Source organism: Gymnodraco acuticeps, unplaced genomic scaffold, assembly GCF_902827175.1.
Source record: "Gymnodraco acuticeps unplaced genomic scaffold, fGymAcu1.1, whole genome shotgun sequence".
Lineage (NCBI taxonomy): Eukaryota > Metazoa > Chordata > Actinopteri > Perciformes > Bathydraconidae > Gymnodraco > Gymnodraco acuticeps.
In genome coordinates, this window is record NW_022990951.1 from 183,743 (window position 1) to 244,690 (window position 60,948).

General features: G+C 41.2%; 2 protein-coding genes across 2 annotated transcripts; one reads left to right on the plus strand and one right to left on the minus strand.

Annotated features, from left to right (window-relative positions):
- Window positions 1–6,993: 6,993 nt before the first annotated feature.
- Window positions 6,994–9,193, minus strand: LOC117558725 (tripartite motif-containing protein 16-like). The gene is made up of 2 exons (XM_034235084.1): window positions 7,371–9,193; window positions 6,994–7,338 (listed from the first exon to the last, which is right to left on the minus strand). The coding sequence occupies exon 1, from the start codon at window positions 9,141–9,143 to the stop codon at window positions 7,479–7,481; it is 1,665 nt and encodes a 554-aa protein (XP_034090975.1). The 5' UTR covers window positions 9,144–9,193; the 3' UTR covers window positions 6,994–7,338; window positions 7,371–7,478.
- A 16,415-nt stretch (window positions 9,194–25,608) lies between these two features.
- Window positions 25,609–60,741, plus strand: LOC117558720 (integrin beta-1-like). The gene is made up of 16 exons (XM_034235078.1): window positions 25,609–25,910; window positions 37,666–37,732; window positions 38,141–38,226; window positions 41,229–41,451; window positions 42,185–42,355; window positions 43,405–43,643; window positions 44,353–44,508; window positions 44,952–45,047; window positions 45,137–45,226; window positions 47,218–47,358; window positions 47,892–48,094; window positions 50,797–51,035; window positions 52,307–52,529; window positions 53,559–53,791; window positions 54,231–54,397; window positions 59,366–60,741. The coding sequence occupies exons 2-16, from the start codon at window positions 37,666–37,668 to the stop codon at window positions 59,429–59,431; spliced, it is 2,400 nt and encodes a 799-aa protein (XP_034090969.1). The 5' UTR covers window positions 25,609–25,910; the 3' UTR covers window positions 59,432–60,741.
- Window positions 60,742–60,948: the final 207 nt, after the last annotated feature.

Sequence of the window (60,948 nt, forward strand, 5' to 3'; positions counted from 1 at the left end):
GGTTTCCAATGTAAATTTAACTATTTTCAATTGGTTAGTATTACATTTTGTGACAGTGTGGTGACACTCATTTTAATGAAGACACATTTGTGTATCTTGAAATTCATTTATTTGACAGAGCTGGAAACTGATACATACTTGTTTGTGTTTACCTACACAGTCATCACAGATGAGCCAAACAGAGTAGAGGATGAAGAAATGAGAACAGGAGAAAGGGACACACAAGAAGGAGATACAACAGACAAGAACAACAATGAACAGGAACACCAGAACAGACAAGAGTCAATGGGTAACTGGGGAACTGATTTAGGGACTGCAGATACAGGGCCAAGGCAAGTGAGACATCACTGCTTTCCATCCGGCATGTTTGGCCAGCAAAAAAGATCATTTCAACCAAGTTGGTTTGATACTTTTAAATGGCTTGAATATTCTACAACTGCCAATGCAGCATTCTGCTTTAGTTGTAGAATATATGGCAAACCAAAGCAGTCAAGGGATCAAAGGGACACCCTCACCACCTCAGGATACACAAACTGGAAGCGTTCATTGGATTCTTTTCGAGAACATGAAAAGTCAAACGTACACAAGGCCTCAATTATTCTCTGGAAGAGCTTTAAAGCCACCCAGGTCCACAGGGACATCACACAGCAGCTACATACTGCAAATGTCAGTGAGATTCAGGAACGTAGGGAGTATCTGAAACGCATAGCAGCAGTGACAGCCTTTCTTGGGAAGCAAGGGATTGCTTTCAGAGGGCACAACGAAGCAGCAGAGAGTGATAACAAGGGTAATTTTATGGAATTCATGAAGCTTCTTGAAAACTTTGATCCTTTTCTGCAAACCTATAAGCCACCTTCATGTGTGACCTACCTCTCACCCTCATCACAGAATGAGATGATTGAAAGCACCGCCAACGTTATAATGGCAAGGATAATATCTGAGATCAAAGAGGCAAAAATGTACTCGGTAATGGTGGATGAAGCAAGAGATAATCACACAGAGCAGCTTGCATTGTGTGTGCGATATGTAAGTCCACAAGGCTCAGTGAAAGAAAGGTTCCTTGGACTTTCTCAGCTTGCAGCATTTGATGCTAAAACCATCACTGACACAATAGAGCAGCTACTTGACAAACATGGAATAGGACATCTTAAATGTGTTGCCCAGAGTTATGATGGTGCTGCTGTTATGAGTGGAAAAGTGAGAGGTGTACAAGCTCGGTTTAGAGAGAAGCATCCAGAAGCACTTTATGTTCACTGCTATGCCCATGAACTCAATCTTGTCCTTTGCGCCACTTGCAAAGCCATCCCAGAGGCACGTGACTTCTTTGATCTCCTGGAGTGTCTCTACTCTTTCTTCTCCACATCTCTTGTCCACCATCAGAGATTGGAAACATTTCAGAAACAGCTAGAGGTAGGGAACAAACAACTTGTTCAGCTGTCACACACTCGCTGGGCATGTCAAATTGAGTCGGTGAATGCAATCCTAAAAAACCTCCCTGCTTTGATCCAGACTTTAGGGAGCCTTCCAGCTCAAAGGGACTGGAAAGCAAGCTTTGCAAATTCAGTACCATATACATGCTTGTCCTGTTCCAGACACTGCTCTCAACCACTCAGGGCCTGCACAAATACCTGCAGAAAGAAACAATTGACTTGGTGCAGGCAGTAAATTACAAAACAGCAGTTGAGAACACACTGAAAAGTTACCGAAGTGACGAGAAAGCACATGAGGTCTATGACAAGACCAAGGCCCTGTGCAATGATCTTGATATTCCCGAAACTGTGACACAGAGGAAGAAGCGAAGAAACATGGAAGACTTTGTAGTTGAGGCAACATGTGGAGCAATGTCAGACCTGACAACAGGAGATGACTTGAGAGGGAGAATCTTCTTTCCAGTTCTCGACAGAATGCTGGAGGAGCTTCAAAACAGGTTTTCTGGAGTTGGGGAAAAAATATTAATCGGCATACAGGCATGTCACCCTGCTTCTGAGAATTTCCTGAATGAAGAGGCACTCAAAAATCTTGCACAACATTACAGCATCCACTTACAAACTGAAGAGGTTGTTGTTGCAAGACAATACCTTGCCAGGATAGAGAAAGACATGCCAAGTATCCAAAGTGTATTTTCCCTTTTGGATGAGGATATGTTCCCCTCTCTTAAGGCCATCTTCCAAGCTGCTTTGACAATCCCAGTCACCAGCTGCAGTTGTGAAAGGTCCTTCAGTGCCCTGCGAAGGCTACACACTTGGCTGAGAAGTACAATGGGCCAGGTGAGGCTTAGTCATTTGGCCATCATTTCCATTGAGAAGGAGGTCTTGGCTAATGTGGCCCATGGAGAGGTCATCGACCAATTTGCGAATGTCAAACCAAGGCGATTCAGCCTAACACTTCCACCTACAAAACAATAAAGAGTCTGAAGACAGCGAGTGATGATGGGGAGAAAAACGAAGCAAATGAAAGGTAATGTGATGAAGGAAGCAAGTGATGAGGGGAAACGGCAAGTGAGGAAGGAAGCAGAAAGTGATGAAGGAAGCAAGTGATGACGGAAGAAAGTGATGAGGGGAAACGGCAAGTGAGGAAGGAAGCAGAAAGTGATGAAGGAAGCAAGTGATGACAGAAGCAAGTGATGAGGGGAAACGGCAAGTGAGGAAGGAAGCAGAAAGTGATGAAGGAAGCAAGTGATGACAGAAGCAAGTGATGAGGGGAAACGGCAAGTGAGGAAGGAAGCAGAAAGTGATGAAGGAAGCAAGTGATGACGGAAGCAAGTGATGAGGGGAAACGGCAAGTGAGGAAGGAAGCAGAAAGTGATGACGGAAGCAAGTGATGAGGGGAAACGGCAAGTGAGGAAGGAAGCAGAAAGTGATGACGGAAGCAAGTGATGAGGGGAAACGGCAAGTGAGGAAGGAAGCAGAAAGTGATGAAGGAAGCAAGTGATGAGGGGAAACGGCAAGTGAGGAAGGAAGCAGAAAGTGACTTGAAAATCAAGTGTTTTTAAATATTAAACCCCTTTCTGATTCTGATTCTTTGATTTTTTTTTTACATATGGGTGTTGAGAAATGTATCCATAGATCTCTTAATGTTGCTCTCAAAGTGCATCAGATTGATGCTTTTAACTTCAATATTTAAAAAAAATCTTCCTGGGGGAGTTTCCCCCAAAATAGTACTTTACCTCTGCTTATGTAACTCCGGTGTATTGTCCCCTCGGCAACAGATCACTCACAGTTGGTGATTACTTTCCAGCATTTCAATTGACAGCATATAAAAAGGACATGTGAGCTTCATTGCTTAAGAGATCCTCACATGCTATCTCTTTTAAAAAAGAAGTGTCCAGTCAACAACAAAATATCAGTGATCGTATCGTGATAGTATATTTTTCATAAGCGATGTGAAACATTAAACTTAAAAAAACTCTGTGAGGGCCTAAGATATTCTACAAAATAATATTTAAAAACATTTTAGTTATATTTTTCATTACTTTTACCAAAATAACTTGATTTAATTGTATTTAAAATAACATTTCCAAAGAAATAAATCCTTCGAATCTGCCTGTTCAGTTTCTGTTGGAATGTGAAGGGTTAAATGAAAGAAGCTCCTCTCTGTGAGTGTGAAGACAGGAGCTGTTGGACGTCCAGCTAGAATTCACAGAGGGCCAGCTATAGTAACTAAAATGAGAGAGTAATGTCAAATGACAGTACAATTGACCAATCATATCTTCCTTCTAAATGGGTGGGTGTTATTATCGCGGACTTTATGACATAATAACTCGAGGGAAGGGGGTGGGGGTCATAGGGCCTAGGTATAAGTGCACGGCTCGCCACTGCAAATAGCCAATCACACAAAAAACATGTTGCTGTGACTGTGAGCATTAAGCAATTAAAATTAAACTAAACAAACACAACAGTACGTTATTGTCCTTATAAAATAAAAACATACATTTTGTCCACCGATATAATACAGGCACCTTACCCTCAAGAGATCCTCACGTGCTATGAGAATCTCCCACAATCTATTGCCATAACAAAGCTAATGCAGGCATAGATTTGTGACACTAGATGGCGCAATTGTGTATGTGCGTGTGGGGAGTCTTGCAGTAGAAAATTTGACTGTAGTGCCGCCACTGTGGGCTAAGCCCCGAATGTTTCCAGGTCCAGGCAACGCCCCTGCATATGACGTCCGAAGCAGCAACTGCTTCAAATCACGTGACATGTGACGTCCGAAGCAGCAACTGCTTCATTTCCTGAATGAATCACTTGACTGGTTCACGGTCCATTCACGCGATTCAATGCACTGCCTCGTCTCGATTCTGACAGGTGACAGGTTGAAACAGTTTCAAATTTGAGTGCTTCAACACTTTATGACCGCTCTAAACAATGCACAATGTGTGGGTTGTTGTCGTAGTTTGCGTTGTTGCTGTTGAGTTGTTGTTGGTATTGCATTTGAATTGTAGTATCATTATAGAGCAAGCCAGGAAGTAAGATAGGTCGTTCTGGCTCGGGAAACACTTCGAAATGTGGAGAAGTTGTGAACAAAAAGACAATTATCAGTAATATAAAAACAGTTAAATATTTCAAGCAATAGATAGCCCAGTTGGTACAGCCGGCGGCCCGAATGCGGCGATGTCCTCCGCGCAGCTGGTTCAAATCCCGGAATGGACGTATTTTAATCATTGCTTTTCAACTTTAATAACTGATAAAAGGCCCTCTCCACCCAAAAACATGTCTAGCACTCTCTAGTCTCTTCTCAATAACCCAATACACACAATTATCAATCTTTAATTGCAAATAGAACATGATATTCAGTCTTAGTGTGTGTGTGTGCATCGAATATTTTTCAAGGCAATGATACGTTAAACCCACTGCAGCCTTGCACTTCGCCAGGAGAGGTCGCTGTAACTCAAGCTTCGAGAAATGAACCTATTTCTGACACAATTGTCCAAGTGGTTCGACGCTTCATTCAAAGCTTCATTTTGCCATCACTAGAGACAGAGACATGCAGCCAGAGGAGAAGGAGAGAGAGACCACTGCAGCCTTCCTCAGGTCCTTTATGGAGGCCCTAATTGGCTAGCACCTGGGGGAGAGGCTGCACCTGGAGACAATCAGGGAGAGAGAGAGAGAGACACACAAAAGCACACACACACAAGCACCAACTGCGGCACGTAACAGAGATCAACGATCTCTTTTTCAAGGGAGAACTGCAGCACATTGGTTACACATAAAAACAACAGAAAACAAAAAGGACATCAATACAACATAATTACAGGGTTATACATTAGCAACCTATTCACAATGACAGATATCTAATAACATTTAATCTATCCGACATTTAAAATTATGCAAGGGAACCAAAATGCTCAGTTTCAATTTTGTTTGCATATATATAGTGCTCCAAGCTAGAGGAGCAGCACACATAAAAGCTTTAGTACCTAAAACAGTCCTAGCACTTGGCACATGTAATAAAAACACATCCTGGGATCTCAGGCAATAGCTACTTGCCACTCTCTGTGAGATCAAAGAGCATATATAAGTTGGTAGTTTACCCAACATGGCTTTATAAAAAACATGTACCAATGACTGAGCCTCCGTACAGTTAGTGAAGGCAGACCTGCCTAGTGCTTACATCCGAGTCAACAATAAAGCACTTCCGTGTTTATGTTCATTTGGCACGTGCATGTGTTGATTGGTTCATGTGTGTAGCATTTTTAATGGCAGTGTTTTGAAAATGGCAAACCGCTGAAAATGTCAGATTTCTGTGTGCAGTGTTTTGCAAAAAGGGCCAAGTTGAATTGCAAATTGGGTGCACAGCTGAAAATGTGTTTAGTGTTTTGAGCTGAGGTTTTGCTCTTTGAGTGTGAGTTTAAATGATTATGCTTTGTGTGAGACTGTTTTAGGCTGCACAAATCCAGCACTGCTGAGTTTCTGTTGGGACGGGTGGCGCAGTGGTCTGTGCATCTGATCATCAGATCAAGGGGGGGGAACTCCAGTTCGAAACCCGCTCCTGCCGCCACTGCGTCAGGCTGTTGTGTCCTTGGGCAAGACACTTCACCTGGATTTGCTCCTGTGGGTATTATCCACAGTACATGTATGATACTAATGTGTACTTGTAAAAGCGCCTCGATGACTTCAAGGCGTGAAGATGGACGGTGTGGCGCAGTGCGCTGTGCAATGATCATCAGATCAAGGGGTGAAACCCGCCGCTGCTGCGTCTGTAAAGCCGTTGTGTCCTTGGGCAAGACACTTCACCTGAACTTGCTCCTGTGGGTATTGTCCACAGTACATGACCATTGCATGTATGATACGTGTAATGTGTATTTGTAAAGCGCTTTGAGCATCTGGAAAAGCGCTATAATAAATGTAAGGAATTATTATTATTGTCGGTGGACATTGTGTAACGCTTCTGCTCTGCTGTGTTCACCTTTACCTTGGATCTGCTGGATCCGCCAGAAACACTTCCCTAAAGGGGCGTGGCCAGCAGCAGCTCATTAGCATTTAACTACAGACACAGAACTTTTGGAAAAGGGCTGAAACAGAGGGGTTTATGACATGCTTTAATTCATGATCTGTTTGGTATTTTTAGCAAAAGACTTTAGAGACAGATTTTGTATATATATGAGTCTATAATATATTGATGAAACACAGTATAATACGTGACTGTTAAGAGAAAAGTTTAAAAACAAATATTCTGACTTAAATCTCAGAATATAAAAAAGAAAATCACTTTTGGTCAGATGTAAAAAAAAAAATCACGTGTGGTCCTAATCCCCTTCCGTAGAGGATAACAAACAACTATATGTATTTAAAATTCAACTCAACTTAGTGCAGCTTCACTGGAGAGGATAGATCATTCATTTTACGATTTAAAAAACAAAAGAATGAGATTTTCACTTGTGTCCTCTTAGCTCTTTTATTAACAAAAAAAAAAAAAAAACCATTTTTTACAGACATGTAAATGTGGCACTCATCTCACATCTTGAAAATAGAAACACAATTTATGACAAACTCAACATGTTAGCTTTTCTTTTAATGTGTTTTCTTTCCTTCTTCAAACTTTCATTTATGCATTCAACACATTGAGACTTAGTCAAAAATAAAATACAGTTTGAATAAAATATCTACAATGAAAGAAGCTCTGGTGCTTTCTCTCTGAAGACTTGTGCTTTACAAGAGAACCAACAACATACAAATATATCAATATTCAACAAATATTTAGAGCAAAGTTTACATTTCCATGCAGAGAAATATGAGTAGAGGTTAACAGAAACCCTCCTGAACAGTGACAGCCTCCATGGCTAAACAGACACAGGAAGGAGCGCCGCCTAAAGAAACTCCAACATCTACAGAACAACTCATGAGAAGATGTTAAAGCACGTCCCATAATGTTTGATTGACAGCTGATCTCTGTGCAGTGATGAACAATCAGCTCTCAGCAACAATGATGGACACAATGAGTTTAAGAAGTAGAAGAGTTCCTCAAATGACTTCAGGCTATTTCAGTTTACAAAACTCAGCTGAGGGTCCATAATCACAGCCAAGCATAACTCCAGCATGTAGCGGCTGAGTGAATGTGGTCTGGACTCTGTGGAGGAGAGTCATGGTTTCAGAGATGCTGTAGAAGGACAGAATACCTGCTCTGTGATCCAGGTACACTCCTACTCTGGAGGACAGAGGACCTGAGACGGAAGTGTGGATACTGTTGTGACGAAATGAATAACTGTGTTGGAAACAATCTAAGGACCAAGATTTGTCATTGTTTCCAAATAAACTTTCATTCTCTGCTCTGCTGATATTCTTGTATGTCACTGCTACATAAACTCTTCTCCCTCTCCGCTCCACCTCCCAGTAACAACATCCAGTCAGACTCTCTGTACTCAGGACCTGACGATATTTGGTGAATCTGTCTGGATGATTAGAATAAGGCTGTGGTTGTCTCAAGTATGTTGCTTTTCTGCCCCCCTCAGATATTAACAGATGTGTGTTTGCTGTGTTTGGATCCAGTTTGATCTCCTGTGAATATTCTAAGAACCCAGCTCTGGTGGTGGACTCTGCTGCTGACAGTAAAACCTCCACTTCAGGCGGTGAGACGTTTGTCCATTCCTCTCTCAGGACGTCCTGTAGTTTGTCTCTGACTGCTGACAGGGCCGCCGTCACATCCTCAAAGTAGCTCAGAGGACGGATGTTGATGCTGGAGGAGTGTGTAGCTTCACTGAGGGCTGGCAGTGAGGGGTAGCTGTGCAGAAACTGGTTGTGATCCTCTGTGTGAGACAGCAGCTTCAGCTCAGCGTCTCTCCTCTTCAGCTCAGCCATCTCCTGCTCCAGCTTCTCCTGAAGCTCTCTGACTCGACTCACTTCTCTCTTCTGCTGGGATCTGACCTGCTGCTTCACATCAGAGCTTCTTTTCTCCATGAGACGGATCAGCTCAGTGAACGTCTTCTCACTGTCCTCCACTGCTTTATCAGCAGAGCCATTGACGGCCTCCACCTCCTGCTGAAGCAGCTTCACCTCCTTCTCTCCGTCCTGGATTCTCTGCTGGATGTTTAGTCGACTCCCCTCCAGCTCTCTCTGCCTCTCAGTCCTTTCCGCTGCAGCTGACACCGTGTCGTGGCCTTTGTGTTCGTCCACAGAGCAGAGATAACAGATACTCTGCTGATCAGTGCGGCAGAACATCTTCATCACCTCGTCGTGACGAGAGCAGATGTTCTCCTGGAGCTTCTTGGAGGGCTCCACCAGCTTGTGTTTCTTTAATGGAGCTACGTCATAATGAGGCTGGAGGTGTTTGTCACAATAAGAGGCCAGACACACGAGGCAGGACTTACAGGCTCTCAGTTTTCTCCCAGTGCAGACATCACAGGCCACATCTCCAGCTCCAGCATAGCAGAGATCAGCAGGAGCAGCTTGGAGTCCAGTCTTCTTCAGCTCCTCCACTAAAGCTGCTAACATGGTGTTTTTCAGCAGGACAGGCCTCGGTGTGAAGCTCTGCTTACACTGAGGGCAGCTGTGGATCTTCTTCTCATCCTCTCCATCCCAGAAGCCTTTAATACACTTCATGCAGTAGCTATGTCCACAGGGAGTCGCCACCGGATCCTTCAGTAGATCCAGACAGATCGAACAAGAGAAGGTTTCCCGGTCCAGCTGAACTCCTTTCTGCGCCATTTCTCCTCTCAGTGGCAGCGAGTGTCTGAGTTTCACTTCCTGAAACCTGAAACTATGTGAGCTGTGATCTGAACAGCATGTGTGTGTGCAGTGAATTTGGCCTATCAGCTCTTGTACTTTACCCACGTGTTGGTTACACCCATCCTCCTCAGTGTGGATCTGAAGGGGAGGAGCCAGGAAATACAGAGTGGAGCTGGCTGTGTCTGAGAGCAGGAAGAAGAGGGAGGGCTCATCAAACTCTGACTCATTCCAGGAGAAGGAGCAGCTCTGACACTCTGAACTGTTTCCTCCTTTACAAACGGAGCCTCGACTACAACCTGCTCTACATTTGAAAACAGTCTTCAGCTGTAAAATATTTGTTTTAAATTCAGGCTTTTGTAGCACACAGCTCCTCACTCATGGTAGCAGTGGTGTAAGAAGTACTCAGATATTCTACTAAAGCAAAAGTAGAAATACTACAGGGTAAAAATACTGTGTAACAAGTAAAAGTACAAAAGCATTTATATCAAAATATACTCAGCAACACTCCTTATGCATAATGGCCCTTTTCAGAATCACATAGAGTTAATGTAATGATTATTGATGTGTTTATCACAGTTAGTAAATGTAGAGCTAATTTTAATAACTTGATGTCCTGCTGCTGGATATCTTAACCTAGAAATATCTGTCAAAGTGTATTTAATAATTTATATTTTTGAATGATCTACTAATCTATATCTAACTAGTAACTAAAAGCTGCTATTAAAAAGTACAATATTGTCTTCTAAAATGTAGTGCAGTAGACGTATAAAAATAGTTAAAGTACTAAAAGTAAAAGAACTTACTGTGCCCAATGTCCCATTTTAGAATCTTATATATTGAATTACTCGATTCTTTCATCTTGTTTACGTTAATGTGTTCATCACAGCTGTTAAAAGTGGAGCAACTTTTACTTCATATACTGCTGCTAGATATCTTAACCTCTAATTATATATCACTGTTTATTCATATTTCCCACAGTTAAATGCAGATAAATGTGTATCTTTTATATAATGTTAATTTCTGGATTTTGTTTTTGATATTCTCTCTCATTAGTCAAATAAACCTACCATTACAATTATAGACTGTTAATGTATTTGTAAGTGGGCAAACTAACAAAATCTGCAAGGGATCAAATACTTATTTCTTCCACTGTAACAATATATACCACTTTATAAGCTATCAAGCTATCAAATATGTTTTGTGGCTCCAGAGAAAATAATTGGTGGAAAAGAGGGCAAAATGGACGGACATCCTGGGGCAAAGCAGAAGCAGAGAAGGGGGACTCGGGCGGACGGCCCGGGGGCAAAGCAGAGATCATGGTGCGAACAGGGTATATGCAGGAATCCTGAAGTCAAATGTAATACCTTTTAAGTCCTTTTTTAAGACCCTTTCCATACATTTTAAGACCTCATCGCAACTTCGAGTTCCAACCGGTTACATTGGCGACACACTTTACCTCACATTTACTATATTGATTTTAAGATAGCACAACTAAACAGAGTGCAGACAGACTACTGAAGCCTCCTCTCCAACTTCAACCTCTCTGTGAAGGTCAGGTTTAATGCAGTATGCTGCTTTGTTGCTTCTGTACTCTGTGCTCTTTCATTCCAGTAAAACTCCTCAGAAACCATTAGAAACCAGTATTTGACCAATAAACAAAACCATTGACAAAACTTTGAACTATGAAATATATTAAACTTTGGTGAGCTTCTTCGGGGTAATGTCATATAGGAACTCCCTCACAAATACCCAGGGGTTAAATTGGGCTGGGGCTGTCCGGGGCTAAGCCCGGCACATAGGACGATGCTCTGACGTCATCACCCTCACACATTTGTCATATGTTTACAAAAAACGATATATATGTTAAGACTTTTCTCGTTCTTAATATAAACTATATTTAGGGTCGATATGTGTTGACCTTACTTTAAAATAGCAGATCTCTGTGACCGGATATAGTTTGGCTTAGACCCCGGCCCCACGAGGACGCATACAGTAAAACGCGTACGCAAACGCAAAAAAAGTCTTCCGTTCACACGCATTCGATTCATTAACGTGTCCGTTCACACTAGACCGCTGGAAATGCTGGAAACGCTGTAGTACATATGCTAGGCCTGTAAGTGGCGCTGCTGCCGCCACAAAATACACCAAAAGCAGCAAAGAAGACCCCGGAGTATGGTTGTCATGGTTGCCCTTCTGTTTATTCTCCGCGGTGGACGGCGTGTTCTCCTGCTGTATATCTCTCAGGTAGTCCACCAGCAGATAACCCCCCCCCCCCACCCCACAGAGCGGAGCAAGGCAACGAAACTTAAAATAAGAAGCAGCATTTTATGGCACGCTATGCATGGGGCCACCTTGCATAGAAACATGTTGTTTCAGTAAATTAAAGGGTGTTTCATGTTGTCGTTGCTGTGGACCTTCTTAATACCTTGGAAAATGCCGTTTAATACTTTTTAATAGCCTTAATTTTCGTTAAATTAATTTATTAACTTTTAATACTTTTTAAGACCCCGCGGACACCCTAGGGAAACTCGGGCGGACGGCCTGGGGGCAAGGCCGAGTTCGAGGAGGGGTTCTCGGGCGGACGGCCCGGGGGCAAGGCAGAGTTCGAGGAGGGGTCTCGGACGGACGGCCCGGGGAAAGGCAGAGTTCATAAAGGGTCGAGGGCCACAGCGGGCGAACTCAGGGGGCCGAGCATGAGGGCGAGGACCGCGGCCGGGAAAGTCAGGGGGCCGGGCTCGAGGGCGAAGACCACGGCCGGGAAAGTCAGGGGGCGGGCTCGAGGGCGAAGACCGCAGCTGGGGAACTCAGGGGGCCGGGCACAAGGATGGGCAGGAGCTGGTGGAACCCCTGGCGGGTCAGACGTAGACGAGACCCTGGACGGAACCTGGGCTGGTGTCAGTGGAACCCACGACGGAGCAAGGGCTGGTGTCGATGGGACCCGAAACAGGACAGGACACGGTGTTGGCAGGACCCCGGCAGAAGAGTCATCGGCGGGACCCCCAATGGGACAGAACATGGAGTCGGCAGGACCCCCGGCAGAAGAGTAGTCGGCGGGGCCTCCAACAGCACAGGACACAGGGTTGGCAAGACCCCCGGCAGAAGAGTAGTCGGCGGGGCCTCCAACGGGACAGGACATGGAGTTGGCAGGACCCCCAGCAGAAGAATAGTCGGCGGGGCCTCCAACGGCACAGGACATAGGGTTGGCAGGACCCCCGGCAGAAGAGTAGTCGGCGGGGCCTCCAACGGGACAGGACATGGAGTTGGCAGGACCCCCAGCAGAAGAATAGTCGGCGGGGCCTCCAACGGCACAGGACATAGGGTTGGCAGGACCCCCGGAAGAAGAGTAGTCGGCGGAGCCTCCAACGGCACAGGACATAGGGTTGGCAGGACCCCCGGCAGAAGAGTAGTCGGCGGGGCCTCCAACAGCACAGGACATAGGGTTGGCAGGACCCCTGGCAGAAGAGTAGTCGACGGGGCTTCCAACGGCACAGGACATGGAGTTGGCAGGACCCCAGCGGAACCTCCAACGGCACTTGAGTAGGGACTTGAGTAGGGACTGGAGAAGGGACTGGAGTAGGGACTGGAGAGGGGGCTCGAGAGGGGGCTCGAGAGGGGACTGGAGAAGAGACTCGAGAGGGGACTCGAGAAGAGACTCGAAAGGGGACTCGAGAAGTGACTTGAAAGGGGACTCGAGAGGGGACTCGAGAGGTGACTCGAGAGATGACTTGAGAGGGAACTCGAGAGGAGACTTGAGAGGGGACTTGAGTAGGGACTCGAGAGGAGACTCGAGAGGGGACTCGAGAGGGAACTGGAGAGGTGACTTGAGACGGTCGGTACGCCGACAGGACACGGGGAGCTGGCGTCAGCCGGTACACCGACAGGACTCTGGGAGCTGGTGTCGGCCGGAGAGCCAGTACTAGAGCCGAAACCATGGCTGCTGGGGCCGGTTCTGGAGCCGGAACCATGGCTGTTGGGCACGGAACAGAAGCCTGGACTCTGGCTGTGTAAGCCAGGTAATGGAGCACGGAAGTATGGTTATGTGGGCCGGTACTGGTGCACAGATCCATGGCCTTGTGGGCCGGTTCTGGAGCCGGAACCATGGCTGCTGGGGCCACGGCTGGAATCCTGGCCTTGCGTCTCCTAGAGACCTTTTGGAGGCTCCGTGGACCTCCTAAGGCAAGGCGGGATCCCAAGAAGGGGTTTGAGGCTTGAGGCTGGCACTCAGGGCTACTTGTAAAAACCTTAAGCCACTCGGGCAACAAGCTCCAGAGCCAGGGTTTGTTGGCCACCTCCATGCGTGCCTCCTTCAGGGCAGCCTCCTTGGCCGCTCTTGAAGATACCCTCATCCAAAATATACATATATATCAGTGGATCCAACTCTTGAGGGGAAAAACTGCTGGGTCCATACTGGTCTGTTCGTACTGTCAGGTTTGGGGGAAATGGGACCCAAGTGCAGTTTAAAAAAGGACTAAAAAAGGTAAGGTAATAAAAAGTGAGCTTTATTATCAAGAGCCGAAGGCATGAAAAAACAAGAAACTAATCAACAGAAACAAAACCGGGGAGCACGACAGACAGGAACAAATGTACAGACGGGAACAGGCAGGTAGTGATGGCAGTTTGACACTGAAGCTTCGAACGGAGCTTCAACCCTGGACTTCCTATTCCATAGAAGCAGTGCTTCGAAGCTTGCTTCAAATCACGTGACATATGACGTCCGAAGCAGCAACTGCTTCAAATCACGTGACATGTGACGTCCGAAGCAGCAACTGCTTCATTTCCTGAATTAATCACTTGACTGGTTCACGGTCCATTCACGCGATTCAATGCACTGCCTCGTCTCGATTCTGACAGGTGACAGGTTTAAACAGTTTCAAATTTGAGCACTTCAACACTTTATAACCGCTCTAAACAATGTGCAATGTGTGGGTTGTTGTCGTAGTTTGCGTTGTTGCTGTTGAGTTGTTGTTGTTATTGCATTTGAATTGAATCATTATAGAGCAAGCCAGGAAGAAAAATAGGTCGTTCTGGCTCGTGAAACACTTCGAAATGTGGAGAAGTTGTGAACAAAAAGAAAATGAGTAATATAAAAACACTTCTATTGTCTAAGGCAGTGCTTCTCAAAGTGTGGTCCGCGGACCACTGGTGGTCCGTGAGCGCCCCCTAGTGGTCCGTGAGTATATTGGTACAATTTCACATTTTAAATAAATTAAAGTTTTACGCACTCTCGTGGGAATATCTCCGCAATGGAGCGAGCTTAAGTTTCGATGCTATGATATAGCCCAGCGCAACACCTTCATCACACATGTTGCCACTTGTTTGTACCATTTTCATGCGATTTGTAATCTGTTCTAGAAAAACGATGTGATTTTGGATATTTGTGGAGTGAGGTAGTCCGCGAGTGTTTTTTTATTGGTTAAGTGGTCCTTGGTATGAAAAAGTTTGAGAAACACTGATCTAAGGAATAGATAGCCCAGTGGATAGAGCCGGCGGCCAGGATGCAGCGATGTCCTCCGCGCAGCAGGTTCAAAGCCTGGAATAGTTCAACTTTGAATCTTTGCTTTTCAACTTTAATACTTTAATAACTGATAAAAGGCCCTCTCCGCCCAAAAAAAATTCCAGCACTCTGTAGTCTCTTCGCAATAACCCAATACACACAATTATCAATCTTTAATTGCAAATAGAACATGATATTCAGTCTTAGTGCGTGTGTGCATCGAATATTTTTCAAGGCAAAGATACGTTAAACCCACTGCAGCCTTGCACTTCGCCAGGAGAGGTCGCTGTAACTGAAGCTTCGAGAAATGAAGCTATTTCCGACACAATTGTCCAAGTGGTTCGACGCTTCTTTCAAAGCTTCATTTTGCCATCACTACAGGCAGGAGACACGGACAAGCATAGGTGACAGGGACATGAAATGACGACAAACAGACAAGGAGCACAGGGGAAGACAAGACTAAATACACAGCAGGGTAATCACAGGACAAGACACAGCTGGCAGGGGAGGCAGAAACACAAGGGCAACAGGTGAACACAATGAGGTACAATGAGACACAGGAGGGAAACTAACGACAGGAAGTCAAACACAGGGAGTAGGATCAGACAAGACACAAGGAGGAAAACATTTCAAAACAAAAGGTGGAAAATGAAAACAAAAATCCAAAACCATGACAGGGTCACAATTAATTTTCTCTAAATGTTTTTCTGTCAGGATAGGAGGCTACTTTATCTCATTGCCTCTTACAAAAAACTGTAATTATTCTAAATTGCGAGCACCACAACAGGTGCATTCAACTTATAACCATACGCAGCTAAAGGCGCATCATAATCATAACATGTATACTACTGTATATCTAAAGGTTTAGTTTTGTCACTTCCATCTGTTTCTCTTCAACTGTAGATTACCTTTTGTTTTTACATAAAAAAAGGTGAACGTTTTCTAATGAAAAGGGACACAATTAAGTAGACTCAAAGAGTGTGTACACAGACTGTATCCAATTAGTGTGAAAACGTCCTAAATATACTTAATGTTGTGACTTTTCCTGTATGAACCCACTATATACTCAACATGTTAGGTACAAATAATTTACGGTTAAACAGAAAAGGTTAAAATCCCCTGTTACCTGTAACAAAACTAAAGCTCAGAAACATTGTTAAACAGAGGATTGGCATTCATATCACCTGACACCATATCTGTCTGCATGCCATATCCCACATTAACCACAGAGTGGCAGCGTTGCCTCTTAACCCATTTATATATTCCACACTTTATGTATGTCCTCCTGGGACCCGAGGAAAAAAAGTGTTTTCCAATTTCCTTTTTTGTGTGAGTTCCTACCTATTTAGGGTTAAAAAAACATCTTGCAATTTAGACTTTTTTAATTTAATTTAATTTTTTTAAAGTTACAGTATGTCCACTGTAGAGGACGTCGGGACCATTTTAGTTTGAAAAGACAGCCAGAATTAACAGATAGACCAGGGGTGCCCAACCAGTCGATCGCGATCGACCGCGAGATGTGTCTAAAAATAGAACAACAATATGCTGTTTTATCGTTAATGTCCTATACATAGACTGTATATATAAATGGACGTAGGGTCCGTGACGTCACCCATAGGATTCTGCAGAGTTGCCGTGAAGCCCTTAGTAGGCGGAGTCGGCCACTAACGGCTCGACAGTGACGCCAGAGTTCAACTCCCGCCTTTTCCAGCCTGCTCCAAATAAGGGCAAAGAGGCGGAGCCGAGGCAGGACCTGCTGCCACCGAGCTGGAAGTTCCAGAGCTAGCTGAAGCTACCAAGCTAAGCTAACATGCTCCCCATCTGCACGCTGCCGTCGCATTTTACGTTTCTAAGGTAAGCGGACATGAAACTATTCAGCAAAACTATAAATAATAATCTAAGTTATTGAGCTTTTAGCATAATACTTCAGAATCTTAAAACCCCTTAACGTTTGTATGCAATTGTCAGTGGCGTTTTTATATGTACAAAAGTGGTGGGGCACAAAAAACTTAGATGTCTATATATAAGCTTCTGCAGTGAGGTTCATGGCTGGTGAGGCTCTGACTCTTCAGGTTTACAAATATTATATTTTGACCTAAATCAAAATATCATATTATTTTCAAAAGCTTTTTTTGTCTGATGCTTCAATTAATTTTAAACAGACAGTTCAACAAAAGGATACCCAAAAAATGTAATTGTATCATTTAAATATTGAATTGTTCTCTCTTAGTAAGATCCCATTTTCAATCAAATTGCAGTCTTACCTTGACATGAAGATGAAGTCCATTTGCCTATCCTTCTGGACAAAAATCTCTATTACTTTTTTGTAAAAGTCCTCCTTATGTTCTTGTAGTTTCAAAAGTCTATCATAAATCTGATCTAATCAATAGATTTATGATTCGAAAATTATAAAAGTAGGGTAGACATGTGGATATTATCCGGCTGAACAAAACGTGCATTTATCTAACAGGTTTGTTTCCCACAGATCTTATTTTGAGCTATTTTCTAAAATCCTATGGAGAAATATCATTGCTTTTTTGTGGAGGGAAGCCATGCGCAGTTTATTTCCGGGTTTTAGGACGCCTCACTGCAGCTCTCTCTCCTCCTCTTCACACACCACACTTTTCGCGGCACACGTACTTACAGCCAATCAGCTCTGAATTATGTGAGATGACGTATGGTGGGGATGGCAGCACTATGCCCCTATGGTCATTATTTTTTTGCCACACACATTAAATAGGACAATACTCTGAGCATGCGCAGTGTAGTTTTTACAGTCACCATTGACTTAAACAGGGAGAGGGAGGGGCAGGATCGGGTTTTGTCCCACATGGCTCTAAACAGCTCAATAGGCACACACTGTAGACACTAATTAGAAGAACACAGACTAAAACAGCAATGTACAGACGAATCAGATGAATAAACATGATCTTAAAATATATTTTATATATTTTTTAATTAATTTTTTGCATTTTTTTGTAATCATTACTTTTAATACTTTCTGCTGACACTAGGTGGGGCTGTGCCCCTAATGACCAGTCGCCACTGGCAATTGTGCTAAATTCAACACTGGAATCAAGCAAATATTAATATGTTTGCATGACACTAGTTATTTATATTTTGATATCACTTAACTATACGTTTAATACATTTAAGTCAAGCTAAGGTACATGTGATGGTAGCTAGTTAGTGCTCTTACCTGTGAGGCCTCCTCCAAACAGCATAATAACCAGACTATCATTAAAACTAAGTACCAGTTATAGATCCTTGACTTTAGACAAACAATTCAAAAGACAAAATGTATTTAAAGACCAATCTTTATTTGAATGTGCCTCTTAACCTGAGATATTAGTTATACAGTAATAGTATTGACAATCTAACAAAACTGAGCAACTCAACAGTCAACTTTATGTTTCTTATTGTCTAAAGCATATTATTTTCATTTTCCCAATCTCATATTCAGTGTGGACGGATTGAGACAGTCTCGTGTCCAGAGAGCTGCAGAGACTTCAGGGAGAAACCTCCGTGTGATGGACGTCCTGTCTGTTGGTTTGGAGAGGACTGAGGGTCTTTCCTCTGCGAGGAGGACCAGGGCTGATGAAGGAGCCCATGCTGGGCAAAGCTGATACCAACTGCACAGGCCTAGTCGGTCACTTTATTTGACTAAATGTGTTTAATACATTTAATAGGTTTACACCTTCTGTCCATATGTGCTTTTTATTTAAAACATTTGATTAACTTTTGGTTCACATTTCAAAAAATTGTATTTGTATTTGCACTCCTTTTGTCCATTATTCTTACTGAAAATGTTAGATTACACATTCACATCTGACTGAAGATTGGCCCCATTTATTTGTGACGTTGCAAAACAAGGTACATGTTGTGAAGCTCATAAAGTGAGGCAAATAGAAATAATCAGCTGATGGAGTGTAGATGTGGAAATAGCTGCATTCGATCAGCTGACTGTTTTTACAATAAAAGTAGTTTCTTAGTGAATGTCCTGTACTGGTCTTAAAATCTCATAACATCAGCTTTTAATGTTCCTCTTGGATGTTCTTCTTGACCCTCAGAGAAGGAGAAAATGTCGTGTCTTTCAGGCATGTCCTTTCCTAACAAAAATGACAGGAAACATAAAACATATTATTGCAGAACAAGTGTGTTATTTATGAAAGTGGTGTGTTTGTGTGTTTAGGGGCTGTAGATATAATTATTTTGTAATTGTAATTGTAATGTTTTTTTTTTATTTCAACAATGAGCTACAAAGACAATCAGATTATGAATGAACAGTATGAAGTTCATCAACATTGAAATATATGTTATTATCAAAATAATATTGAACTGTTATCAAAACGTAGTGCAACTGTAGAAGCTTGCTCTGTTGTCTCACTGAAAGAATAACTTTTACCACGTTTTTACAGACAATATTGAGAGATAAATAGCAGCAGTTCTCACTATGTGTTAAATATCTTTGCCTTCAATACATTAAATTAGAAAGCTGACAAAGTCATATTGCTTGTTAACAATAACATCTAAATGTAACTTTTTGCATGGATAAAACCCTCAACTTAACTGATGTGTAGGTGATCTAGTATTTAGTATTGTTTAATGGAATGTATATCAGTGTATTCAAGTCAATACTTCATTCATTTAAACCAATATCTTTCTTGATTCTTTGTACAGTATGAAAAAAAGAGTCTTTGTACCTGTGCTGAAGTTTACTGCTGTGAGGAGTCCAGTTCTGTCTCTCACTCTCTGGTCCAGCCTGTCTGCATCACCTGGACACCTTAAACAAACAGATATATATATATATATATATATATATATATATATATATATATATATATATATATATATATATATATATATGTAAAGTACCATGTGTACAAACAATATAACTGATTATCTTCTGTTGAACATGTTGGATTGTGTATTGTCCGAGTCAGGGTCCTTTTTATTTTACTGTAACTTTGGAAGTTGTGTTACCAATGCTTACTGTTTATTTGATACCCATTTGGTAATGAAATTAATAAAAACAACAAGGTTTGGGTTCGTTCTTCAGATGACTGTGACGTTAACGTGTAAGCTCAATAATGCTCCAGCTCAACCAACCATATTGTAATATCTAACTAATCATCTTGAAATATGACATTAATAATTGTAATATACACACATCTTATTGTGAGGTTGATTTCACATACACTACTTCGACGTTAGCTTGTCTACATACTTGAGCATAGCCAATTTAAATTAACCTTAGCGATGCATACAGTTCTCTACCTACATAATAAAATATCTCTAAGTTACAAGGATGACCTTATTTTATCAACCTCAAGCAGAAGCCGTTTGTTCTACAGTATTATCCCACTTAACGCTTAACACTTGTCTATTTCGTTCTAACCTTTATATACAGTCTATGATTTTAACTTGTAGGCTACGATTAGCATCGTTAGCACCGATGTAGCTACCACTCTATGGAAATTGCTCCTTTCTGCAGTCAGTCCCTATCGGCCAATATATGAACTGCAGTGTGTGGCACTTCCGTATTGGCGTCCCGGCTCTTCCCCAGAGTTTGCCGCTTAGTCCTATAACATAATCTTCCTGTGCCAGAATAATGCACTTGAACGCATCAAAGCTTTGTGATTGGCCGGCGTGACCGCATGTGTCGGGGCGTGGCTGGTGGGCCGTGGGCAGTGCACTAGTTCGCTAACGTTGTCCGTGTCAACAGGAGTGACAGTCCGCACACACACAAGACGGAAAACATAATTTTCACACCGAGTGGGAGGATGATTTTTTTTTTATCTATTCCAATTCAAAGTCCATCTGTCTCATCTGCAATGCGAGCGTAGCTTTATCGAAGCAGGGTAATTTAGGAGCGGCATTTCAAAACAGTGCACAAACGCTACGAGACGGAATTCCCTCCTAATTCTGCCCTACGCTCCAAAAGGGGAGGGGCCTGAAAGGACAGCTAAATGCACAGCAGTCCATTTTCACCAGGCCCAACAACAAGAGCAAGGCTGCTTCCAGAGCATCTTATCGTGTCAGTCACGTTCTTGCGAAACACATGAAGTCTTTTGTGAAAGAAGCATTCCTGGAGGCTGCCGACGCGCTTTTGGGGGACAGTAAAAATAACAGAAGCATTTCAACAGGTTTTTGATATAATAAAAACTCAAGTTAGATACCGTTATTAATCAGCTGTAAGTTTTAGTTTGTTTGAACTTATTCATTATAATTATTTTACAAAATGGTATAAGAATGCAAACTTAAATTGATTATAGTCGATTATCAATTCAGGTTAAGAAACTAGTGTTGCTTGCATCCTATTTTAAAGGCATTTCTTTTTATAATCTACTAAAATGCAACAAAAAAAGGGTTTGATTCTATTCATTTTGTCTTTTTTATTACACTTTGGCAGCAGATTCCTGTGTAGCTTCAGATCTGAGTTGTCTTATTAGTAAGCCTAATTTATACTTTTGTAGCAACACTATTTTTATATAATGGCAAAGAAAGGGTTCAGAGTCTTTTCTTTTTTTCCTGTGTCATATGTGGCAGCACTGTTCAATGTTTCTTGAAAACATTACCCACTGTAGTATGTGACGTGTGAATACACTCCAACTCTGTATCAACAACACTGTTGTGTGACTATTTTATGAAGTATTAATCGTACAAAGGTCAGTTTTATACTAGTAGAAGTGTGTATTTACCTGGTAGTAGGCTGTCAGTAATGGCTACGCCTCTCTATTTGGACTGGTAGATCTCGGCAGACTGGCAACTTTAAAAGTATGCTCTCGGTTCAAAAAAGGTTGGGCACCCCTGAGATAGACTATGTAACGTATTATGGTTATAGAGTGATATTAATAAAAGAATACATTCACCTTTATTTAAAACATAAATAAGTAATTGATCTGAACATTGCTGTTTATTTGGTCATTAAAAAACTAGTTTGTTTTTTGGTGAATCTTTCCAGATCTTCAAAGACTTTGTAGTCAATGTAGTGGGAAAAGTACCTCATTGACTCCAGTCAGCACGGGCTGTAGGGCCATCTTGACTAGTTTTATGGATGTGGTCTCCATTTGACCTGCTCATAGAAACAAAGCTTGCATTCCTGAGGCAATTCTCATTTTTCATGGCTCCACTTAAAATAAAAACAACAACAAGATATGCGTGCTACTCTAGAGGGCCATGTCTTTCCAGATCTTCCCTATCTGTCTCTCTGTCTGTATCTGTGCGCTTATGGAGCCTCCTGCATCTTTCCCCCCCCCCTTCTTCTTGACCCTCTTCTATCCCAGGTGTGAAATCCTCATCTCTCTCATCATCTGAGAGCTCAACATCTGAATCTTCCTGAACTATCTGATACAGAAAATGTCTGCTTCAGTTCCGTCTCCTGTGACAATATTGAATCATAAAGTCCATGAAGACGGTCCTGACGTCCACTAGAATGGACATTTATAAAAGGGCTGCTATTTGAAAACTTGAATTATTTAATTGCTTTCAGAAGTAATTATATAGTTCCTCACATGTTAATAAACAAGAACATATAGGATTTTCATGGTAAACATTTAAATTATTCAACAATATTTGACTTCTTCTGCTTCTATAAGATTTAGTTTTTGGTATGCCAGCCATTTTGGATGATAAGAAAGAGGAACTTCCCAGCATGCAATTTTAACCAATGACATATCACTGAAAAGACCAGGGTAAGCGACTGTGGCTCAGTGGATAGTGTGCTGGACTTTGAAGATAGCAAGTTCGAGTCCCACTGCAGTCAGCATGTTGTTGTGCCCCTGGGCAAGACAGTTCACCCCAAATGGCTCCTGTGGGGATTGTACTGAGTACTGTAAGTCACTTTGGATAAAAGCGTCTAACAAATGACATGTAATGTCCTCTGTACAGCACATCAGGGATTGATAGAGTAGCTCAAAAGAGTAAAAGGAGATGCATGTTAACAAAATGACTACTACAGTGGACATTTTCAATGGTCTGGGTCCCAGGAGGATATGCAGTCTGATTCCAGCAAATTAAACTACAAGCATTAGATCTCTCACTAAACTGTGTTCCTCAGATCAGGGGAAATGTTTTATGAGTGGCATTACAGTTTTTCTCGATTGCTAACACACTTTTTTTTTTAATTGCTCAGTTTCTCAGAACACTAAACACAATTTACAAAACCACACACCCAAAGTGCAAAACACCTAATTTCTCCTGCTAAATGAAGAACTGCACTCAAAACTACATAAACACTTTCCAAATGCAAACTTTTGCACCAGATATAACACACTTCATTCATAATACTAGATGGTTTGACCACCCAGCTATACACTGCTGAGCATCATCTAAAGCACTTCCATCTGTTATGGGCTGTGCTCTGTCCATAGAGGGTTCTGCAGAGAAAGATTGCTTGAGTTTACAGAAATACAGTAAATGAAGAAATACAAATGAGTTGTTGAAAAAAATCACATTTTATTCAAAGATAACATTGGGCAACATGCATCTCAGCACACAGCTACTCTACTTCGGATCTCTCTAAGTGGGATGCATTGTTTGCTCAAACCCAGTTTGTAGCTGCTGCTTCCTGTGCCTCATTGAACATCCTTAGCCTTCCACCTCTTTGTTTCTCAGTCCTTCAGATCAACAACAAAGACATAGTGGTCGGTCAGTGTCTGTGTTGCATAAAAGTAAGTTTACCACAGTACATTGTGCAGGATTTGTATACAGTTATAGTATGCAACATGCCAACAATTCAATTACAGTAATGCAGTAAATACGTTTCACACAACAGATATAAGCTCTGATATATCATGAACTATGCAGAGCTCAAATTAACTAACCTGTTTTCAAGTCTAAGTGTCCGAATTACAGAGGCGACAGTAAATCGGCTTAGATTAGGCTGAACCCTCTGTCCAGCCTCTCTCATCGTCAAACCATGGTTGATAACATTTCATTTCATTAGAGAGTATTCTTCCTCCTCCTCTCACTCTCAGCCCAGCTCTTCCTCTTCCTCTTGCTCTTCCTCTTGCTTCCATGTTGGCTTCCATTGTTGCTGTATATAAGAAAGTACTCACCTGTGGTCTTTTTATAGTGCTAACATCCTGATTGATGAGCCAACAATGATGCTATCAGGTGTTTGGTCAGGTGGAACGTGTTTCTTGATCATTGGTCCATGTGTGAGGCATTTTGAATATCAGTGTTTTAAACCTGCTCACACGTGACTTTATGTCAGATTCCTGTGTCTTACGTGGAGAAACGTGTGCAGTGCTTTGCAAAAAGTGCCATGTTGATTTGCAAATTGTGTGAAAAGCTGAAAACGTGTTTAGAGTTTTGGAGATTTGAGCCGATGTTTTGCTCTTTGAGTGTCAGTTAAAATAATTGTGCTTTATGTAGAATTTTTGTGTGTTAGCAATCGAGAAAAACTGTAAACTGCAGTCTGATCTCATGTGAACTTCAGGCATGTGGCTTGGGTTGAGGTGAGGTTTCCGGACCAAATTGGTGTCACTGAACCACTTTCCCATACGCTGCATGTGTTGTGCTCATTTGATCTCTCGTTTCTTTGCTGCAGAATCTATACTTACACATTGATCTCTACTGTAGTCTAGCTGTGTAAGAGCCAAACAGAAATAGGTATTTTTATCAATCTGACTCCACAAAGTTGTAGTTATTAAAGTACTTGAGGTAATAAAAGCTGTTACTTCTGCTGTTGATAATTCAGTGTCATGCATAAACTGAATGTACATTTAACGTAAGGAGCATAACTTAAATATGTTTGCTACTATTTCACTTCTGCTGCCACCTGGCACTGCACACAGCAGATACAATGGATATAGCAGGGATCTTTCTTCAATTGCATTATCAGTTCTACATGTTGTCAAACTATATAATTAATAATCCCACCGACATCAAGGCGGGATTTTAAATGTAATTAAACGCACATTTGGGGTATTAATATACCACTAAAGCACATGTATACAGTATGGGTTGAAATGCAATGCCATGCCATGCTATGCCATGCTATGCTAATGCTTAAGCCAATTTGTTCCTTTATGGCATTGTGTACTTGCTAAACACTTGTGAACACATTTTTAAAACACTTGTTTTTAATTAACATTAATAGAAGAAAGCAGCTCATTGTTGTACGTTATCTTATACGACTTGCATGAGATATAATTATAAGTTAATTAGTTGGACATCCAAGCTAAAGCCACCAGACTACTGACCTCTGATATGCCCTATTTCTCTGAGTCCTGAGGTTGTGTTTTAAGCTCTCTTGGTTATAAATGTGTGTGAAACTGATACTGAGAAAGAGCACTGTGCAAACTCTCCCTGAGCGGATTATGAGAAGTATGTGGCAGGATGATTGTGCAGTGATGTAAATAAATGGAGATGGTGACTTCATGTGTTCATCTCACCAGCTGGCAGCATCAGCTGTTACACACTCATCACACATTACAGCGATTTAAGATGCTAAATGTTGGAAGTAAGTCCTTTAATTGCTTTATCTAAAAGTGTGAAGTGTCTTTTTCAACATATATTTTGTACTTCAGTTACATATTAAGGTTATGTATTGATTATTTACCCATGTCACGTTATGCTTCTTCTTAAGGTATTTTATCAGATTGATAAAATATTATAACAGAGTACTTTTACTTTTGGTACTTTAAGTATATTTTGATGCCAATACTTTTATATTTTTACTTGAGTAACATTTAAATGCAGGACTTTTACTTGTAACAGAGTATTCCTACACTCTGTTACTAATACTTTTACTCAAATACAAGACCTGAGTACTTCTCCCACCTCTGACTACTTGAGTAAATGTACTTTTCACCACATCCGAGGTGAGGATGGGTTCACAGTTCTATGTGTGTTTGTTTGTTCGGCCCCTACGTGCCGCTGTTCTTCCTCTGTAGGCGGGGTCTAATTAACAAGAAGGGGTTTTGATGAACTGGTGCATTAAAAAAACCTAAAAAACAGCAGTAGTAACACCGGAGCCGCGAATGAAACGTGTTCGGGAGATCCGGACACTCCTCGATCCTTATTTAATTAATAAAATAAAAATAATTTAATACATTTTAGTTGACGCATTTTCATTGGACACGTTACGTTCTCGACGTAGCGGTGCGTCAAACAAAGCGAACCCTTTATAACAGTTTCAGCTAGTCCTCGCCTCACTGACCGTTTTTATTTCTCTAAAAGAGGACACTTTTTCGGGCTAATGTTACTCTAAATCAACGGAACAACCAGTTTATCACCAACATAAGGTAAGTGTTGTTATACTCACCTACGTTTTCTTTAAGATGTAACCCATGTTTAAATCGACTGTAAACGACAAAAGGGGAGAAGCGAGGAATGCTTGTCTTCAGGGGGAAACTTTGGGTGTGGATTAACGAAGTTAGCTAGCTAGCACTGGAAAGGCAGTTGTTTCCCCCCCCCCATAAATGTCCTTTAAAGCTATATTTCAACACTATGATGTGTGAAATGTCGCCATATTTCAACCTACGCCTCAAGTCTGTCCCTGAATAAATCTTAAATTGGGCTTTGTACAGAAAGTAGGCCAACGAGGGCAGTTTGGGTGGTTTAAAGTGTAAGGAAATAATGGGAATTATCAGTACTGGATAGCTATTAATACAAGTATTACTCCCCTGTGAGTTTAAACCTTTACAGATACTTTTACACATCCTTCTTGGTGTTTATACCTACACATTTATGTAATAACATGTGGAAAAACTAGCATCTTTCTGTGGCACTCAGACCTAAAAGCCTTTTGTTGTCCAGAGGACAGTACACATTTTTTAATGGGAATTATCATTACTGGATAGCTTAAGTATTACTCCCCCCTTTAAGTTTAAACAGTGTAAAGTAACTAAGTACATTTACCCACGTGCACTACTTATGTACACTTTTGAGGTACTTGTACTTTACTTGAGTATTTCAATTTTTCTTCTACCCTATTATTATAGTATATTTTGATGCCAGTACTTTTGTACTTTTATCTAAGTCACATTTTGATTGCAGGACTCTTACTTATAACAGAGTATTCCTTTTACTCTGGTATTTCTACTTAAGTACAAGATCTGAGTATTTCTCCCACCTCTGAGTTTAAACTATTACAGAGACTTTCACACGTCCTACTTGGAGTTTATACTTACACATTTATGTAATAAAATGTCGAAAAACATGCCTCTTCCTGTGGCTCTCAGACCTAAAAGCCTTTTGTTAAGGCACCTTGGCATTGTCATATTATTACTCTGTTATAGTTTGTTTAAAGACATATTTACAGGCAGCTCTAGATAAAGTCTTTTGTGTGTCTGGTCATCAATCAGGATTGTTTTGTCCTGAAAAGTGAAGATTGTATTTCAAAACCACCTGCTTTTCCTTAGGAATGCTCTTGAAGCACTTGGGTCCATTTGTCTGACAAGGCTTTTCTCAATGTGTCCATAAAAACCCTTTGCTGATATCTTTACCATTTGTGTTGGACAAAAGAATAATTCACTTTAACTTCAGAAGGCTCATACATGGAAAAACATACATGAAAGACAACGAAACAAAAGCCCTTTGAAAGTCTTTAAACATTGAAATCAAGTTAGACATGTAAAGAACAGCCTGAACAAACCACAGCCGGATCCTAGAGTGACCAAACTACACTATGGGCCGTACAAACTGTGGTTGAGGATACACTACGGCGTCTTAAAGAAGGCCAGATCGGTTAACCAGAATCCAGAGCCTCTTGTTGAGCCTTGCCCACAGCTGTGATTCAGGACTGTTGACTCTGCAACATGTAAGCTGAACAAGATTGGTCTTGCTTGCCTCATTCACTTCCTGTAAAGGAATTGCAGCCTGAGGGAGTGTTTTCTTCCTTCCTGGTTAATCTCAGGGAGAAGCTTGATTCCTTCAACTAGTAATCTGCGTTCACCAGGGCCTAATTTAGTGACGGGGGAATAAAATGCCTCGTGTTAAGTGCTAGCTTGTCGTTGCATCTTAATGACATAGCAACAGCAATGTGTCAAATCAGAAAACATGCATGTTTCTGATCTTGAATAAATGACATGTGTGCAGATAATATACGCCAGGCATGGTAAGTGTAGACATGAGTCTGTAGACTAGACTTAGATCCGACTCCCTGCAGGTCCCTGAGTCACTTCCCTTAGTTACATTGTTGTAATGTTTAAACGCAGCGGCCAGCAGCTAGGAGTGTCCGAGGCAGATTGAAGGGTCATTCAGCATTACTCAACTCCTTCCCCCCCCACGACTTGTCAGATATGAGTCATGGATGAACTGGCCTCCCAGTGACGGCCAGACGAGTCATGAGCGAGTGTTTGTTTGTAGATATATGATCATGGTTTAAACATTATCCCGTTATGGCTCTATCCCTATCCTTCTGTGAGAAAGTGTTGGGAGTCCTTATAGCAGAGTCACGAAAAGGGGGACATCGTTTGAGAATGTGCGGCAAGATAGATATTTGTAGGTATTTCTGAGTAGTACAGAACATTGCTAAAACTGTATTTAATTAAGGATTCACTTTGGTCATAATTAGACCCGATAACAAGAAAACAGCCATACAAAGAAGTGACAAGTAAAAGGCGAAAACTATTTGTCCGTTAATCTTTCAGTAGAGACAGAAATGTGTTTTTTTTCACCGCTCAAAATGCTAGGATTTGCTGCTCTGCACCTAAAATACACTATAATCTTTGACTTTTGAACAAGAATTATAGAATAATAGATTAAAATGTCATTAAAAAAACTGTTTTAATCGATTATACAATTCATTTCTAGTGGCAGCTTTAAAAGAGAGAAAACGACACACACTTCAAGAGAGTCATTAATAATAACAACAATAAATATCTCAGGTAATTCTCAAATGTGTTTTATATTATGACTTTTGATCAGTTACTTCGATAAAATGTTAAAAAGAAATAAGACAATGTCATATTGTTAGAAATGAAATCCAGCCGCTGAAAGTAAAATACAGTCTCAGAGGAAACAGCTTTTTTTTAAACTCGACCGTGAGGGTTTCAAGTTATTTACAGCCAGAAATGTCCTCATGCCTCGTACTGACTGAGTAGAGTCAGGGTTCAGGCTGGAAAGATGGAAAAAGCTCCCCATTTTTCAGTGACGTCGTTTCTTTTCCACAACATAATGTGGAGCAGGTTAAGAAGGAATGTGTTGTCTCATCTCTCTGAGGGGAGATCGGCTTCTCCTCCTCATGGCAGATAAAACCAAGCGGGTCCTGACGTTGCTCTACAACTTAAAACATATACAGCCGACTGACTTTTTGACTCCTTCTTAAATAAGCAGTGTCTAATTGAGTAACGCGAGAATTTGGTCTTCAGATGTGTTCTATATGGCTTTTAGATCTTAAAGCAAATGTTCTATCAGAAGTATCACACATTGCGTTGATCATAATTGTCTTTCAATTAGTTGTTTGCAACAGAACGGTTATACCCGGTTGTTGTCATTACTTTTTGGGATGCTGGTGATACATGAGTCTGGGAGGTTCATAATGAATCCACTTGGAAGACGATACGGCTATTAAACGACAAAAGGCAGCTTCTCCTTAAATGTGATAATGGTTCGTTTTGTACTTACCTTGTTTGTATCTTATTTATCGTTTATTAAAGAAATAGTTTACAAAAACAGTAATGGGTAATTATACACTTGGCTGTTGTCTTTTATGATAATGATTAAGACACCAGCCGAACCCATGCGTCATCGTAGGAAAAGGATTAAAGGGATGATATAAATGTTTAATAATCCGTTCAACCATTTCTTTAACCGTCAGATGGTCAAAATGTGTCTTTCTCATGATTTGTCCCAAGAGACACCCATCCATCACCTGGTAACACTCATGTAGTTTGACAGCACATTTAAAGTTCAGTATCAAGCGTCATGCCAGATGTTGTCAGGATAAACGAGGTATTCCTGTGCGTACGTTTGGTTTCCTTTAAACATGCTGTGTGTGCGGTCAGCAGCGAGGGGTTCTTCCCGATCTTTCAGCAGCCGGTTGGAGAGAGTAAAGGGGGCCTGGGTGCGGCTTTAATTAAGGGAATGGATGCAGAGTCATGCTGAGTTGTTTGGGGACCTAATGTGCTGAGAGTGGACTGTGACTTTCTGCAGCAGGTGGGGGGCCGTCTGGCTGACCATCGGGGGGGGTGGGAAGGGCCCCACATCTCAGTTTGTGGACCAACAGATGACCCACCCAACAGGAGCATTTCTGGGTTTGGGTGAACGCTATGGCTACGAGATTCGGCAAATATAGGTCGTTTTATATTATATAGAATAGAATCCTTTATTGTCATTATACAGGTACGATGAGTAGAGCTACTCCTTTTTTTTAACGTGCCATCAAAAATACAAATGAGACGTACAACATTCAGGAGAGGACAACATACAAGCATTCATACTTCAATATGCAGATCAAGTTAAAGTGCAGGAATATATCGGTTGAACTGATTCCTTGATATTACAGAAAATTGAAAATATTGGTGTCTGTAAATGCTACTAGTATACAAACTGTAGTATCATATAATGTCCTTTGTTTTCTGTCATGTTTGTATTAATGTTTGGAACTAATTGAAGCAGGTCACCATTGTAAAAGAGGTCTATGATCTCAATGGGTTTTATCTGTATAAATAAAGGTTTTGAATTTGAATTTGAATTACAATTGCCATGTGATTTGCAAGAGGATCTCTACCGAATACGCCACGACTTCTCTGCAGCGCCACAATACTTCATTCAGATATTTTCACTTATTTTACCTTTACCAATTTTTTGGGCTTACAGCAAATTAGATGTAGCACTTGTCCATACGGTGTATTTGGTAGCATTTTGATTAATTGTGCAGCCGTAGTGAACGCCAATTTTGTTTTACCTTAGTGCAGCGTTCATCATTTGATAACACCAGATGCATCATGTGACAGATCTGGGACACCCAAAATGTCTAGGTTTATGTAGCATTGGCTGAAACCAGATATGGAAGTGGTTGGGTGTGTATAATCCGTTGATATTCGCTTTACATAGTTTGGACAAAGTAATGTCAACAGCTTAAATGTGGAGAAGGAAAAATTGTGTGTATAAACAAAGCAAGATGTACAGCAGTGTAATATCACATTATCTGAGTTTAGCATTACTTTTCAGAGATGGTATTAATATGCAAACAAACGGTCGAATACAGTGATCACACATTATGGGCTACTTCAGTTTGAATTGATTGTTTTGCCTTCACGTGATCTTGTAGTTTGGTGGGTAAAGCAAGCTGGATGGCTTTCAGTGAATCATTCAGACTCATGTTTAAATGCCAAACTTAACTCTCCTATCGTGAGGATTTGCTCCATTTTATTTATTTTATAGTAAAATGAACTTCTTTGTGTCTTTGACTGTTAGTAGCACAAGATATTTGAAGACTTCATTTCGGCTTAAAGACATTATCAACATTTTCTGATCTTTTTATAGACCAACTATGAATCGATTAAATAATCTGGAGATGTATTGATGATAAAAACAGTAATCTGCGTAGTTCAATTCTCAGCAGTCCATTAAAGTGCAGTTTAATACCAATGCATTTTTCTCTCTTGTGTGCGTTTCTTTACCTAGAATGGTGATTTTTAATAACTGATAGTAACTCTACTCTAGTAAATTACATTTGTTGTGGAGTTAACAGTTTGTGTTGACAGCAGCGTTTCCGCCCGGGGTGCGTCTTGCCGTCATTTGACCCTCTTATTCAGCTCGGAACGCCCTGAACTCCAGCTGAAAAAAATTATAATTTGAGAGAAGATCGAGAGTTTTTATCGCTTGAAATGACGAAAAGGAAAAAGGACAAGGACATCCCTCTGTTGGAGGGGCAAAGGAGTCTGGTGGGATTATTTTCGCCGCCTGCAAAGCGCCTTCCTGTGACGAAAAGAACAAAACACCGCCGCATCTTCCAAGGACCATGCCAGGAGGGGTGTCCCTGGAGAAGTAAAGAGATAGTATAAGGGACTGCGCAATTCAAAATGGTTTAAAATCCTTCATCCGGTTAAATATAGTTAACAAAATACCAATTGTATAGCATTACAGTTCAAGAAAGGGTGGTTTGCGGGGAAAAAATGGTCTTTTCTTCAATTCCTGTATGTTTTCATATCGCAGGGGGGTAAAATCGCAATGTCAGTTTTTTCCAATATCGTGCAGCACTAATGTACACTTCTTTTTTCTCAAGAGTCAGTGTGGGTGATGCACGGTGTGGCTGATGCACAGTGTGGCTGATGCACAGTGTGGCTGATGCACAGTGTGGCCGATGCACAGTGTGGTTAACCTCTGATCGTATGAAAGCAGGAACCACTGAGAAACCAGCTAGAGATGTGGTGGCTTTTGCAATTTCTTCCATTTCAATTGGTCTGATGCGTGCACAAAGAGGAACTATGGGTCTTAGCTGCTTTTGTTTTTGTCCTGCTAGCTTCTGTGTTGAATTCACTCATCATCTTTGTATTCGTTGTAAAACCATCTCGTATGAAATGTGCACCCAAGAATGGAGTGATCGTTGTTTAACGACTGGTCAATTTAACGACTGGTCAATTTAACCTCCATTTAAAAGAAGGAATTAGCTGCCAAACAACTTTAAATGATCACATTTGTTTTGACACTTCTGACATTGTTGTCTACCAGAGGAAGTTATGCATTTACAAAACATATTTAGCAGGAAATGCTTCGTGCAGTTTCTGTTTTGAAGATATTTGTCAGTTGTGGGTGGAGGTGCAGAATTGTCACATTTTGAAGATTTTAGTTTTTTCAAGTCGTCATAAAGCTCACCTGGTTTTCATACCAAAGTGTTTGCGACAACAACAGTACATAAACTCAACCATATGGAGGAACATTGTGAGGCCTATTTGTTGAACTGAGGTCCCCCGCAGTCTAAACATGGACTTTGTTAAGAGTTACTAACCATTCCCAGATGTGCCCTGCTCCACCTTAACACAACACCAGGCTCATTCATTCAGCGTTATATGGGCCTCAGAAGGTCTTAGAGGCAGATCATCTGTTAAGTGTATCAACATATTTGTGTCCTTGGGCAAGACACTTCACCTGAACTTGCTCCTGTGGGTATTGTCCACAGTACATGACCATTGCATGTATGTAATGTGTATTTGTAAAAGCGCTTTGAGCATCTGGAAAAGCGCTATAATAAATGTAAGGAATTATTATTATATTTCACTTTTAATCAGATTAAACAACTCTTTCCCTTGAACGACACCCACCAAAAGCTACCCAGGAGACCCCAGCCCACCTGTTAATGAGACTTTGTTGTGGCTGTGTTTACCTTATCTAACAAACACCTAGTTAAGCTATTAATGCGGTCTTGTAGATTATCAGTGAGTGGCCGTATGGAGAGGAAGTCTCCGGCCCCAGACTTTGCACAGTGTGTTTCCTTAGTTCATTACGCTCACTGCCGTCAATGAACACAGGAAGAAGTAAACAAAGGAGTGGTGACCATAGTCTGCTTCAAACCCCTTATGGTAAAGTTGCTTTTGACTGAGACTCAAGCAAACCCTTAATTAAGGAAAAAGCTGTTTTGTTTACAGTTTAAGAATATTCTTCAAACATGTCTTTGCTCACAGTGGGTCACTGAGAGGTCACAAGCAGAGGATTTTCTTTTACCCTCATTGATATAAACGGGTAGTAGACAAAATCAGCGTATAGGTTTTCTTTAAAGACGACAAGAACAAGAAGATATCAGTTTCAAGATCCAAAGGTTTCATTTCGATAGAGGGTTACATCGAAGTGTCCTTGGGCAAGACACTTAACCCCAAAAATGCTCCCATAGGTGTGTCACGCGTATCGAGTGTAGGCAAGTTGCTTTGGATAAAAGCGTTAAAAAAAATGTACATGTCGTAAAATGCAGTGCTAAGAAAACTATGTGCATGTAAGATAGAAAAAGATAACTCGTAACCCTGTTCAACGAAACAGAAGCACCACTGTTGAGTCGGCGGAGATGTAAGACAGGGAGTGGACTATTTCCAACAAAACTACACTGTGTGTGAGCAGAGGAATTCTTTCTGTGAATTTAAATCAGAGGGAGTGTGGCCCTGGTCTCGGAGGCGTCCTCTCAGACTGCAGATTGAATCAGAGCGCCTCTGACCTGTGAGGCAGGGAACCATGACAAGGAGGCGCTGAAGAGGATTGAGTTTCAGTCGGCTCCTCTCAGCAGCTGTTTAATGAAATTCTTGCTAAAACATTTTGTGCGGGGCCACGAATGACCTCCGATCGCGAGTGTCAAAAGCTGGGTGATGAGTAAATGCATTCGCCAGAAGGAAAGAGCCAACATTTGGTTATAAACAAACTAAATCACCAACTAATTGTTTGTGATGAAGGTCTGTGATTGGTTGGTTGTTAAACAAATCAATGTAAAATGTGCCTACAGCCTTAAACCTTGTATGTCTTTAGAAAGCTAGCAGAGTATGTGAGCTTAGATATTATGTCGTGGTATTGAAATCCCACATGTCCATATTTGAAAGACCACTCTCTCAGTTGCTGTGGTTGTTTTGGAGAGAGCTGCGTCGCTCTGGCTTTTATTAACAAAGGTAGAAATGTAAATGAAAAATGGTGACGCTAATGCTCATCGTCAGAAACATAAAGCATGTGTCGTCTCTGTCCTCCTCGGCCTGACCATACAAAGTCATGATTGGACACGGTGGGCTGCTGCTACTCTAAATATTAGCCTCTCGGGTCTGTCACACACCATAGTTACTGCGTGACGACGGAGGGTGTGAGGGTGTGTGTGTGTGTGTGTGTGTGTGTGTGTGTGTGTGTGTGTGGTGTGTGTGTGTGTGTTGTGTGTGTGTGTGTGTGTGTGTGTGTGTGTGTGTGTGTGTGTGTGTGTGTGTGTGTGTGTGTGTGTTGTGTGTGTGTGTGTGTGTGTGTGTGTGTGTGTGTGTGTGTGTGTGTGTGTGTGTGTGTGTGTGTGTGTGTGTGTGTGTGTGTGTGTGTGTGTGTGTGTGTGTGTGTGTGTGTGTGTGTGTGTGTGTGTGTGGCACAAAAAGGACCTTTATTGCTACTGTGTGGTAAACACAGAAGAGTACTTCCTCTTTTCTGCTGAATTCACCGAGGTTCAGTTTTACCACAGTCCTCTAATGCCTCATCGGTGTGTCTTGCTAGTTGCTACCTATGCTTGCTACCAGCTCTTATCAGCTGTGACTAGCTTTGTGGAAGCAGCGCAGACGGTTATGTCGCACCATTTCTAATGAACCCGTGAAGTCTCATCCTCCAACGGTCGGGCAGCAATACAGCTAACACTCCCTGCAATGAGTAATGTATTGTTTAGTTATTGTTACATCATGTTATACAGTCTTTACTGTCTGTTAACTAAAATACTGATTAACAGACAGAAAAGTGACGAATGATCCGACTTAATACGGCAATAAAGTATAATACTGTATTATTCTTTAAAAGCTAAAAAGGTAGTCTTCATGAAAGACACAATTTCTATTAATCAGTTGTATTCTTTCTCTTCTATTTATCAAAGAGCTGTGGCGATAAAACCAAGTTTAGATAAACATTTTTAAAAAGGCAAATTTTCTGGAGGTGTCCTTTTCAATATTTAATTCAGACTAGATCTTTTTCAAATGTCCAAAGATTCAGACAAGAAATACCAGTGCTTCCCTAATGCCATTATGTTTCACACACAGTAGACCCCCGACACCCCCCATCTGTCAGCTCTGTGTAATGTGCAGCTCTGTGCCGAGCGGTAAACAAAGCTGTACTTCAGGAATGTTGGGGAGGAGCCCTAATAGTGTAAAAAGTCCTTGCAGTTGGTGCTGACTTGAATTATTTTGGCTCATCTAGCTATTGAACATTTTGTCCATCTTACCACAAGTTATACTTCCCGTAACTTGTGTTTTTTAAAGGGATCAAAAGGAAATGTGTTTCTTTCACCCCTGACCAGAAAAGGCACTCTTAACGTCAAATATAAATCCCATTTGGCTGCTTTTTAAGACTTTTACAAACGTTTCCGTCCCCCACTACACTTCAAATCTTTTTGTCTGCCTTTTCACATGCATGTCTCAGCAGTATGATAACTATCACTGAAGCACTTAAGGGGGAAACTCACGTTTTTAAGTTGGCCATTAGGCACTCTTTTCACAGGATGTGGTTGTTTTTGCAGAGGCATGTACCCTATGACCCACAGCACTGCAGCACACACATCACACCTTTTTCCTGAGCAACTACAGAATATACAGCCACCAGTTTTACTCATAGTTAACCGTCAAAGTATAATTATCTTGATGTGCATTGTAAATATAAATCCACTGACCCCTTAGTACTCAAATTAGCCTTTCATATCCAACAGGGAAAGTCTATTCTTGGACACAGCTGTTGACCTCTTTCAACAGTTTTGTGATTTCCTATGTATATGTTACTGGGGCAAGTACACAGGAAGTAGGTCTCAGTTTCTAAGCTTAAGGACAGTGAAGGAAGTGTGTCACCCAAGTGTGGGAAATAGCAGGAAGAGGCATGGAACAGCCTGACCAAATATGGCATCACACACACCCCCCCCCCCTCCCCTAATAGTTTCTTCTCTGCAAGCTTATGACTATTGACTACCCTAGTTTTCTGAAGAAATATTACCAAATAAATGCTGTCCAACTCAACTTTAGACATTTTCCATGCTGCTGTCACACAAAGAATATTTAGCCAGTTTTGGGATTTGAATTATTCCTGTTTTTGGCGTTGTGGCTGTTTGGTAAATGCCTATTGACTCAGCTCAGTGTGGAAGAAATGCATCATGGGACTTCTCAGTAAACCACAGTTATTCTTCTCGTGCTGCATTCTGTAGCATTTCTGAATGTGTGGTCATCTGCTGTTAGACTCATTAGGAATACATCTGGTAAACAACATGAGTGCAGTTATTCTATTTTTTTACGCAACCTTTGATTATCTCGCGTTCAGCGTCTCCTTCTTGTCGAGTTTTGTCTGAAATGCACCGTCAAGATATCCAACTACCTTTACGTAGGCCTGTAACAGCATGAAAGAAAGTAGAAAGTATGTAGGATGGTGGTTTTGAGGACGTGCTGATGGGACTTGCAGCCGAGTGGGCAAATCGAGTGTGGGCACATCGTTCCTCCATATTTGGACAAGGCAAAAGGAGTCGCTCCTCCTCTCTGCTTCTTAACACTGACTGCTATTTCCCCTCAATGTCAGGAAACAGCTTTAACAACACACGACATGATGGTGTTAGTAAGACGAGATCAAAAAGCATATCTAACTTAAATGTATTCACCCTGGTGGTATCATCAAAACAACTGCAGTGTCCCTTAAAGCTAAATAATACATATTTCTGGAACTACAGAAAGTTCATTCAAATGAGTTTTAATGCAGGAAAACCAAAGGCTTCAATATTCGCAATCTTGTTATAGTCATAGTACATTTAAAATACTAACTATCTATGTTCTAGAATCCATGATAACCTTCTTTCATGTTCATTTACCACTTGGTAGGAGAATAGTTTATTTATAATTTGCGAACTAACATGCAGTGTTTCCGTTTGAAGAAAATCTTCAATTTACCGGACAAATGGGAAATACTCTGATCAAATATTATCTGTGTTTAAAATTGATAAAGCTTTAAAAAGAATGACATTGTCAAGAATGTAGATTTATGTTTTATTTAAATTATTACTGAGAAATTCAAGCACACTTTAAATTGTGCTTCGGGCAATCACAGGAGACGTTTCCATTTGCCGTACTTCTTCAGACTTCTCCGGTCAAAGTCTGGTAAATACTGCTTATATAAAGACTAGCTTAAAGCTGATGTTCTTTATCCCAAAAGAAAACACTATTTTCTTCCTTTTCTCATTGATTTGTTAGGGCCCTCTTTTTTTAAATATATCTGTCGCATTAAACCTCTGCGGCCGCATCAAGTTCACGTGACTTAAACATTCATAACACCCTTTTTCCTCATTGTTCCCCGTCTCTGACTCTAGTGACGAAGAAGTCTGATCTATTTCTTCACCGTTTGTTTTAACACCGAGGTATTGTTTCTTTGTTACAGATGGATCTGCGGCTTCTTTTAATAGCAGCGTTATCGGCGGTCCTCAGTGGCAGCTGGGCGCAGCAAGGTGAGAACAAAGAAGTTTGAATCCTGCTCTCTTTCTCTTATCTTTACTGTTAAATATTAGCTGCATGTTTTCCAGCTGTTTAAAGACACCCGTGCAATACTGTCTCCTTTGTATTTAAAATTAGACTACTTCTTTATTATAACTATCGTCGACGCTTTTATCCTCCACACATTTTGTACTTCTTCATTCATGGTTTTATGGCTCTGGGTTCTGTTGGCTTCTTTTTACGAGGTGAAGTCATCGCTTGGTGAGCGGCCCAGAGCTTCTCTCAGCATGACTCAATGCTCTCAAATGGGGAGGAGGTTGTGTCCTGCAGCCCGAAAACCAAAGCTGTTTTTAGTTAGTGAACTAATGGAAACATTCTTGGTTGTCATGTTGGCTAAGAGGAACCCGTGTTTTGTCTTTCAGAGGGAAGCGTATGCATCAAAGCCAACGCTCAGTCCTGTGGGGACTGTATCCAGGTCGCTGAGTCGTGTGGATGGTGCGGAGATGAAGTGAGTTCAATCAATTCATCTGCTACCAAGGTGTTTTATCATATGAACGGTAGCTCAAGTCCAACCAAGGCTTCATTTCGTCCCCTCGTTCCCCTGCATTTCCTGTCCGTCTCTCTCACTAAATAAAGCACAAACAGTCTTGAACAAAATACAATTAAGTTGTCTAGAATTTGTAATAACTGTGGGTGTGGCATATACGCCATTTATGGTTTATGTGGCAGCGTTGATTAATGGTTAACTTTCCCAAAAATGTCTAACTAACACAGCTGGGAGTCATCATCTTGTGCCTTTTGAGGCGCTTTCACACCGCAGTACTTTTCCCACAAAGGTTCATCAGAACTTAGTTCATGAGAACTCTTCAGTTCTCATGAACTAAGTTCAGATCACGTTCACACCGGAATAAGTTCCTGGGGAAGGGTTAGGCAAACAAAGCCGCTGACGTCACTTCGTCTTCTTCTGCTTTGGGTTTACTGGCAGGCCGCAAACCACTTCACGGCGTATACTGCCGCCCAAAGTCGCCGGCCGGAAGTCCCCGGAGTTGGGGACTGGCTTCAGTAGAAGCTGCTGGGAGTCCCAGCAGCTTCTACTGAAGCCTTCCGAGTAAATCGTCAGAACGCCGACACCTCCTCATCTCCACCACTCCCATGTTTTCTTTTGTGTTGCCATAAGTTAGTCTCTCTGTGTTTCTGCGCTGGGCTAATGCTAATAATGCTAATGCGAGGATAATAAAATGGCGGCTTCACAACACTTTTTGAGAGTTTTACGGGGCGTGGTTTGTAATCCGCCCAGCCAATCAGACATGGGAACCTTTTTCTCCCACGAAAGTCCCTGCTCTCTAGCAGGGACTGAAAAGGGAGTAAAAAAGTTCTCATGAACTAATTTAGTTCCTGGGGCTTTTTGGTGTGAACGCGACATTTCGGAACTAAAGTGGGAAAAGTACTGCGGTGTGAAAGCGCCTCTTTACATAATACAATAAATATAAATGAAGTGTTTTTACTGTCACCTTTGCCAGCTTTTCCAAATGTCTGCATGCAACAGGCCGGAGTCACAGTGTGTTATTTAATACAAACAAATGCAATCCAAATATACTATGATTCAATACAATGTGTTTCATAATTATCATTTTGAAAAAGGAGCAAGGGTTTGAAGGTAAGAGAAAAGGTTGTCCTTGTTTCCTAAAATACATTTTTGCAATATTTAAATGTGTATTTATTTATATGCATCTGCACAATAAGTAAATGCTTCGTTCTTTGTCTTGCCGTTCTCCCAAAGTGAGTAATCCCTGACTCGTCCATTAATCGTAAACAGGAGCTGCTTCTTGTCTCACAGTGGAAACTTCACCTGGATAATCCTCGTTACTTACAGTAGACGTTGTGTGTACCCAGAGTCAACAGACCACAAATGTATGTTTGCTCCTTCACAGCTAGAGCTTATCTATCAGTGTGGCTGCTACAAAGTGCAGGACAAATTTAATGAATGTTTTGTATGTCATGCTGTGCCACACATTTCTGCATCTTTGCAAAGCTACTCGAGGAGCATGAGGTTCACATGGATCAGTGTAAATGGGCACTAGATGTGTATCATGGTTACACTTTGAGAGTATGAGCCCTTGCTTTGTAACAATAACATCAAACATTAGTAATCAATATGAAATTGATGGTCAGTAACAAGGCTATTTAATCCGGTGGTATCGGCAGCAGCAGATAATTGAAAATGCAACCTGTTTGTTTCCCTATCACATGATTTACCTTCTCCAAATATGATCTGAAAGCTTCAGTTGTCATCCCCTCATATCATAAACCAAGTAATGGTGTACAAAAATGTACTTGTTTATCCAAATCAGTGATACTTAATAGGTCAGTCTAGCCTTGTGAGTCAGTACTTTGAGTCTATTGGTGATAACAACAACATCTCTCTGGTTTCGAGGTATTTTTCACATTTTTCATTTTTCAAGACACTGCTGCATTCCTGATCATTCTTGCCAGTATGTGTCTGTCATGCTGACTTATATCCTACCCAGACATTGTGAAATAACACCATGACTGCATTTTTTAAGTGTTTGATTGCTGAAGAGGATATATCAAGTACATTTGGTTTAGTCTTTGGAGAGTCGGAGGACATGTGATGTTTAACACCACTGAGAAACAACACTTGAATACTTAACACCTCTCTATATTAACTTCTCCTTTGTACAAAACATTGTGTATACACCCTAATAATACCCTAATATTCTACAGAACCATAAGTGTTTCAAAGTGTTTCGACTACAGATGATCTGGATAGCGTCCACTAAATGTAATATAATGAACGGCAGAATGCAGGGGGAAGAAGAATGCTTCTGTGGGTCATGGGGTTTTAATAGAATTGGGTCAAAGCACTATTTTAGTTTTGACTGAGTTCTTTGTCTCAGTTTCTCCGTGGCTCTGCCCACAGGAATATCATGTGCATCCAATCTATATTCTCAGCCAGGCGGTCATCTGTTTCTCCTCTTCTCATGCTGCCAGGGAACAATGGCCTAGTAAACAGACAGCAGGGTATCATGGATTGACTCTTTGATTTAATGTCAGAGATCCATACAATTGTGTCTGCAGCAATTACACTCCCAGATGTCACAAAAACAACTGTTCTAGTTTCTATGTCTGATTTTACAACATCTTGTTTTACATGTTCTGTTGCTCCTGTAACATGTTGTAATGTTGTCAACATGTTTCTTCATGCCCTTCCCACCAAGACACATTCTTCTTTATTTACGGGAACTTCCCAGATGACTCCTCTCATGCATCACTGATGAAAATGAGCTTATACAGTGGTGCTTGGTAAATGTGTGTTAAATGTAAATATGTCTTGTTATTATACCACAACACTGCCTTTGTATGACTCATTGTGTGTAAGTGTAGCCTGATACTTGGAGAACATCTTGCTATCTGCTGTCTGTGAAAGAAGTAGTTAGAATATTAATCTAGAACTCATTTACTCACAAAAACCTCTCTCCTTTTCCACAGAACTTCCTCACTGTGGGTGAGTCCAAGTCGGCCCGCTGCGATGATCTGGAGTCCCTGAAGAAGAGAAATTGTGCCGTGACCAAAATTGAGAACCCACGTGGCGGCATCAACATCGACAAAGACAAACCGGTCACCAACCGTAAGAAGGACGTGGCAGAGAAACTGAAGCCGGAGCAGATCACCCAGATCCAGCCGCAGAAACTCACCCTCACTCTCCGATCTGGTAAATATTAAACTCCCGGAGACAGATCTGTGAATGTGTTGCAAAAGCAGGCTGGAAATATGTGTTTTATTTATGTAGGTAGTTTAACGGTAGGTCCACGCGGTCGCGTCACTTTGCCTCCGTTGCTTGTGTCGAAAGTTGAGAAAAGTTCAACTTTTCAAGCGTTGACGGAAGCGTCAGCCAATCAAATCATATGCCAGTACAAGCGCTAGCCAATCAAACCGCGTGCTTTTTTGTCCGGGGCGGGAGATTAATGTGATTGGTTGTTGGTCGCGCGCTTAGACACGCCCACCGGAAGCTTCAATGCGACGGAACCGTGTGGACGTACCGTAACAGTCTATGGTATACGGGCATACTAATGTCGACCAGCTTCGAAGCAAAACCAGAAGTCATTAATTCTGTGTAAAATAAGTTTTGAAAATCACTAAATAAAGAGAAGTTTGAATTATCAGGAGTAGCACTTATAGAAAGACCTTTATGGATTGTCATGGCAGCAGTGAAACACAGGATATGACACATAAAAGTTCACTCAAGTGTAATTAGAGTAATATAAGAATAAACATGTAAAAAACAGTATGAATATAAATAACTAAATGAATGTAAAAAAACTCGTCTTACACTTTCAGTTGTCCATGTCAGGTCTAGCATTAACAGGAAAAGGTGATGAACAGCAACAACCTGTCGTCAACACCTCTTTAATTTCCTTAAAAGCTATCATTTGTTTTCCCTTCAGGTGAGCCCCAGACCTTCGATCTGAAATTCAAGCGTGCGGAGGATTACCCCATCGACCTGTATTACCTTATGGACCTCTCCTTCTCCATGAAGGACGATTTGGAAAACGTGAAGAACCTCGGCACCGACCTCATGAGGGAAATGCAGGGGATCACCTCAGATTTCAGGATTGGTGAGAAAAACTCCCAATAAAGACATCCTTATAATATCTGGAATAAAAGCATTTTTAATATATTATATCTGACTTACATCAGGGAAGAAAAAGGGTCTTCTGTGGGGCAAGGCAAGTTTATTTATATAGCTCTTTTCACCACAAGGCAGTTCAAAGTGCTTTACAAAAATGAAAGACATTAAGAGCATAAAACACATTGGAAACATTAAATAGCAAAGATAATAAAACGTGAATAACACGGGTTCATAAATAAAAGTTACAGTGCCGTGTAAGATGTGAATAGTTCAATTAAAAGCAGCGGCAAAAAGAAAAGTCTTCAGCCTGGATTTAAAAGTAGTGAGAGTTGCAGCGGACCTGCAGGTTTCTGGGAGTTTATTCCAGATATCTGACAATACCCCTAACCAAATTCTCACGTTCCTCTACCCCGAGTCTTCACGTGAAATTAATCAGGGTTCCTACGGTCATTAAAAACCTGGAAAAGTCATGGAAATTCAAAATGCTAATTCCAGTATTTTTCCCAAAGTTTTGGAAAAGTCATGGAAATGTAACTAAAGTTGCATCAAATATAATTTATATTTTATATAATCGCCGAAATAGTAATACTATAACGATAATACATACTGTATAGTAATGAAACGTAAAATGGCATTTAACTGTCGAGGTATTTAGTTGGTGAGAGATTTGTACAACCACGCCCTCGACAGTTGCTTTAGCGTGTAGGAGCTAGTAAGCCTACTATTTGATTTGTTTTAGATCGGCACGACATGTTTCAGATGCAGACCTTAATTTCCTGTTCCATGTTAAAATAAACAATTTTCAGTGGAACCGCTGAGAAAGAGTCATTTCTTTGGTCATGGAAAATTAGGTAAAGGTCATGGAAAAAAAAAAAAGTCATTGAAAATCATTGGTGAAAAAGTGTATGAACCCTGATTCTAGTTATTTTGACAGTTTTCTAACCTCTGCATTAGCTTTCGTTCAAAGCAGCATTTCATTTTTGACTTTGTATCTCTAAATTCTGTACTGATACAAAGATTCTTCTCCTTTTTTAGGTTTCGGCTCATTTGTGGAGAAGACGGTGATGCCTTACATTAGCACCACGCCTGCCCGGCTCATCAACCCCTGCACGGGGAACCAGAACTGCACCAGCCCCTTCAGCTACAAGAACGTCCTGAAGCTGACGGACAAAGGAGACGAGTTCAACAACCTGGTCAGTCAGCAGCAGATCTCAGGAAACCTGGACTCTCCGGAGGGCGGCTTCGACGCCATCATGCAGGTGGCCGTCTGTGAGGTGAGGAGGGAGATATTTAGACCTACTGCTCTGTATCTAGACAAAAGTGTCCTGCTAAAGGTCACCTATCATGCAAAATCCACTTCTTCATGTCTTCTCTACATCAACAATGGCCCCTCTTCTTCATGTCTCTTCTACATCAACATGTGTCCCCTCTTCTTCATGTCTCTTCTACATCAACAATGGCCCCTCTTCTTCATGTCTCTTCTACATCAACATGTGTCCCCTCTGTGGAAAGAGACTCTGGAAGTTTCAGGAACAAAGATTCTCTCTCTTTTTGATCCATTTCTATAAAAACCTGTCTGAAAATGAGCTGATCAGATTTTGGCCACTTTATGATGTCATAACGATGTTTTGTCTTGAGTAACCATTAGCCAATCACCAACCAAGGTAACCCCCCCCCCACACCTTATCACCTGAATCTCCTCCTAGAGCACCATTGAGTTCTTTGTAACCAAATGTCTCTCAGAGGGGCGTGGGGAGGGGCTCCTTATTTTCATCTAAAGTAACAGACAGAGAATCAGCACTTTGGAAACAGGGCTGAAACAGAGGGGATTATGGGTAATGCTGCAATGATCTGTTTGGTGTTTGGAGCCAAACACTTCAGAGACATGTTCTGTATATATCTGAGACCTGTAATATATTGATGAAGAACACTAAAATAGGTTTATAATATTAATGCGAGATCTCTCTGTGTTTGTCTTCCCAGAATCAGATCGGCTGGAGGAACGTGACCCGCCTGCTGGTGTTCTCCACCGACGCTGGGTTCCACTTCGCTGGAGACGGAAAACTGGGCGGCATTGTCCTGCCCAACGACGGGAAGTGTCACCTGGAGAACAACATGTACACCATGAGTCACTACTATGTACGTCATTTATTTAATATGCAGACTGTATCCAGGGAGACACAACTGAGCATGTGTGCAGTTTTTAGATTTCACTGATTGCCTCTTCTTGATTTTAAAAGTTGTTTCTCACATGAGGCAAGGCAAGTTTATTTATGTAGCACATTTCAACAACATGCAATTACAAAAAACATTAAAAAGCATTAAGACAAAGTGCAAAAGGAACAACATGTCCAGGTGCATTTTGAATAGATTAAAAAACATTCATTAAAATGCCAAAGAACACAAATTAAACCGGCTAAAATAGAATAAGGCGGGTATGCAATACAAGTTACATTGTAGTTTAATATAAGAAAAGTTATTTCATTAAGTAGTAGTAGATTGATGGAGCATAGTAACTGACCGCTGCTTCTCCATGGTAGCTGAATTCTGCTTTAATTTATGTGTGTGTTTATCTTTGACAGGATTACCCCTCCATCGCCCATTTGGTCCAGAAGCTGAGCGATCACAACATCCAGACCATCTTCGCCGTCACTGAGGAGTTCCAGCCCGTCTACAAGGTAAACGTTGTTCTCAGTGCAAACAGGTAAAGCTAGCCTCTTCCATTGAACATGTTTGTAATTCTGTTCTTACCTTGTGTCTCAATCAGGAGCTGAAGAATCTCATTCCTAAATCCGCTGTCGGCACGCTGTCCTCCAACTCCAGCAACGTGATCAAACTCATTATTGATGCTTACAATGTGAGTCAAACTGCACCAGCTTCACATCGGACTTTCACAGGCATTGAGACATACCTTTGGGATTTAGATTTGACTTTCTTTCCTCATTTGGAGATCCTTCTTAAAGATGTTTAGGCTATATAATTGTATACGAAAAATCATCACAAATTGGTCCTGTACTTGCTTATGTAAAACAAATAATCAAAGTTAAAGGTCCCATGTCATGGCGATTTCTACTGATCATAATTCCATTGTTGAGGTCGACTAGAATAGATTTATATTGTGCAATTTTCCAAACTCACATTGGTTTCTCAAACAGCATCTCTGTATAGTCTGTGTATTCACTCTCTGTCCTAAACGGCTTGTTGGAGCTCCTGCCCCCCCCCTCCCTGTGAGCCCAGTGGCCGTCTGCGAGACAGCGAGACACAGCGAAACCCAGCCCGAAACACACACACACACACACACACACACCCGCAGCCTGGCTGGGAGTTTGTGTGTGTGCTCACTGCTCAGGCTGAGTTCCGCGGTGTCTCGCTGTCTCGCCGACCCCACACCAGTGAGCCGGCTCACACTGTCCCGCTCCTCGCAGCAGCGAGCCTCGCAACGTTCCACCGAATGCGTGTGTGTGAGGAAGTCCGCGGATTGGTCCAAACGTAACGGCTCCGCGGACGTAACTATACCCAAATACGTCACTATACCCAAGAAGTAAACAATGGAAAAAGAGAAATGTCCAACGAGGCGTTCTGGGGCAGCACAGACAGGTCTTCTCTGTGTTAGAGTTTGACTCGCTACAGGGTGTACTTTGAGGGTTTGTGACTCTGCAGACCGTTTACATGCAGAAAAACCTTCATAACACAAGGGGACGGGTAATAACCGGAACAGCATGACTAGGGTTGGGAACCGAAACTCGGTTCCAGATGAGAACCGATAAGAAAATGCCGGGTACCGGGTACCCATACAAAATACACAATTTCGGTTCTGCTTAACGGTTCCTAAACGCGGTAGACCCTGTATTCCAGCGGGTCCGTCTGCACCGCGGTGCTGCGGCGACCCGGTGGAATACAGGGCGGACCTGGAGAATCACAGAACGGCCGGTCGTCAGCGGGTCGTTGACGGCCGGCTCGGTACGCTGACGGCCGGCACCGCCCTTCATTTTTTTAAACGGCATCATATACATTGCGCTGACAGGCGACAGAGGTCCACAGTTGCCCCGCAGCGATGCTCCCCCGCCCTCCCGTAGACATTTCAGGAGCTCAGTCACTTCATAACACCAAAGATGGGTCGCGGTAAACGCTCTGAAGTGAGGCTCCACTACACTAAAAAAGAAAAAGAAAAGGCAAAGTGTAATGCCTGTTAATAGCTTGCCACAGGCATAGCTCAGTTAAAATAAAGCACAGCTATTGTGCAATACATTTGTATTGCATGTATATTTTTTAGTAACAATTTCAGTTAAAGCTTTTAAGAATAAATATATTTTTGTTATCTAAACGTTTGACCTCTTTATTTTACAATTTTGGAATCGAAACGGGGAATCGATAAGAACCGGAATCGAATCGATACATTTCAAACGATACCCATCCCTAAGCATGACATGGGCCCTTTAAGACACCACTTCTGTATCTTCAACTCCTGTACAGTAAATACTATGCAAACATTCAGGTTACATGAATGTTGTCCATCTTACCAAATCACTCAAACTTTCAAGTTTCAAGACTTTCAAGGCTTTTATTGTCATGTGTGCATAGCTACAGTGTAGTTATGACAATGAAATGCTTAGGCTCCTCCAACAGAGCAACACAATACAAATTATAAAAGTGCAATAAAATATAATAGTACAGTTAAGCCTTAGCCACGACACTCCTTCACATACTGTATGTGTTAGTGAGGCCAAGCATTGTAAAATCTCCTGCCTATAAGAAGCTGTGTTTGGAAATGGAATAATCGTGTCTGTTGATCTACATTGTGTCTGCACTGGAGTCTGTAGTGATTGTTTTTATTGTATTTTTTGGCAGTCTTTGTCGTCTGAAGTCATTCTGGAAAATGGCCGTCTGCCAGAAGGAGTTACCATCACATACAAATCCATCTGCAAGAACGGTGTGGAGGGAACAGGGGAGAACGGCAGGAAGTGCTCCAACATCTCCATCGGAGACGAGGTACAGACCTTCCTTTGGCTGCAAAATGTGTATATTAGATGTACCCTATTACATTTTATTTTATGATGTAATCATCCACATTTTTCATTTAAATCTTGTTCTAAATCCTAGCCTAATCCCTGTATTCCCCGGTTTGAACAGAATGAACAAACTTGCCTACATTTGAACATTGGTTTAGAAATCTAATATTACGAAAAAACCTGTCTTTAACATATTAACTCATGGAGGATCTCAAATATCAGAGTGTGGAAAACATTGCCAACACAAGGGCTGTTGGATCTCAATAATCAGCTGCAGTGTTACTTTAAAGTCTGGATGTCCTGTGTCTGGGGTCTAAACTGTCCTTTGTGCTTCCTCATGGGGGAACTGGCTGTTCTAAGTTTAGAAAAAGGGGGAAAAACATGCTTTAATTCAAAAGAAACAATAAATGAGAAAAAAATCAAATGATCTGAGTCATGTCTGGAAGTCGGGACACTTAGCTTCAAAGCCTTTAATAGTTATAATGATTCTATAAACTCTCCTCTGGCTTCCAGGTGTCTTTCAAGATTTCCATCGAGTCCCAGAAGTGTCCATCGAACGGAAAGCCTGAGGTGATTAAAATCAAACCGCTGGGCTTCACCGAGGAGGTGGAGGTGGTTCTGAACTTCATCTGCGACTGTCAGTGCGCCGCTGAAGGAGAGCCTGACAGCGACAAGTGCTACGAGGGCAACGGGACCTTCGAGTGCGGAGCCTGCAAGTCAGTATTCAGACAAAACATTCACTGGATCGCTGCTGCTTTGTTTGAGAGTGTTTCCAAACACAGCTGTACTTCTTTAACCAGAAAGGAGAGCTGCTTATTAGAAAACACCAGGTGCTGCGATGTGTTTTATCAAAGCTGTTGGATTCTGGGCTTTAATAGCACATGGTGGATCAATAATGAGGGAGATATGTGTTTTCACACCCAAATGATCAAACCTATAGGTTGAGCCCAGGGTTCTCATTCTCACATTATCATGCTTTTTTTGTATTTGATGAATTATGCTCTGCTTATAATGTATGACTATTGTTAACACCAGTGGTAGAAAGTATTTCAAGTGCATTTAATCAAGTACCGTACATTTTGAGGTTTTCTATAGTATTTCCTATATATACTTCTACTCCACTACAACCTGGAAGGAAATATTGTACTTGTTACTAACAAAATGAACTGTAGTTACTTTACAGCAGGGCTATTCAATTGGAGGCCCGAGTGCCTTTATTCCAGAGAGGGTGTTAAATTGAGAGATAGAGGGGAAGACATTGCCTGAAAACTTCGGCGGGCTCTGGTTTCGAACCCACCTACTAGCTACTGTAGTGACAACTCACCTACTAGCTACTGTAGTGAGAACCCACCTACTAGCTACTGTAGTGACAACCCACCTACTAGCTACTGTAGTGACAACCCACCTACTAGCTACTGTAGTGACAACCCACCTACTAGCTACTGTAGTGACAACTCGCCTACTAGCTACTGTAGTGACAACTCACCTACTAGCTACTGTAGTGACAACCCACCTACTAGCTACTGTAGTGACAACTCACCTACTAGCTACTGTAGTGACAACCCACCTACTAGCTACTGTAGTGACAACCCACCTACTAGCTACTGTAGTGACAACCCACCTACTAGCTACTGTAGTGACAACCCACCTACTAGCTACTGTAGTGACAACCCACCTACTAGCTACTGTAGTGACAACCCACCTACTAGCTACTGTAGTGACAACCCACCTACTAGCTACTGTAGTGACAACTCACCTACTAGCTACTGTAGTGACAACCCACCTACTAGCTACTGTAGTGACAACCCACCTACTAGCTACTGTAGTGACAACTCACCTACTAGCTACTGTAGTGACAACTCACCTACTAGCTACTGTAGTGACAACTCACCTACTAGCTACTGTAGTGACAACTCACCTACTAGCTACTGTAGTGACAACTCACCTACTAGCTACTGTAGTGACAACTCACCTACTAGCTACTGTAGTGACAACTCACCTACTAGCTACTGTAGTGACAACTCACCTACTAGCTACTGTAGTGACAACTCGCCTACTAGCTACTGTAGTGACAACCCGCCTACTAGCTACTGTAGTGACAACTCGCTTACTAGCTACTGTAGTGACAACTCGCCTACTAGCTACTGTAGTGACAACTCGCCTACTAGCTACTGTAGTGACAACTCACCTATTAGCTACTGTAGTGACAACTCACCTACTAGCTACTGTAGTGACAACTCGCCTACTAGCTACTGTAGTGACAACTCGCCTACTAGCTACTGTAGTGACAACTCGCCTACTAGCTACTGTAGTGACAACTCGCCTACTAGCTAGTGTAGTGACAACTCGCCTACTAGCTACTGTAGTGACAACTCGCCTACTAGCTACTGTAGTGACAACTCACCTACTAGCTACTGTAGTGACAACTCACCTACTAGCTACTGTAGTGACAACCCACCTACTAGCTACTGTAGTGACAACCCACCTACTAGCTACTGTAGAGACAACCCACCTACTAGCTACTGTAGTGACAACTCCTGTCATTTATTGCATCTCTGTGTGAATTATTAGGTCATTTCACCTAAATTAAATCAAATTAAATGATGTCAGGGAGGCTGTAGCTCATTGGATAGTGTGCTGGACTTCGAATCAGGGGATGGCAAGTTCAAACCCCACTGCAGCCAGCATGTCGTTGTGTCCCTGAGACACTTCACCCCAAGTTGCTCCTGTGGGGATTGTCCACAGTATTGAGTATGTAAGTCGCTTTGGATAAAAGCGTCTAACAACTGACATGACATGTTGATGGTTAAATTAGCTTCACATGTAGGCCTACTGAGTTCTGAACTTGCCATTTAGATCTATAAAGGCCTTGGGGCTATGTTGTTTGATTTAATTAAACACAATATATGCACTCCACTATGCTCTTGTAGTATTTACTGTATCGGAAGCTCTTAATATGATTGTTCATATTTCAAGCCATCTTTTTCCCGGCCCCTTGCTTTGGATCATCAACCGGCCCCCATTCCAAACTAATTGAACAGGTTCATGTTAATAATTACAATAAATATTTGACAAATTAATTATGACATTCTATTATGGACTAAGAAACATGTAAGACATTGTTAAAGAACACTTCACCTTAACAAGCTGCAAAATAAATAGATATACATGTTATTGGATCACTTATTAAAATCCTCTGATAATATGTATATTTTTCAAAAATGTGCCATTTTGCATAATGAGTACTTTTAGTTTTGGTACTTTACAGTTACTATATTTTGTTGCTAGTTGTTTTACATAAGTAGAATTGTTGAACTGCAAACTTTTACACGTAACAAAGTATTAATTCTCCGTGGTACTTTTACTAAGATCTGAGTACTTGTTCCTCCTCTGATTGAGCTCTGTTCTCCTGTGTCAGGTGTAATGACGGGCGTATCGGGCGTCTCTGCGAGTGCAGCAAGGACGAGGTGCGGACAGAGGATCTGGATGCTAACTGTCGAAAGGACAACGGTACGGACATCTGCAGCAACAACGGAGACTGTGTCTGCGGCACATGCGAATGCAAGAAGCGAGAGAACCCTGCAGAGATCTACAGCGGGAAGTACTGCGAGTGCGACAACTTCAACTGCGACCGCTCCAACAACAAGCTCTGCGGAGGTGAGGCTTGTAGAAATAGAGTTATTGAGACTGAAACCGTTCTCACTGTAAACTCTTTATTTTATGTTACCTTTATTTAACCAGGATTATCAAATCAAAATGTATTATAGCCCCAACTCACAAGAAGTGAGAGAAAGACAAAAGCAAAATACAAACGTCATAGCATAACAATTATAAAAACATTATACATCAACATAAGTATTGCCATGTGATAAAAGCATGGGACTCAAGTGATGCTAATGTTGATGGAAGCTAGTTTACAAGGAAGACAGATGCGAAGAGATGGGTTTTCAGTTTGCTTTTGAAGGATAGGTCTCATTGAGATTTAAAAAAACTCTTTTTCAAGAGAGGCCTGGTAGTTCCGGCTAACGGGTACGGTTTCACAGTTTTCTGGCTCTCCAAAATCCAGGTTCTTTCCGGGCCAACAACCGGGCTGAGCATGCTAAACTAGTGAGAGAATCGCTGGCAATGGGGCTACAACTACAACAAAATGAACATATTTGACCGTGATTTAATTGTAATACACGTTTCTAAATGATGCCGAAGTAACAACATACTGATACCGGTTAGTAAAAACCATGAATTAATGCTTTGACAAGTCTGCAGACAGACGGCAGGCGAAACAACTTTTAAAATGTGTGTTTTCTGAATGGAGTTTGGCTAAGCTAACGTTGTATATGCTCCGACCGTCCACACTCACAACAACGGCTTACAGACATAAATAAACCAGCGACTGTATTCGCCATGACACAGGCAGTCTGTGGTTTGTACTTGTTTAACTTTTGTCTAGTTTCTGAACAGATATGAGGAGCTGTGATCTCTGAGTGCTAAGAGCTAACGGCTGTGTTGTTTTTGTGTTTCGCATTGAAGATGACGTCACGGCTCCGCCTACACTGCGTTACCATAGTTACTGACCCAGTTCCTAAACTGTAATGGAAACGCAGCATAAAGTGAGCCAGACCTACCAAGGCCTAACTATACCGTACTAAGCCGTGCGAGGCCAAGCAGTGGAAATGCGCCATTAGAGAGGCTTTGAGTTTGTTTAAAGAAAGCAGCTCTCTGAGTTTCAGCTCAAAAACCCACAGCTCTCCGTAGGGTTTCATTTATTGTGTTGGCAGCTCATTCCTTAAAACAGGAGGCTCAGATTGCTTATAATATATATATCATTTAATCTTTTATGATTCGTATGATGTTTTAATGCTTTGTCAAACACTTTGTGACTATGTCTGGGAAGCGCTTTATAAATAAATATTGCTTACTTACTTCCCCAGGACACGGCCACTGTGAGTGCAGGAAGTGCATCTGTGACGCCAACTACACCGGCAGCGCCTGCGACTGCTCGCTGGAGACGGCCACCTGCCTCGCCAAGAACGGGCAGATCTGTAACGGCCGCGGCACGTGTGAGTGTGGAATCTGCAAATGCACCAACCCCAAGTTCCAGGGTCCTACCTGCGAGATCTGCCCCACCTGCCCCGGGGTCTGCGCCGAGCACAAGTGAGTCTGGAGCTAGAATGCCGAGCTCGACATTGTGACATCTTAAAATATAGTATTCCCACTGGTCACAGATTATGAAATAACATGTATGTTTAGAGGTTTTATTCCAGACAGAGACTCGTAAATTGTGCTAAAAATTCTGAGGATTTTAACTGGCAGCCAGGAAAGAGCCACACAGAACTTCACTTTACAGAGCCATAACAATAAATATGTCTTACCTTTGATGTTTTGTGATCAAAAGTTGTGTTCAAGGGCATAAAAACGCTGCTGAAGGTTAATCCAATGTCTCTGTCACTTTGAAATGATTACTGATAATCCATTATTACATTTATCGGCAATAAACGGCATATATTGTTGAGCAGGCTGGGGCGTCTGCTTTAGAGCGTGCTGTGTCAGTCATTTTAACTGACCAATGGTAATGTTTACATGGATGTATGAACTGCCCCTCGATTCTATTGGCTCTAACGGTTACAAAGAGGTGTCAATCACCTGATTTGACCAATGGGTTCCAGAGATAGGGCTCCGCGTAATGTAAAAAATAGTATTTGTAAATATAGATTTGAGGTAAGTTACAGATGCGTGACAGTAACATTTAATTACATGGTGTGAACATTCTTTGAAACAGAATTACTGCCTCAATGTTTGGACATTACATTTACAGGGAATATAGTTGAATACATTATAAGGACAATTAAATGTAATGTTTTTAATTTCTGGTATCATGACCTGAGAGTCTCTAAATGATAGGCTACATGTCTGCCTCTGAGTTCCTACAAAGATGTGTCTCTACATCTACCAATGTGTAATAATAGTAATAATAATAGATTACATTTGTATAACGCCTTTCAAGGGACCAAAGGCCCATGGTGCACAAACAAACAAAAGGGGCAAATAATAATAAATGAAATAAATAGCAGTAGGAGTGGAAGCAGGGAGACTGTGATGGGTTAGAGGTCAAAGGCCATGGTGAACAGGGACTAATGAATATATAAAACACACAGTAAATGAACCCTTCTTCCTCGCCTTCAGAGACTGCGTGCAGTGCCGAGCGTTCGAGGCCGGAGAGAAGAAGGACACGTGTGAGCACGACTGCAGCTACTTCCAGCTGATCAAAGTGAAGGACCGCGAGAAGATGCCCCAGCCCACCGACCAGAGCTTCCCCCTGACCCACTGCAAGGAGCGCGACGCCAACGACTGCTGGTTCTACTACACCTACGCCATCAGGAACGACACCAAGGAGGTCTACGTGGTGGAGACGCTGGGTACGGTTAGACTGCTGCATTCAAGGCTTTTATTGTCATGTGTGCAAACCTACAGCGTAGATATGACAATGGAAATCTGAGGTCACAGGCTCCTCCAACAGTGCAACACAACAAAACAGATAACATAGTGCAAGTAAATACAAATACAATACAATGTAATAGATAGTAGTGCAGAATAGTCCATATACAAGTAATTGGAATATTGATATATATAAGATGAATGTTTATGATGCTGTTTGGTTGCATAGTTATTCTACAAGCTATCTCTGTAGTAGTTTGTATTGTGGGTAACAATCCTGCTCATGGTTCAGCATAAAAAGGCAAGGAAGAGAACTAATAGAGTTTAAAATGATTAAGTATAATAGGGGACCTTTTTAAGACAATTTGTATGAATGTTAGCTTTGACTTTGACTTCATGTTGTTTCCCCCCCCCCCTCAGAGTGCCCTGCCGGCCCTGACATCATCCCCATCGTGGCCGGCGTGGTGGCGGGCATCGTGCTGATCGGCCTCGCCCTGCTGCTCATCTGGAAGCTGCTCATGATCATCCACGACCGCCGAGAGTTCGCCAAGTTCGAGAAGGAGAAGATGAACGCCAAGTGGGACACGGTGAGTCAGCCACACACGAGACAAAAGTCGAGGACATGTCAAACACCTGGAGCTTTTCAGCGAGCGTCTTTTCAGCTTTTACATAAGAGTGCTGCAGGGACGAGCAGAAGCTAGCGTCACACTAATGAAGCTCAGCTGGAAGCATATTCCAATGTCTGATGGCCGTGAAATCTCAATCTTTATTTATTTATGTAGCACATTTAAAACCACCTCAGTTGACCAAAGTGCTGTACAGGGAATAAATAAGATCAGAAGTACTTTATTGATCCCAATTTGGGACATTTTTGTTTTGCAGCAGCATAAAAAGACATAGCATTGTACAATAAGAATTAAAGGACTAGAAATAAACAAGAAAGTAGAAAATATACACATCAGCGTTATGGTTGCACTCAAAGGGCCGGCTGTAACTTTAAGACTATATCAAAATACATATATAAATATGTAAAATAATGTATTATATTACATGATTGCCTCTGAATTGGATTATTATCAGATAGGGTAATAACTTCATAATTAACTACGTCTGAAAGCAGAAGTCTAGGGCAAATAATTGCAAGTCTCTTCGGTGAGAATGTCACAAAATGATTTAAAAAGAAAAGCCAAATTCTGGAAAAACAAAAAAAACAAGTGACATATTGAGAAAAAAAATCTAATTCTGAGAAAAAAAGTCACATTTGAGATGCATTGTGGGACATGTAGTTTATGGGAAACGTGCTTCTGTAAATCGGCCGTATAATAAACATATTATATTCTTTGCAAGCTCTTGTGGGGCCACATAAAATGAAGTCGCGGGCCGGATTTGGCCCCCGGGCCTTGAGTTTGACACCCCTGATATAAAGCAAGTTATTATATATACATAAGTATGTGAGAGATGGAATATTAAATTGAATGTATAAATGTACAGTAGCAGAGTCAGGTAGGCTCTGTCCTCGCTCCACCTCAGCTCCGTTTGTTTAGTGTGTGTTGACGGAGGGTCACACTGGGAGGGTGCTGCTGGGGGGGAAGGGAACAGACTTTAAACACAGATGGTGGAGTAAAGACAATGTGTCGCTTTATTGCTTAAGCGGAAGAAAGTAAATGCATTACACAGTAGTTGTTGCTTTTGTATTGTATCTTAAATGAGCAAAGTGTAGGTAAGTAGCTGGTGCTGAAAGGGATGTTTTCACAAATGTTATTGTTTGTATATACTGGTATTGGTTAGACGTTGTCCCAGAGGTTCTGTGGGTTTTATACCTAACTAGTATAACATGAAAGAAAAATAGAAGTATAAATATAAATAATAACAGTAAGATAATCCGAATTGCAATTGGTCGTGCCATAACAGGAGAACATAGGATCAATGCTAGAGTGTAAGAGATGTTGGTACTTGGACAGATGGTGTTTGTGGGGAATAACCAGTAAAGAATGGGTCACTTTATTTCTTAAGCAGAAGAAAGTAGACACACTTCAAAGTTAATTTAAGTAATAAAAAAAATTGAAACGATGTGTTCCTTTATGTTGTTTTGATAAATAAGCGAGTGCTGACGGGGAGGTTTGACTTGTTATGGTAAACCAGAGTCAATCAGACCAAGTAAACCAGCGATACAGAACTGCTGTAAAATGAAAGCAAACGAAAGTGAAGATATCCTTGTGAAGTTTTATCACTCAGATATTACTGGAGATAACTAAAACGTTACAGGGGAGCATATGATCATTACTAGAGGGATGGAAAACATCCTATTGATCTTCACTTCACTCGGATGGATTTTTCCTAGAGATGCATTTTCTATGGATTGAGCTAAAAAAATAGACATTAAATAAAAATATATAAAGATATCTCTAAAAAGTTAGCATTCTCCTTCTTCCCCTCCTCCTTTATCTCCTTCTTCTTCCCCTCCTCCTTTATCTCTTTATCTCCTTCTTCTCCCCTCCTCCTTTATCTCCTTCTTCTTCCCCTCCTCCTTTATCTCCTTCTTCTCCTCCTCCTTCTCCTCCTCCCCCTTTATCTCCTTCTTCTCCTCCTTCTTCTCCTCCTCCTTTATCTCCTCCTTCTCCTCCTCCTCCTTTATCTCCTTCTTCTTCCCCTCCTCCTTTATCTCCTTCTTCTTCCCCTCCTCCTTTATCTCCTTCTTCTTCCCCTCCTCCTTTATCTCCTCCTTCTTCTCCTCCTTCTCCTTTATCTCCTTCTTCTTCCCCTCCTCCTTTATCTCCTTCTTCTTCTCCTCCTCCTTTATCTCCTTCTTCTTCTCCTCCTTTATCTCCTTCTTCTCCTCCTCCTCCTTTATCTCCTTCTTCTTCCCCTCCTCCTTTATCTCCTTCTTCTTCCCCTCCTCCTTTATCTCCTTCTTCTTCCCCTCCTCCTTTATCTCCTTCTTCTTCTCCTCCTCCTTTATCTCCTTCTTCTTCCCCTCCTCCTTTATCTCCTTCTTCCCCTCCTCCTTTATCTCCTTCTTCTTCTCCTCCTCCTCCTCCTTCTTCTCCTCCTTCTCCTTTATCTCCTTCTTCTCCTCCTCCTTTATCTCCTTCTTCTTCTCCTCCTCCTCCTTTATCTCCTTCTTCTCCTCCTTCCTGTTTGAGGAGCAAGCGATGGGAACATGTTGTCCAGCATAACATCACAACAATAATGAGTTCCTATCAGAGATCATTAGTTGTTCTGCTCTGTGTTTCCTTTCAGACGTTCATGTCTTTTCTTTCACACTGCTTCTCTTCTTGTTGTCCTGTTGTCCTTCTCCTCTCTTCTCCATGTCAGCAAGGAAACCCCATTTACAAGAGTCCTATTAACCAGTTCCAGAATCCCAGCTACGGGAATAAAGGCACTTCTCTTTAGGTCAAAGTTCGTACCGCCCGTTGCATGAGTTTTCTCTGTTTCACACCTCGACTGATTTTCCGTGGGTTTGCAGTGAAGTGACGGCATGTTGTGAAACTAGGAAGCTTAACACAAGTGGCGTTGGTTTGTTACTGAAGTTGCTGTGATGTTGGGCTTTTCCCTTAATGCTAGTCACCACATATTCCAAAAACAACTGTTCAAATTGAGACGTTTTTGTTTGAACCTCTCATTTAGATTCCTTCCTATGTTCATGCAGTAGATTTTTCAGATCAAATTCAATAATTACAATCATCCTGCTGTTTTATGATAAACAAACCATTTAAAACCCAATTGTTGTCGTAAAAAACACACAAAACTTATGTTTCATGGAAAGTAGAAACATCTTGGAGATGCATGCTTTTCCCACACTTTGATAAAACCATTGCTTTTAATATTTAGAGGAAAATACGTCTTACTTTCCAAATTGAACGAAGGTGATTTGTTTGACCTCCAAGATTTTGGTTAGTCAAAACGAGCTCACTTCAATTTACGAGACAGACTTTTTGACGGCCGTGTTGTGAGAAATCTTACCCTGAAAACTGCTCAAACTATAAGACCGCAGATCTAAATGTCTGATCAGCCAGAAAGCCAAGAGTCTGAAAATACAATGACTCAAACGCATTAAGAGTATGGATCATAAAAATACGAAGCGGTTTAACAGGTCAATCTAATGTTGGTTTTGTGCGTGCCAAAGCAAAAGACAAACCTTTTTTTATACCGTTTTCTGACTTTTTATAGACCAAATAATCAGGCGGGTTAAACGATAATCGAATCATATGTTAGTTTCAGCCTAAAAACCTAAAATGTTCTGAACAGTTTCACCGAAGGGTTTTCTGTAGCTACCAATCGCACTTCAGTGTCAGGTGCAGACCCTTGTTGAGTGGCAGTTTGACACTTAACAGTCGCCTGCAGCAGTCAGACTCTAAACTGAGGCCACACACACACACACACACACACACACACACACACACACACACACACACACACACACACACACACACACACACACACACACACACACACACACACACACACACACACAGTTGATGTCTGAGCAGAGGGTGAGAAAGACAAACAAAGTGGCCACATGCTCGTTGTGTGTTTTTCTTGTGTGCTGTGATACTGTAAAACTCCATCTTGATCTGCTTTGGGTTTAGACATGTTGTCTCTGAGTAGAGATGCACAGAATGTGATTTTCTTGTAGGAAATTAAAGTAACAATGTGCAACAAAAAGAAAAATAGAATGGGATTAAAATATGTATATAAACAAAACAAGTTAAAAGCTAAGTAAGTAGATAAGTAGTTAAGGTAATAATATGGGATACAAATATGTGTATAAATACAAGACGTCTTTTTAGACGTTAAAAATGTGCATTAAATAGAAATATGTATACAAACAAGAAGTTAAAACAAATGTGCAATATAAAAAAAAGCATTAAAATGTTTATATAAACATAAGGTTAAAGCAAAAATATGTTAATATAAATAAGTGAAAGAAAGAATTGGCAATAATAATACCATGGAAAAAAAAAATATATAAACATAAGAGGTTAAAACAAATTTGCAATGAAAACATATATTCATATAATGATTAAAAGTAGGGGTTAACCTGCACATCGTACGATAAATAACATTACATTATCACATGTAATGTATCAACAGTAAAAATGTGTATATAACAATACAGTGAATATACAATAAGCAGTAAACTAAAATGTAGTTTAGTTTATTTCTTTATAGTGGCGTGGGCAGTCCCCATTGATCAACTGTCACAAAACACCGTAATTGGGGCAGCTTCAGCCAACATGGCTCATTTCCAGCTGTTGTCCCCATCCAGATGATAATAAACACCTTTTTTAAAATCACAATACATCATCAGCATTAGTAATAAAGACGGGATGAAATACACGTAGATACAGGCGAGAGGATAAAAGAGAACAATAAAACGCGAACAACACACGTTACTAAACACATGTCGCATATAGCTCATCACAATCACACAACAGAAACGAGGGGTCCATGATCACAACTGTGACAAAATGTGGCTCGTGTGTGTAAATGTGTCATTGATGTGTTTCTCTATTAATCGGTTGTACTCACTCTCGTTGTTCTTTATTTCTCAGGGTGAGAATCCGATCTACAAAAGTGCCGTAACGACTGTCGTCAATCCAAAGTACGAAGGCAAATGATGAGGCTTTCCTTCCTTGTGACAACACTGTATGGAGAAGATAACAGGCGGGGGGGGGGGGGGGGGGTTATAATGCTCACTGTTTGTCTGTTCGTTTGTTGTAATCACCAATGCATTTTGCCACTATTTCATTTTGTTTCACTAACTTTTTTTATTTTCTGTGCTTCATCTGAAATGTGTACAGTCTGTAAATGTTTTGTTTTTTTACTATGCGGAACTTGAGAGAATGTGTTGATCCGGAGCGGGACTGGCAAGGCATTGTGTGCGCCTTTTTGTTTTGATAAAGAGAAAACATGTATAGAGCCATCAGTGTTTTGTCGAGGGGTTTAAAATGGATGTTGATGATGGGCAGCAAATGAAGGGTTCCTCATCAATGAGTCGAACACACAGTGAGCCGAGTCTTACGATTGATTTGCCGTCTTTTTTAAACTGACCAGGCGTCTTTTTTTTAAAGTCTCTTTGGTTTGAAACTCTTCACATGTAGCGCCAGCAGAGTGGTAGCAATGAAATGTGTACAGTATGTTTTGGTTTCTGTGTTAAGCCATATATGTGTCCACAGAACAGGATAGTGTGACTTTCTCCGTCTGAACAATCAATTGAAATGTCTAGAAAACGAGTGTACAGTAGTATTACCGTTTGGCTCCAGGTTTTACTCGCTTAATTTAAAGCCAACTCAGGTCCTTTAATTCTTCACAGCTATGCCAAAAACACGCAAACCTGCCTTATTCGCTAACTCTAATTTGCTTTTTTATTGAAATGCCTTGTTTTTATTTGTTGGTATGAAGTGGGGATTGGTCCCACTTTTTATTTTCTATGCGTCAGTAATTCAGCCAAACTTTTTCTGTGGTGCTACGATCAAAACATTTTTTATTGGAATGAAATAGGAATGATGATAATGTAATTTGGTTTTAAAGATCAGTGGTAAGGAAACGATTTTCAGATCAACTGGATTTTTGTAAAAAAAAAAAAGTTTGCACCCGTCACCATTTTTTAAGTGCCTTTTTTATTTCAACACATTCACATTTGCTATTCTGTATTTCTGAAATTATTTATTGAATAAACATCAAAAACAATGTACCCCTATATTGTTTAAATGTTATTGTGTATTTACTGTCTTGTGGAGTATTGTGTCTACATTGTTGTTCTCAAAATGTTTACTTGTTTACATTCTGCTCTGTTATTAATAGTCAACATAAAACTGGTAGGGATTATTCTTATTTGGGATGTGAACAAATGATCTTTAGCAAAAAAGTATTGTATTTTGTGACAGTTGCTCCATTTCAGAAAACATTAATAAAAGATCGACAACAACTGAAAAAAATATTAATTGAAATGTAAGAAGTACAATTGCTAATTAAAAGTGCTGCCATATTCTTGTTATTCTTGGTAAACATTTGCTAAACTTTGGTTTAAAGTCAGTCAAATGCACTTTGTGAAAGTGCATTTTTCCTAACAAAATGTATTGAATACCTTTAGTTACTTTAAAGATCTGGATGAATGATGTGAAATATAATCAAG

Coding starts and splice junctions, on each gene's coding strand:
- LOC117558725 (XM_034235084.1), bottom strand. CDS start 9,143: ATGGCGCAGAAAGGAGTTCAGCTGGACCGGGAAACCTTCTCTTGTTCG.
- LOC117558720 (XM_034235078.1), top strand. CDS start 37,666: ATGGATCTGCGGCTTCTTTTAATAGCAGCGTTATCGGCGGTCCTCAGT. Junction 48,095..50,796: donor TTCGAGTGCGGAGCCTGCAA/GTCAGTATTCAG, acceptor CTCCTGTGTCAG/GTGTAATGACGGGCGTATCG. Junction 54,398..59,365: donor TGAACGCCAAGTGGGACACG/GTGAGTCAGCCA, acceptor TTTATTTCTCAG/GGTGAGAATCCGATCTACAA.